A 71,383-nucleotide genomic window follows, 5' to 3' on the forward strand; every position below is an offset into this window, starting at 1 on the left:
ATGTCTACCAATCAACAGATTCTTCTGAAACAGATTTAAATGATTTGGTGACGTCAAAGGGGGAGAAAAAAACTTGGCTGTGGTGGAGCCTGGTAGGTTGTTTAAAAAAGCCTGGGAGAAAAAAAGGACAGAGTTTCAGATAACATATCAAAGCTGAGGTGTTTATTTAAGTGGTGTCATGCCACTGGCATTAAGAAACAACAAATCCACACTGAACTGACTTGAGGCATGAAGACAGTTTTATACCTGGAACTCTAAAAAGAAATTAACTGAAACAATTCATGGTACAGTGTGAAACAGGTGCCAATCTTCTGGGGTTTTTTTCAGTTTCCTTTGCTGTGTTAGAAAAAAAAAATGAGTAAACAAGTGTCTTTAGCTGCCTGTATTGCTAAAATGTATGAAGGGGGTACACTGGATAACACAGGGGACTCTGGAGCTGGGTCTCCTGTCAAAAAGTCCAATAGCAGTCAAGTTATAAGTAACTTGAATGTCATGGACAATAAACTTAGTGTCTTGGATGCAAAGGTGGAGAAGATAGTGAGTAGCCAAAGAGACGTCCTGAAGAAACTAGATATGGTTTATCAGGGCATTGGAAACCTGGAAAAGGACATGGCAAAACTGCAGCTGATGAAGGAGCCTACTGTTACCGCCGAGAGTTTTCAAAAGTGCGACTCCACTCTTTTCAGCGAGATTAGAAGTCTGAGCACCGAAACCGTGAAACTGTTGAAATATCTTCAACAGGATGGCAAAAAGCAAAGGGAGAAAATTGATGGGATTGAACACTCTGTCTCCGCAATCAACAAAGTCATAAAATTTGTTGGTGAGACCTTCAGAAGCTCAAAAATAGTGGAATATATTCTCAAAGGCACTGTTCCCTGGAGAAAAGGCAGTCTTCTTGAGAGTAACGAAGAGGTCAGTGAGGTGTAAAAAGCATACTGTTCGTAGCTAAACATTTTATATTATTCACAGTCTAAGTAAAAAAAAGGATGTCTAACATTTTAGTTAATGTTAAATTAACTTCAGTTTGATGGTGGCCCTTTTAGTTTCTCCTGTACTGTACCCTAAATACATTGCCAGCAATTTGCTGGGAATTAAGAAGTTTCTTAATTATTGTCCACTGTTCCAGATAATTAAATTGTTTTTACTTCTTTTTAACTAAATAAATTAAAATTCATAACAGCTTGGGCAGAGGTATGAAAAATATGTCGTTTAAATAAGACAATATTACATCACTATCATAACCATGGTATGTTAGTGATGTAATTCACTTGAATGAAAATTCTTAGTGATTCACAATTTTTATTTTTAGGACCACCTACCTGTGATTGTACTTTTGCTAATGTTATTGCTTAATTCCATTAAATGCAAGTTATAATATGTCATGAAATTTCAAAACAAATGACTCCAAAGAGACAGAATTGTCTTTTTTTCATAAATTAAATCAATCTAATGAAGTGGTATGACTACCATTCTCTGATATAATTAGATTTTTCATTTTAATACATGCACATTCAAATTAGAATAAGATGACGGCATTACACTGAGACATATTTGAGTAGATATATGGTATGAATATACAGTTGTATCCATTTTATGAGTCATATTTTGAGATCATGCTTTTGTGTTAAAAAAATCTCATTTGAAAACAGTTAGTATTAAAAAGTTACTATTAGTATATGATCTTTTATCTTTTCAAGGCAATCAAGTAACTCAAAGATCAGAGACCATGCTTTAGTGCTTTAGTGAAATGTTATTTACTCTTGTTAATAAACTTTTTCTATAGCACAAAATGAAATTAGGAAATTAAAGGGGATTGTTAATAAAGGGGATAATCTCAATAAGATAATATATGATGTTGATAATGATGCATTTAAATATAATGTTAAACCATGAAAGTTCTTTGTAACAAGAAATAATTACATATTTTTGGCTACTATAAAAAGGAATAAGTTGGAAGTTGAGATAACCATTGTGAATAAAGTTTAGTGAAAGTTGGTGACTCTCCATGTTAAAACAGAAGATCTATGCAATGACTAATATTTCAACAGGACAATCTGCACAAACTGACAAACGTGACAGTAATAACTACCAAATGAATGTAGTGTAATGCCCAGTAATAATGGCTTGCTGTAAAAGTCCTGTACAGTGGTTTCTTATTGGATTATCTGCTCTCTGGATTTGTCACAGGGCCATCAGCAATTCAGATATTTTTTTTCTATGGAAGGCCTGACTATTTTGTAGTAAATACCAAATTACATTGAACTCACAAATCACAATCACAATGTAAGTTGCATTCTTGTTATACAGGAAACAAATGTCAGTATAAATCCAGTAGTTTAAATTACTGTTACTGAAATCATCCATTCCCTGGGTTTTCTTCGGGTGATCCGGTTTTCTCCCACAGTCCAAAGACGTAGGTAGACCGGTAGGTAAATTATTTTCTGGAAAAACTGCCCCTTGGTGTGAGTCTGTCTGTGTGTCTGCCCAGCGACGGTGTCAAGTCCAGGGAATACTCTGCCTTGCATCTGTTGCTTGTCAGAAAAGTCTCTGACAATGAAGATGGATGGATGGAAATGTTTGATTTTGGAGAATTAGTATATGTTCTGTAGATTCTTCTTTAATTCTATTTTTCACTTGCATAAAATAACAGGATGTCTACTTACAATATTAAGTATGAATAATTTTATATTCAAATCACTCTGAAAAGCACAATTACTAGGAAGAAGTGAAGAAAAGCAAATGCAGGCCACAGTACTTAGTAGTACTCAGTAGAATAGAACAATTTATAAAAGCCAGTGAGATAATTCCTTGCATCAAAATGAGTCATAAAATCAATCATGACATAATAATTGATTCTAAATAAAATAGTACTAAGGAATATTATGTACGAATAAAAGTTTATAAAAATATTCTTTAATGTTTTTAAAAATAATGACATTATATAATCTTTTATTACAAAAAAGTGTTATTAGAGATACATGATGTGGGGATACTAAGGTGATCATAATCAATTGCTTCCCATGTCTGAAATAATTATTGAATGTTAAATCCGTCTTAAACCTTTTATTTTCTGAGCAGAAAAAGGACAAATCAGAAGAAAGAAATGCAAAACCTAGAGCTGCATGCAGCAATAGAGCTGTTCAGGCTGAGATCAGGAGATCTGTTCAAGGTATGCTGCAGATACATTTCTTATTCTTCTTGAATGTCTTCCAGTTTGATGGCATTATCATTGGCAATAGAACAGAAAAAAGAGAAATATACAGGTTTTGCATTTAAAATACCATGAAAACAATTTAACAGCTATATTACAGTATATCATCATATTATATTTGTCTTTCTTAAACTATTATTCATTTGCCAAATGCCATAGTATGAAGAAGGAAAAGTATCAAACAAAGCCTCAATAGCACATTGGACCAGAGCCTGTTGTGCTTTCTCTAGTATGAGGTAGACTAGAGAGGCATGTGACTCTCCACTGTGGATTAGACACCAGCATACCACAGGGATTACTCCTAGCACTGCTGGTCTCCACTTACACATCTGTGTGGACAGCCACAACTCAAGGTACAACAGCAGTGTCTGCACTGGAGACCTGAACCCACAACCTCTCAGTTATGAGTCTAAGGACATACTCACTATGCTTCATTAGAAACAACCTTCCAACTACCTTCAGATTTAAAACCTTTCTTTGTTGATTCATCTAGATGACAAAAGAGTGGAGAAAATCTCTATGGTGGAAAATGCAGATGCAGTTTCTACTACTGAAGCTCAAGTCCACAGCCCCGCGGAGACAAAAGCACACAGCGTCATTGCCCTCCCCCAGGCCCCAAATGAAAAACAGTGCCCACAGTACGATGAGAATGCACAGATTCTCCCTGCTGCAGACAAGCTTTCCAGCAGCGACTCTAAAACCAAAGTTTCCCACTTACCCGAGAAAGCGTCTATCAGGAGCAGGGAACATACTCAAACTCAGACTTTTACTGAAGTGACACATAACGTTGGAGTAAATACAGAGGAACAGGGGACTGTTCATCAGCCAGAAGAGGTTGAAAATATTAACATCACTATTGTAGCCTGCAAACCTGAGAGTGATGTCACAGCATGTACCGGACAAGATCTCCACAAGGAAGCTGCAGAAACTCTGGAGAGGTACAGATGTAGATTCTACATTTTTTAAAACATTTTTCTACATTTCAAAATAGAAAACCACACTTTTCTATTTACTAAGTAACTTTATTCCTCATTAGTAGTTTGGAGTATGAATCTTAGTGACCAGTGCAAGATATTGAGGTGTTGTTTGATGAATCAACAAGACACTGTAGTAACAATATTTTCTGACAGTCTATTCACCTGTAAATATGTAGACTGTAGGTACTTCATCATAGGAATAACAAAAGAAAATCAGTTAGCATCAACTGACTCAGCACAGTGTACAGTGGAAAATGTGTTTGTAAATAGAAATGCTATTTTTGTTATAGCTAAAATGAGCAGTTTGTTTTTTTCATGTTTCAGCTAAAAAGAACACACACAAGTCTATTTTTCTTTGAAAAGTTATTGAGTTTGTAAAGTTTTCAAAGAAATGTTTTCATTGAAATCGTTACCATATATACAAAAGCTTCATTCTTTCTGGGTCTTTTCTGGTCTGAAAAATGTTTGCTTAAAAACTACATTTTAAAGGGAAAAATAAATATTTGCCTTTTAGTACTTTAAAATAATGTATCTAACCTTAAAGAGTTTCTGACTGTCACAAATAAATTGGTATGGTTTGGCAGGTGAGTACACTAATCATAACATTTTTTATTTAGAATACCTGACACAACAAAGAACATTCCTGCGACTGGGTTACAAAGCAAAAAATCTTCATCTGAAGAAAAGCCTCCAGCACTTCCATCAGGAGCTGCTTTGGAACACAAGAAGATGGAGCAACACAAATCCTCAAAACCTGCTGTATCATTACCGAAAAGTGATGACTCATACTGTAAGAAAGATCTTAAAAGTGCCTTAATGTCACATATGACTGTTTCTCCAGTCAAACAGCAGCCTAAGCCAAATGCCCAGCCGGTCTCCAAGGATAAGGGACCACAAAAGGACAGCAACACTGCCACAGAAAACAAAGCTGAACAGCTGCCTAGTCATCCCCAAAGTGAACCATTCCAGCTGTTGTCTGCTGGAACAGCAGATCCTGAGGCAGCAGAAGCCAATGGGAACCAAGTCAATAAGGAGCCCTCAGAGGCTAATCCATTAGCTGTTGCCCTTGAGAATTCCCAGGAGGAGGAACTAATTGTCATTGGTTAGTCTCATATATTAAATGCTTTTAGTGTCCACACTTAGGAAAGGAATGACTACAAAGACTAATAGTTTCTCCTTATTATTTTTATAGATGACAGTCCTCCTTTGCCTGCACCCTTTGAACATCGCATTGTGAGCACAAAGCAACTTCCAGTTAGCTCTTATTACACTGTCAGTTATAAGGAAGTGCTGGGAGGGTGAGTTGAAATTAAAACAATTTACAGTGTTCTATTTTTTTTGTCTTGGGCTAATCTATTTTTTTTAAGAAAGTGTACAAAACACAGATACGGCAGTATTGACTGAACTGAACAGGAAATTGAGAAACTTTGTAGACGTGCCTGTTTATTAAAACTGTGTAGCAGGTATTAGAGGTTTTGTTAATATAGTAAATTTACATTTTTGGATGCAAAGTAAAGATACTAAACACTACTGTACATGGTGTGTAAGCCTGGGGAAGTTCCCCCTATGTTGGGAAATTATTATACATTTGTTGTCTACGTCCTTATTTCTCTGTCTCTAATGCCCTCTAGCAAAGTAATCATTTCTTGTAATCATTATATTAACAACATTTAGTGTTAGATTATTATTATCATTTCATTTTGTTTAGTCATTTTTCATTTAAAATGTGTAGGGCTTGCATTACAAATTATGTTCATTTTCTGGAAGAAAAACATGAAAGTAGTGCACAGCAGGAAAGACAAAGTATGCTTAATGAAAAATGGCTCAGGATTTGATGAGTGTTGTGCCTCAGGCAAGTGTAGCATTTCTTTCCCAAACAGGGCCATAATAGTAAGGGGTAGGTTATTTTTTTCTGTCCATTTAGCGTTAAAAATACTTTGCCTACACCTACTCAATTACCTCTGCTGACTTTGTTGATCTAGGTAACATTAAAAGGGCACTTACAGTATTCCTTTCCAGCATTATCAAATAAGCAACCAAACATTGGCAGGCACACACAACTCTGTGACATTCTATATTCACTTGGACACATCATATAAGGGGTGAACAACTGGCAAGGAAGACAAAGTTAATCCTGCTTGAGGTCTTCAAATAAATGTACTGGCTTGCTGTTTGATTGTCATGTACAGAGTTATTTTTGTAAGTGATAAGCACAGCTGTTTTGCAGATCTTTCTTTAGTGAGTTGCTTACATTTAATTTATACAGTACTTAATTTTAAAATGGATACGTTTTGTGGGTGTAATGTTAACCATTACCATTTTCTTTTCAGGAAATACAGATGCCTAAAATCGGCATTTTATTTTTCAGACATCACATTCTCAGGGTGAAGGGTTTTGTGTTTTAGAGATGCTGTTTTGGGGCTTGATATTTGTGAAGTCCTTGGAAGCATTTCAAAATGTGCCTGCCTCTGTCTTGAATCACAGTACCTGCAAATTTTCTTTTCTGTGTCTGTCAGGGGACGCTTTGGCCAGGTTGTCAAGTGTGCAGAACTCTCCTCTGGACTCACATTAGCAGCGAAGATAATAAAAGTTAAAGGCGCAAAAGACCGGGTAAGGACTATACCACAGATATCTGGATAGTTTTGCTGTATTAACAGTTCCTGTAAAACTGATTTATGAGGTCAATGTGTGCATTTTGTTTATAGTTCTTGTTCATACTGACATGAATTGATGGTCAGGTTTCTCTTGGAAGTTGCTAACTTAGCCACTTAAACTTATTTTTATCTCTATGGTAAAATGCAGTTTTGTACGGAAAATACAACTGCTAAATCTTTCTCATCATTGCATGAGAGATCACAAGAATTACAGCTGTCTTATTACATCACTTAGCAGGCTTTGTTTATGCACTTTTTTCTTCTCTCATTAAAGCTACTGTAGTTCCTGGCAGTACTTCATGATCTTTTGAACAAGTTTTTATTATGTGGAAATGTAACTGTTTTGTAACTGTTTTTATCCTGACATTTGAACAAAACATAATCTTACACAAGCATATGACATATCATCTACATAATTGGGCCTTCTTCCAAAAACAAAGCTGGGAAAAGTATGGATGGTTGAACACACTTTAAGAAAATAGCTGACAGCGTTTAGTAAACCATCTGGGCACAATGTAGAGCACCCAATCAGACCTAACCCATTGGAGATGGGAGTAAACTGGAGCACAAAAACAATTGAAATATACCATTACAATCCTGCCAAATTCCACCCCTCTTGCCAGACACATTCTTCCATTAATATCCCCTCTCATAGGCTTCCTAACTAAATGTATCCCTGGAAAGTTGTATGACCATTTGGCTTTATAGTTAATCCAGCTAACACTTTGTGGAGCAAAAGAAAAAAAGAAAAAACACTACTCATGTTGAATCCAGGAGAATACAACCGAACAGTTAAAGCACAGTTAATATTAATCCGCAGCACAATTTGATATAGATGCTGTTAGCACCACCTGCTGTTAGCACAGAAACAGAGATGGATTTGCATTGCTCAGTAAACTGTTGTGGTAGGCTGTACTGGCCATTCTGTGTGAGCTTGTATAAGCAAAATGTGAAATTATAAACGCTGCCAGAAAAACAGAATTTCTTTTTTTTTTGTTTAAATGATAGATATTATTATAATCAAAAGGTAAACACTTTATAATATTTATTGGACTTCTGTACCCTAAAGCATAATACAATACACTACTGTTATCAAATGCCTTATTAAAAGGTTTGGCATGTTGCATGTGATGTCTTTTATTTCAGATTTAGAGTGAGTAATTATATAGCAGCTTTTTAGTGAGTGACTTTAAGCAAATTTGTACTGATTTATGCTTTTTTGATGTATTCTTTTTCTAATTAAGGAAGAAGTCAAGAATGAAATTGGTGTCATGAACCAATTAAACCACGTCAATTTGATCCAGCTCTATGATGCCTTTGAATCCAAGAACAACCTTACATTAATTATGGAGTAGTAAGTTCTAATCTGTATGATGACTTTTACACTTTATGTTTAGTTAAGGGAAGAGCTGAACCTGCCCGAATATGCTGAACTGTAGAATTAAAAGGATATTATGCTCACAGAATTTGATTACTTGTGTAGTCTGTCAAATGAATAGCTGTTGAAGGGTATTCACCAACAATTTGAAAACCTGGGGAGCATGCCAAATTTGGAGCATTTTCGTTTAATGTATAATTTATCATAAATTATTCATATTTCTTAAAGACAAAAGTCATGTTTTAAGCTGTACTGCCTCAGCCTTTTATGTAAACTTTAGAACAGTCTGAGGTCAAGTCAAATGTTGCACTGAGTTGATTTAATTAAGGTTTACATAATATCAATGTATTGCTTTTACTATTACATTTCAAAGTCTGCCCTAAGCAGAATAATAGGATGTACCATATAGATGATACTTTGATTTCTGTTACTTCATACTTCATTCTGTAATATATATATAAATATAGTAACTTCAATAAGTAAATGAACACCAGGTTCAAGTATCTATTAGTGTTTTTATATATATTCTAAATACACCGCCCATTTAGAAGTCATATATCAATATCCACTTGACCTTTGTGCTTTATGTGTGTTATCCATGCCTCCTCTGGCTTCCATCCAGTTTGTAAATGTTCTCGCAGTAGTATTTGTGCACTTCAGATTTCAATACATGTCTATGTTCTTGATGTATTCAATTTTCTCCACTGAACCTGTGACATTTTCTTTGCATCCTTACATTTAGAACGTCTGCTCTCCCTTTCATTTCCCCTTGCCCTGAAAGAAGTGTTACAATTTTTGCTTCCAGGCTATTTATTTAATGTCATGTTTTTGCAGCGTGGATGGTGGAGAATTATTTGACAGAATTGTTGATGACAATTATCACCTGACAGAACTGGATGCCATTGTGTTTACACGTCAGATCTGTGAAGGTGTGCAGTATCTCCACCAGCAGTACATTCTCCATTTAGACCTCAAGGTACTATCGCATTTGGGTTTGAAATGTTCCCAATTCGTGCTTCATTTCAGTATGGTTTTAAATGTTACCTTGGACGTCTTCACTGCTGACTCTGATATTAGTTCCTTCTTTCTATTTTTTTTTCAGCCAGAGAATATCTTATGTGTAAACAACACAGGAAATCAGATAAAAATAATTGACTTTGGGCTGGCGAGAAAGTAAGTGCCTGACACTTAATGAATAACTGTTTGGTGTGTTTGCTCACTGGGATATGAGTTTGTTAAGAGGCTACAGGACCCAAAAGTCCTTTTAGTAAAACAAGAGTCAGTTTTTGAGCAAACTGAATCCATTCAGGTGTGTGAAGATTAAACAGTAGTAACACTACAGTGTTAATTTTAACCTTCCATTTGGATTAACTCATTCGTCCCCATGAAGAAAACAGCTCCATACTAACACAAGCTGTTGAAGGTTTCATAGCAACAAAGAGCATTCAGCCTCTGTTTGCGTAGGTGGCTCCGGAGGTTCATTTGAAGCTGTTTTTTTTTCTGAGATCATTTTCTGTACCAGAGACTACACCTGAAAATTTGGAGAGTAATGAAATAAATGTTCCTTAATGTCATGATCTACATCTGAAATGTGTGGCAGTTTACTTCACTTTTCCAAGACTGTTAAAAGAAATTTTCACTTGTCATTGCTTAATAAGTGTAAAATGAATTTAGAAATCTAGAATATCAAATAATTATACACGTGTCTCGCTGTCTTTATAAAATTTATTACAAATACAGGAGTCTTGTATATTTAAAGTAAATGAATTCTAGAATACCAATGCTGTGAGAGTGAGCTGCTTTTCACAGATAGGGTCTACTTACCACTTACTAGATATCAAAGTTGTAACAATGGTTGTCTTCTTACATCACAGTGGGAAATGACATCTTCTATTTGTGTGTCTGTATCAGGTACAAACCTCGTGAGAAGCTGAAAGTCAACTTCGGCACACCTGAGTTCTTAGCACCAGAAGTGGTGAATTATGATTATGTGTCATTCCCCACCGATATGTGGAGTGTGGGAGTCATCACGTATATGCTGTAAGTGCTGCTGTCGTATACTGTATGTCCAAAGCTTTCATTGCCTGGCGCAACATTTTTACGTAAAGTTGCTGGAATTTGTACAATTGCTCTAATCTGTGCTGGAATATTTAAAACAAAAGGTTGGGGGAAAACATCATGTCTCGCATGTGAATTAATAAGTGTTAAGCCATTAAAATAATTAACTCTTATGCTTAGGCTTAAAACAAGTGGTGTAAAAAACCAAGGAAGAAGTCCTTGAAAACATCTTGCATTCCTGTTTTCTTTTTCTGTCCACACAAGACATTATGTCTCTACCATTTCCTGCTCAGCAAATAAAGGCTTCTGCCTTTTCTGGCTGTTTACTCTAAGTGTCACTTTTTTGGTTTAATAAAACATGTTTCTTGGGCTAATTCTAGGTTATTCCCTGACTGTTTTAAGAGGGTCTCTCATATTTTCAGATTTTTCAGACAAGCTATGGCACTAAATTACCTGCTGTTACATAGTCATTGTATTTCCATTACTGAAAGGTGGTCCTCGTTAACATGAATGAACCTAAGAATTCTGACAACTGCTACTTGAGGTAGAAAGAGCTCACCAAGAAACAAAGGCTTTTAATGTGCTTTGTTGTAACAAAAGGACTATAATTTAATCATTTAGAATACAGCACAAAAATAGTAAGACTTTGAAAAAATAAAGAGAGCGCAAAAATAAGCAAATATTGTGTGATGCACTGACAAAAATATGGTTTTCAGAACTTTTAAAAATAATATATATATAATATATAATATTTATATCCGTGTGTGCATCCATCATGATCATACTGTCTTGTTAGACCTGGAGATAATCCCTGTTTCTATGTGTGAGTGGTAAACAGATCTGTGAAATGTCCAATGTTAAAATTATTTAGCAAATATTTTTTTACTTCCTTATACAAGACAACTGGATGATATTAAAGTCTTTTAGTTGTTAAAATATACATTGTTTAAGTGCTCTATTCTGTTTTCTGATAAACAAATGTTATGATTCAGGCTCAGTGGGTTGTCTCCTTTCCTGGGAGATAATGACACAGAGACGATGAACAACATCCTTCATGGCAACTGGGACTTCGATGCTGAGGCCTTTGAAAATGTCTCTTCTGAGGCAAAAGACTTCATTTCAAGGCTGCTTGTCTTAGAGAGAAGGTATCATGCTTATTGTCTTTCCATCTGTAATAATATACAGTAGGCTTCTTCACCTCAATTCTCTGTACTGGAACCGTAATGTTTTAAATACTCCCCCCCCCCCCCAAAAAAGGTACATTATTGAATCTAGACATTTTACATACATTGTGCCAATCATAAACACATTGACAGATGGACTTAGCTGCAATTAAATCTCTGTTTTAAAATACAGAATAAAATTAATTCTGACACACACTGGATTACTGTTTTTACACTTCTGATTGCTTTTTCCTCACTCATTTTAGATGCTACATGTCAGTTAATTGGAATCACAGAAAAGCATCCAGAATATAATCGGGTTAAAACACATATGATTCCGTTTATCTGGTTTTAGGGACAATTGCTCGGGTGATAATTTCTAAATTTGTTTAATCTTTTTTGTACGAACGTTTTCTTTAGTTTATGCATGTAAATATTAATTGACCTTTCATTACATTACACAACTGAAATGCTCTAACATTAGTAAACTATTTATAAGGATGCGAAACTCTACAGTTGGGGGTTATTTATATTTTAATTATATGTGATGGCCTAAACAGAAGGGCACACTGGGGGGTTTTTGCCTCATACAATGTGGTATTTCACAGGCCCAGCTGGCAGGAAGCAAAGCTAAACTGTCTAAGCAGGTGATAGCATTATTGACACAAATGAAAGGGGCTTTCTCTGGACATGCTATAATTCACCATTAATTATCATTTTCATTCATGACTTTGGGTTCTCTGACGTACAAAACTGAGATGGAGGCTGCACAGGAATGTTGCTTACAGTGGGGAAAAAAGTAGTCCTTTGTATGAAGAGTGAGTCACACTATCAGTTGTCGGATCTGCATTTGGCCTTCAGTCATCTACATAGCTCACTAAAACATACAGAGCAAGTTTTTGGATAAAGTATAATTTATGTGATCAAATAGTCTGACTTTAACACCTAAAAATGTGAAATAAAATAGGTAATGATTATGAGTTTTGAAATTTAAAACACATTGTTTGATCCTGTTTGATCCATTGTGTGAATAACGCAGAGGGTACATTCAGACTATACTCTTTAACAATCAGTGTGATCATTTAAAAAATGAAAAGATGAGCATATATTGAAACTGCACTTGCTGTTTAGAATGTACTGTACACTGTACTATTTTGAATAACAGGCTGTATTTAGAACAGATGTCAGTCTCAGATGATTGTGCACTCTATATTATTTTAAAACCCTATAATTAGTTGATGAAAAAAGCATTTTAGATATGACTATTGCTTTTTTGTCACATAAAATTTGTCAGACGTAATCTATTGAAATACTTAATGGTATTAACAAAACAAGCTATTTTTACTGTGTATTCTAGAAATTAGAATAAACCTTTTAAAATGACAAGATAAACAGTGGATAACAATGGATGTGAATGAATGCTAATCAGAATGTACCTTTTTATACCCCTACCTCTAAAATATTGACTACAATTAGAATTAGACAAAACGATGCTGTGTTGTACTCTTTTCTCCAATCTTCAGTTGCCTTTTTCTTATTTTAACAGTAGCCGTTTAAGTGCTTCTGGCTGCATGAAACATGAGTGGCTGAACAATTTGGCAGACAAAGCCAAGATACGAAGGGTTCGTCTGAAATCCCAGCTGCGCTTGCAGAGATACCTAGCACATCGACAGTGGAAGGTAACAAGCTGTTGTAGGTTGGAACTGAAAACATAATGAAGAGCAGTTTATAATGTTTTGATTTCCAAAATCCACATTTTTTCCACAGAGATATTGATAGAATGCAGAGATTTAACAAGACATTGTAAATATATATTTTGACGTTGTTAAACAACCTAGATGTTTGTTTAAAATGCAAACGTTTTCCTATCTCTGAAGTGATGTGCTTGAATAACTAGCTGTCTGAAATATAATGCTCAGAGGATGTATGATGTATTTTTAAAGAAGCTTATAATATTTACGAAGTAGCGTGACAGTTAGAGGTGAAGCCTCACAGCTCCTCGGTGCTGGGTTCTAATTCAACCTGGAGTGTTGGGACTTTGCATGCTTTTCCAAGGTGGAAGGTTTACTCCAGGTACTCCAGTGTCCTTATAGTCTGAAGACATGCTGCCGTTGTTAAGTAGTATTTCTGCATATCCTGAAATGGACTGGCATCCCACCCAGGGTTATCTTGCCTTCCACTAGTTATCTGCTGGGCTATGTTCTGGCTCACTCTAGTGCTTTATTGGACTAAGTGGTTTTTGACAACGGATGATAAATATTGTTGCATTTGCGAGGAAACAACTCACAAACCCAATTGACTGCTGTGTCTCAATTGCTCTCTTTGCAGAAACATTTCTATGTAGTTGCCGCAGCAAACAGACTGAAGAAGTTTCGCCAGGGCCGATCTGTGAACCCAGCATAGGCGCTGAATCCTACAAGGACAAAACTAGAATGAGTCTGCGAGCTCACTTTGATTGAAATGTGCTGTTTTTAGAGAAAATATGACTGAATGTTTCTTCACAGCAGCATGCACACACTTAAAACATCAAAACTATTGCTAGAGTTTGTACTATTGATAAACTTCAAACAGATCTGAATAGCCTTATGTTCATATAACCCCGTTCACCTTCCTACCCTAATTTGTTTCTGACACTGATATATTCTGAGCATCAAAAGAAACTAATGTATAACTGCAAAGAATCCTCAGTTTATTGGAAATGGTTTTATAACAGGTACACATGTATTTTAATTAACAAACATGAAATAGGTACATTTCATTCTGATGATTAGCGTGTCATCAACAGGGAGGCTACTATCACAGGCCTAGTAGCTTTTGTAGCTACAGCTGGATGCAATACATGGTTTTCAACAATTTATAGATACTGTCTTTGTCGGATTCTGTGTTGTTCTTTTTTTAAAACCTGGACAAATGTGCCTGTTTACTTGTGTCTGAGCAATACTGTCATGTCACAACACACACTGTGACTCCTATCTGGCAAGCAGGACATGCGTTGTCCTACTGGAATGTTGACAATTCAGGATGTGCTTGCAGGAAGGGCAGCAATTGAGTGTCCAAGAGCTTGATCAATGTAGCCATGCAGTTAGGTTTCCATAAATCACTACAAGAGACGTAGAACATTTCTGTCTAGACAATCACACTTATACCTCATCATCAATCTTAGCAAAGTGCAAGATTTGTGCTCTCCCAGGTCATAGCCTCGTATTGATGGACTGTATTTGACTGTAACACCTTGCCAGGTTAGATTCTGCTCGCTCTGAGATATTGAGTGATAGTGGACTTAGTTCAGCCTCCAACATACCTATAACACAGAGACATTCTCTTGATAAATGTATCAGCTTGGGTTTTTTTTCTAAAAAAACAGGCTTGATATTGAACAGGTTAATTTACCTGTGCCCAATCATGTCTCAGTAATGAAGAGATTTAGTGCTTATGCAACATTCAAAGTTATTTGAGTGTATCAGGGTCAGTCATGAGTGATTAATTAAAAAGAACATAAAAACCATTTAATATGTTATTTTGGATGTGTGCATAAGAATGATGCTTCTTTTGATGTACAGTATATGTTCATTACAGGTGTGCATGCATACTTTTCTATTCATGCTAATTCACCTAAATCTGCCTGTTTAAGTGACATACTACCTTTTTAAATTTGCCATTACCAAACTGTACTGTTTAAACCCTATGTCATACACTTATTCACAGAATGCTTTATTTTGATATGCCAGCAAAATACAAAATATATGCATTAAACACTTGCTATTAATTGTTAGAACTGCATTTGGGAGTCTATTTAAAGATTGTTGTAAATATTGTACTTGCAAGATATGATATACATATTTTTCCTTCTGTGAAGGCAGTAATGACTTGCTTGTGTGTGCATGGTAAGTACTAGAAAAGACCACACTACAATTATTGTTGTACATTAATGAACTTAAGTGCATTTAGAATATTTTGCATTATGCCGACACAGGTTTATACAACTCTTATCTGTGAGAGGAACATAAAAAAACATTAAAGTATGGGAATTTTAATTACAGTTCTCTCAAGTAAGTCAGTGGTGTGTAGTGACAACAGAAAGATGATGACACTTTTTGAACACATTGGTTACTCACCATCATGAAAAAGGAAATAGTTATATTTAGTTTTTATGATTAACATAATGTCCTTTTTACATGCAGCTGTAAAGAGCTGTTTAGTCTGTATTCTCTTATTCAGACTGTCAGCATGTTCTATCTTGTCTACTTAAATTAGTAGGGGTATAAAGAAATATTTAAGTAGTCTATAAATATGCAGTTAATTTAATTTCCCCCATTATAAATGTTTTCATTAAAAATGTTACACAAAGGTTGTTAGGATAAAGCTATTATACCTTGTCATACACTTTATAAACCTAAATCCAACAGAGCAGCACATCTTTGAGGCAGAGCACTATATAAGAAAGGTGTTAAATACTGAACTCTTAAATGTCAATAAGAATATCTTCCTTGCTCGAGAAGACACAAAATCAGTTTTAAAAAGAAAATAATTTGCATATAATTTTATTAATATTTAAAGTACAGAATTTAAAAAAACACAGTCTTTGAGTTCCTTTTATGTGGGGTGTTCTAGTTGAAAGTAAATGCTGTTTGTAGAAAATAAATGTTGATGTCACTTCAGTATGTAAATTGAAGTAAAAAAAGTATTTTTGCTTTTTAAAATTGGTCCTGTCCAGGTTGAAATAGAGCATGCATTTTTAAATAAAAAGTATAAATTAAAAGCAGCTTCTGTAATGTCTAACCAAACTCCAGTAAAAAATAATAATTTTTAACATATGGAATTACTATGAGCAAGAGCTGGGTGGCAACTCAAAAATCTTGTTATAATGATTGAGTGACCCACACCACACACCTGCTACTTTCTTACAGTAGTATAATTTAAGTAAATGCTCAATACAAAGATTATCCCCGTTTTCAATTCATAGCTATGAAATCTGTAAAATAAGGTCTCAGAGTATGTAAATACAAATTACTAATGAAGATTTGAAATATTGTATGTTATTCAGTTGCCCACACACCACCTTCAGACCAAAATACAAAGGCAAGCAATGCTGTACTGTTTGTATATTGGTGAACCCAGGCGTGTCAGAATTAGTTCCTGGAGAGCCTAGTCTTCTGGTTTTTGTGCAGACCAAACAATTTAGATGGTTATTTTAGGCATATATGGAGATGATTCTTATGGTTGACCCAAAACTATCACTGCCCTAAAGGAACAGTTATTTATAGAAGTGAGCAGTCATGAAAGTATTAGAAGATGTATTACAATCATGCTATTATTTAGACCACTAATGAAACAGATTTAGAGGCAATAAAGACCAAAAGACCTCAGGCTTGGATTAACCAAATCTGACACCTCAACCTACACAATCCATCGCTATCATCTTTTGACACCCCTCCTCCATTAACCACTAGGAGGTGCGAAGTTCCAACAAAAATATTTTAACTAAAACTGCAATGGTTCAAAGCTAAAACAACCAAGCCAATTAAAGACCGAAACATTAAAAAGGCAAATAAGTAATAATTGATGATTCAGAACACTTCCTGAAAGTGTCACTCAATAAAACTAAAGTATAAAAAAAGAGTTGTAGAGATGCCACCAGCAGAACACAATTACTTTTTTGTGTTGTTCTGCCCACTGTCAGTAATCTCAAAAGCTCCATGTGAAAAAAAAATTAAAAGCAACGTGTAACAGATAAAAGATAATCCTATTAAATCACAAAATGAATGCAATTTTTACAGCCTCAACTTAAATTAAAAACTCAAATGCAAATAAATCTTCTGCAGATTAGGTATCGACTTTCTTGGCTTTCAGTGCATTTTCAAGAATCCTTCTCTTCCATTCTTCATAATCCTGCTGCACACATTCCTCAGAATTACTCTTTTGCTGCTTGTGAGAAGTTGATGTCTCTTCTTCTGTAAAAATAAAAATAAAATTGACTTTCAGTGGATAGTTGCCAGTGTATGGTCAACCACATTACATACTGTATGCGATATCAGGTCAACAACATAAAAGGGGCTCTTAACATGTTCTTTGAAATTTCCTTTTATTAATTTGTTTACCTTCTTTTTCTTTTATGCACTCCAACAATGTTTTCTGTCTTTTCCTTGCTGTTTTTGTTTGTTCATTCTGTTGAATGCACTCACCTTTGTGGAGAAAATAAAGGCTGTTAATGTTCTGATTTAAGAAGAAATATGAAAATGTTCTCACCCTGAATAATTATGAGCAAACATCGGAATCTGATGGTCAAAGAAACCCAATTTTATTTAAATATTCTATTTCTTTTTATTCTATTTCTTATGCATCACATTTAATCTAAAGGCAGAAACCACTTCTAATTTGGAATGCAAATATTCCTCCACTCTCATCCTTTAAAAAAACTTGATGAATCTGTGCTTAATTAACTATTTAACTTATTAAAATCTCGCATTTTAGCTGATCAACACTTTGAGTGAAAAGTACCGATTCTTCTTGAGGATAGACAAGCAGTGCAAACAATCCTGGATATTCCCTGCGGTTCTAAAAATCAAGACTAGAAATTACCTTCTGCCTTGAAATACCAAACAGCTTGTTGCTAATTCAAGTCTATCAATAAAGCTACAAATAAAAAAATTACTTCTTAACTCAACAAAATCCTTTATTATTCGTTGGATACTTGTATATTTTGCAAAAGATACAACATTTAAATGGACAATGGACATATTACAACAGATATAGTGCTTTCATGAGTATTTTATAATCACAAACTGGTTGAGATTCAGCAAGAAGACCATACAGAATTTGTTTCTGGAAAAGGAACAGGGCAACATCATTAGTCAACAACAGATAAGTCTGTATACTTTTAGTGAAACAACCCTCCACACACACACCTCACAAAAAAAGAATTCCCTTTAGACCTTCTTAAAACAATCCAAGCTTGATAGCATTGGTGTCAAAGCATAAATTGGTGTGAATTTAGTTATGATTCAGCAGCACTAGCATCAATTTAAGTGTGAAAATACATGCCCCATAAGCAGGGGATTAATAAAACATATTTGAAGTTATGAAATGAAATGTTTTCATCTCAGTACTTCAGATGGCAAAACCCCAATTTACAACTTCTTAGTTCTGGAGCATTAGTTACTTTACATCCAAAGCCCCCATGGAAGTGCACTTATAATTAAGAACAGATGGCAGTCCTTTACACAAAGGGTTGTGGGAATATGGAACAAGCTATCCACCCATGTCGGTGAAGCCAATACTCTGCCTTCTTTCAAGAAATAGCTGGATGAGATCCTTGCATCCATTTGCTTCTAACTACTAAATGGACTTCTTGTTTTATCAGACAACAGTCTTAAATGTGACATAAGCTTAGGATTTAAAAAATTTGAAAATGAACCTCACAGATTTTTTTACTTACTGCAGATCTGTTGTCCAAATTTCTCCAGTTGAACACAAAGTCGGTCAAAGATACGCTTCCCTGCACCAGACATGGCAACTAGCTTCTTATCAACTTTGATCTTCATGCATCTGTATGAAAAATTACCAAGACTGCATAAGAAATACTGAAATATCTCAAATATTATTGTGCCATCCTGATTACTCTTGTCATTCTGAATACAGTACTGGACAAGATGTTAAAATAGATTTCCACTAAAAAGTATCCTTTGGCAGTGATTTAGTAATAATAGCATGTTGTAATTATTTTAAAATATCCTTTCCACTGTGCCCTCTCCTACTTAAAGCATGTTATTAGTAACTAAAATCTCAGGCTATAATCATGCTGGCTGAATAGGCAATGGCTATTTTCTTGATAGAATGTTATGCACTGTGATTCACTTTCAATTCTAAGCTCAAAGGTTACAGGCAATTTATTTGTCCTTGTAAATTCATTTACACCAGCCCTTGAGTTGGGAATATTGGTGGAGTGGATTAAGAACAGCAACCATTTTGTTTAAGAAAAAAATCAACAAACTCTTACCTGCAAGCTGTATGCAAAGCTGCTGTTGTGAAGAGTGGCTTTGATAAATCAATATCTTTCTGCTGTGCTTCAGGTAGGCTGGCTTCATATCTGAAGAACAAAGGCAAGCTTAAAAAACATTCAGTTCAACTATGTAGCAATACAATGGTGTAAACAGAAAACAGTAATGTGGATACATTTAGAGAAAAATAGAGTCTACCTAACCCCATCAAAGGCTTAGTAAAAGGCCAAAACTGGCTACACTATTTGAAGGAATTAATAATATATAACCCATTCTCTCACCTTTCCAATATTTTTGCAGCGGTAGTAACAGCATCTATACACCCATACTGCACAGCTAAGTCTCTAAGGCCTATCTGAGATTCCAAACCAAGCAAGCACTCCATGGACTTCAAAAGGCTCTGATACATCTTCTTGTTTAATCCAGACAATTTGATGACGTACTCCTATTCGAAACGAAAAGAAAATGCCGTCACACAACACAGGTGATCATCTGACCTTAACGATTTAATTCTCTTTGAACCTACACATTGTTTATGAAATTCTGTTATCTATATGTATCGCTTATTTGCATTGTGTCCCCACGAAAAAAAGCGTTTATACAATATCAGGTGGACTGAAATCCTCATGCAAAGCACGAATCTAAACATCACTCTGATTAAATAAATTAAGAGCCTCTTTCCAGCAGTGGGTGCTTACATTTCAAAACATGTAGAGTACAAAGGGAGGGATTTACATTTTAGAAAATTAAAGTTGAAAGCTTTGTCCCTGCTCCTGAAACTACTGTAACCTACTTATCAGGAAACGTACTAATTATGTTTTGCCTACGAAATCAGTAAAACATGCATAGTAATGCCACCAGGATTAACAAAGAGAAAACAACCACAAAGAATCTTACTTTATCCAGTGGGTGTTTCGTTACAGTCGCAGCCAGCTCTAAACACACAACTGCCTTGCTTGTTGCAGTCGTGTGTGAGGAAAGACCTGCACATTTTATCTGGGACAGTCGAAGGTATTCTTGAGCTTTACTGTCAATACAACAATGAAAAGGTTTTATGAGAAGCCACAAAAAGATCGCTCTTTAAGTAATTTCTACTCTTTATTCATTTGTGATACTTTGTACATATCACGGTTATCCAAGGCTCGCTGACTAGCCGGTTTAACACGTGCTTAAACAACGTCTGTAGTAAAACCACGAAATCGCAACGACTAACAATATACTTACGTCAGTATTTTACCAGATGTTATACCCATTTTTGATGCCAACCTTCCAAATACTTCTTGCTCCATTTTCTCTTATTGATGTTCTTGATTTACAACCAGTTCTAAAAAAAAATCACCCCGTTTTAAAGTTTACATATGAGCCTGTAAGCACCACTGATCAACAGCTGTTTCGCGGGAATTTTTACAACGCTCCGCCCCTTGTAACTTCTGGTTGGCGTATATATGACGTAATCGCCTTTGGCGGCGTAACCAGCCTTCCGATTGGTTAGACTAAAAGCCACTCAAACAGAAAGACAGATAGTGACCCGCCTTGTCTGGAGTGGGGGTAGTATGACGACCGCAAAGGGAGTATTCATGTTGAAGTGGAAATGTCCTGAATAAAACTTAATGTTTTGTCAATCGATGTACGTTTGTTACATTTATAGACTTGTTTGTAAATTAGCAATTACGTGCAGCGGATTTAAACGTTAAAGCGGTATAATGCGTATGTACAGCGTAATCAAGTTTAATAATGTCTGTTTTTCACACGATATTAACCCAATTAAGGGAAAAAACATAGATGTATATATAGGGGAATATAATGGGAATAGCTGAGGGCACTGCTTAAAGAAATGTATTTTTGTAAAAACAGCAGTGTCATGAACAATCTCAGTTTTGCAATATTTCCTTTACATTTGCAGAGCGTCTGTAATTCTGTCATCCTACGATTGGTTTACCTAACACGTCAATCGGTTCTCGATAACCAATCAGCGAGCCTTCTCACAGAGTTTCTGGTTTAGCCAATGAACACAGGTGTGTGGGAGGGAGTGAGGGGGTCACGGGGTTAGCTGGCAGAAGTCACATGATTAGGAACACTGAAAGGGGGGTTGAGTTTCCTGAAACATCCTGGTAATCATGGTAAGTGTAGATATTGTTGAAAATCTCGTTTTAACGTCTTTTGAAGTCACGAGTTAAGGTTTTATCGCATCCGAGTCATTGCATAAACCCAGCGTCCTTTTTTGCAATGCATTTAAAATAAAAGTATTTTAAAAAATCCCTTGCATGTACGGATGGGTGTTGTAAAGGCCTCGTCTCAGGCAGGCCTGTTTTTTTTTTCGTTTGCTGTCAGGAATGAAGTACATTAAGCACACTAATCTCCGCTGCCTTTAAAATTTAAAGATTTAATTAAATTACAACAGAAACTAAATTGCTGAAAACTCTTGTTATGTGATGTTTTGCAAAGGAGTTTATGTTTACATTTCATTACAAGTTTTGAAAATGAAGAACTGCAGTTCCAGGCTATGGAAAATGGGGAGGGGGGGAGAAAGTATTTGCATTTGTAATTTACAGTACTGCGGTGTATCTGCGAACTTTATATGTCCATAAATAAAGACATTTCTCTTTAAGACGTGGATTGCACACGTGGTATATAAGAAACAAACGCATTCTGTTTTTTTATTCGTTTCAGTATTCGTTGCAGTATTCATTTCAGTATTTTATTTTTATTTAAAATATGTTTCGACATGCATTAGACTTTCCATGTAAAATAAACGATCTCGGCTCCAAAGGGCTCTGAACGCAAGCACATACGTGATATTTCAGGTACTCTAGCATTTCTGTAATGTTCTATATTTTTGGGATATCAAACATTAAGACCATCACCGCGTTCACATTCACACTTGCTCATTATTTGCATACCTTGATTTGCAAGTTACTAATCATTGTCGGTTGCAGACTTCATATTTAGCTAACCTGTTTTATTTTATGTTTGTCCCAATTTCTGTTTTTAACGAAGTCCCAATTCCATACATCGAAGTGTTGCTGATAGCGTTCTGAACAGTTAATTAGTTTTCAGCTGGAATTAAAGGCTACAGCATTCGTATTTAGAGAGGATATCACAGATGGTATTAAAGCAGCCCCAGGATTAAAGAATGTCCTTTCTTAAATAAAAGCACATTCTCCATTAAATGTCTTAAGAGTTGTGTTGCTGATAACAATAAATAGTTTAATCGAATTATCACTACAAAAATGCATTTTAATTTGTATCTTCAAACGTTTGCTTCTGTCAGTGCTGGTTGATAGCTGTCAGATGATCTATCACTTTTCCTGTGTATATCCTTATTGGTGTAGTGTTATCCCAGTGGGCTAGCTGGATAATAGTACTTGGGTGTCGAATGGCTTTTGAAAGCAATACCAATGTGTTAAATATGCAGAATACTTTACAGTGAAATGTTAAAGCACGTTTAGAAAGTAATACCAATGTGTAAAATATGCAGAATATTTTACAGTGAAATGTTAAAGCTTTACTTTTATTGCACCAAGAATGAGTAGTAGGTGTAATTAATCCCATCCCATAAACAATATGTCAGAACAAAAAAAAAATATTTGGGTGGGGAAAAATGAAGATGGAACTGTTTACCTCAACATATGTGCCCTCTTCTCCCCAGTACATATCGGTATTCAATAGTTACATTTTGAAACATGCCCTCTTGAGACTTCCAAATACAGAGTTCCTGAACCAGAAATGCAGGAAGTCTATAGTAATCTGGGGTTCATAACGGATAGAGGAACACAGAAGAACCTGATGATTTTGCTTGACAGCTGCATTCTATTTCTAACCTTTTTCCTCATGTCTTAACATTTTGTTATGTATTATTTGTGTATAGTGGTTCCATTATTTGAAGATAAATTACTGGGGGTTGTGTAATGGGTTGGTAAACTGAAATAACGCATGAATCAAGTCCAGAAATGAAATGCTTATTTTCGTGAAAACCCTTGTGAACTTCTTCCCTGGTTTAAGAAATTAGATGGGTTTTCAGAAGCCAATCTGAAGAAGTGTTAGCGGAGGCTTGGCGAAGATAATTAACTTTGAAAGCTGCAGCTTGCTTTGTTGCGATTGATCGCATGTGTCCAAAGTAATTTTTCAGCCAGAGGTTGTTTGTTTATGATTTCAGCCTACCACACAGCAGTCTCCACAAGATGAGCAGGAAAAGCTTCTTGATGAAGCTATTCAGGCTGTCAAGGTTCAGTCTTTTCAGATGAAACGCTGCCTGGTAAGATGTGGTGCCATTATGTCTTTTCGTTTAAAAAATATATTGTTTTTTTCTTTTTGATAACTAATATTGCGTTTTATAGGACAAGAACAAGCTCATGGATGCTCTGAAACACGCATCCAACATGCTTGGCGAGTTACGAACCTCCATGCTGTCTCCTAAGAGTTACTATGAACTCTGTATCCTTTCATCAGCAACCTGATTTATGTTTTTCATCTTCAAAATGCACAGATCATGACTGAATTACTTGCTTTGATTAAAAATACTTTTTTAACTTTTGGAGTCCCCATAAGTTATATGATTTTTGTAAAACAGTCTACATCTTAATGTTTGAAGTGTTTGAATTAATCAGAACACTGATTTTGCATATTATTCACAAAATCATCAGGAAGCATGTTAAACGGTTTCTTGAGCTAGAAATAGCTGCTCTTCCTAACCTTCTAACAGATCTATGTCTTTCTATCTGAATACCATTGTGCATTAAAAAGGAATCTGTGTTTGATTTAAACGTAATGGGATGGAAATATTTTGTGGTTCTGAAATTCAACAAAATTACTTAAAATTGTAACCCATGTATTTTCTCAAGGAAATTATTTAAAATTTGTGGTGTTCACAATGATATTTTAAGGTTTTCTATTAATCTGTAATCTAATTGTATTGCATTTAACATTCATTCCTAAAACCGATATTCACAACTAAATGTTATAGTGCCTTTGGATTGTTTGTGGTGTTAACCATTTGATAAGGATATTATTATTTATTAGATTTGCCAAAATGCCTTAAATAGCAGATCAGGTGGATATGTTTAAACATTTGTTTTGTAATCAGCAATAATAGGGAAATTTAGAGCAGTTAACAGCTATAATTGTATACATTCTGTCTTGATGGTGTGTTAGCTGCCGGGTCGTCTGTGAAAACTTCATTTTGATGACACAGTAAATGTGATGTTAACAATTTTAATAAACTGACATTATTTATCCAGAATACTGTACCTTAACTCAGTGTGTAGACATGGCAATCTCTGATGAACTGCATTACCTGGAGGTTTACTTGACTGACGAGTTTGCTAAGGGCAGAAAGGTGGCAGATCTATATGAGCTTGTCCAATATGCAGGAAATATTATCCCCCGCCTGTGAGTTTCCAATCCCAGCAGTGTGTTTTCTTGACAACAAGTGAGATGATGAAGTTTGCGCTTTCTAAAAGAAAGTCTCAAGTGTTTCTGGTTTACCCATTCCAAATGGCTCTTTCAAACAACTTCATTTCTGTAGCACGTGTTAGGAAAATGTATCTGAAAATGTGACAGTATTATGCATTTTTGGTCTCAGTATCACATACACTGATAATTTTGAATACATTAGAACATATTTTGCAGAATATTTGAAAGATCCAAGAAATAATTAAATCAAATTAATTCAACTGTAAGTCCTCAGGGGATTAAGATTGCATTTTGTTATAAACGCTTGAGAATAAGATTTGAATTGCAGTGCTGGCCATGTTTATTAGTAACAAAATACTGCCCGTCTGCTTTTATTTTTGTTTGTATTCCCATGCATGTGTCCAGGCTGTATCACCCTGTTTGATGTTGCCTTCTTTTTCCTGCTGACTTCCAGTTACTTGCTGATCACTGTGGGTGTGGTGTATGTGAGATCATTTCCTCAGTCTCGCAAGGATATCCTGAAAGACTTGGTGGAAATGTGCAGAGGAGTACAACATCCCCTCCGAGGTCTTTTCCTTCGAAACTACCTACTCCAGTGCACAAGAAACATCTTGCCGGATGATGGGGAACAACCTGAGTAAGGCTGTTTCATCCTTCTCTTTCAAGTGGCATATTTCATTTTGTCGTATTCAGACCCCTACATCAGCCTTGTAACATTAACTTTGCCATTAGAGAGTGAAGCCAGGAGTACTATCCCTAATTTCTCATCCCTTTTCAGTTTATAATATCAGTGTGTTCAAAGAAGTAAAGTCAGTTGTAATTATTACCATGCTGTGTTGGAAGGAGAAATTGTGATGTATCCTCATTTTAAAACAGAACTTTCTGAATGACCGGCTCACTCCTTGAAAAATTCAACTAGATTTTTAGAGAAATTAATTTTAGTTTCATTGATGATTGCAGTAGGGTATATGCTTTATTTAATTTGCAGTATGAGAATGAATTTTATTTTGGGTATGGTCTACAAACCCCCTTATATGGGTTCTGAAGCTTATTACATAGTGTAATGGAAAATTTCCAAACTGTCCAAAAACATATGACTGTATTGATTACAGTGCGAGCACTCCTTATTGCTTAGATTAAAAAATGTTAGCTAAACACAGATGTGTGTTTGGAAGTCTTGGCTTGTTCCAATTTCAGTTGTTTTTTTCCCTCCCCAGAGAGGAGACGACTGGAGATATAAATGACTCGATGGACTTTGTACTCCTGAACTTTGCGGAGATGAACAAACTGTGGGTGCGAATGCAGCACCAGGGCCACAGCCGGGACCGTGAGAAGAGGGAGAGGGAGCGGCAGGAGTTGAGAATCCTTGTTGGAACCAATCTGGTTCGGCTGAGCCAGCTAGAGGGTGTCAATGTGGAAAAATACAAACAGGTACCATGGGAAGATCGGGGTCTGAAATTAATAAAGACATTTGAACCTTTTCAGTGGATTTACTCATATTTTTTAAACCTTGTTGTTTTTAGTTTTTTTATCAGCATGTTGATATGGTTTCCATGACTTGACCTTTTACCTCTGACTTCATCCCTATTGATCTGTTCCTTGTACAGGTGATTAAACGTATCATTTGATTCATGTACTTGAGGAATGCATGTGCTGTAATAAGCAGTGTTTTATTGATTTAAGTTTTTTTTAATGTAATGAGACAAGGAAACAATTTCTAAATGTATGCCTTCATTTCATTTTAAAACTGCTCATTTCAGGCATAGTATTTTATATTAAGTCTTTGGTTTACATTTGCAGTCTTTTAGGAGTTCACCAGGATTCTGTTATTTTTGTAATTAATTATTAGCCTAAATGGCTTCTTTAAAAAGCAAACATTGTACTCCTTAAGCAAAGCTTAAGAGAAGGTAATTAAAATAAATTGTAATGCTATGCAATGGGGATATAAATGATGTCTTATTAAAAATACAAAAAACAAATTAGAGAGACATTCAATATTACCATTAATTAAGGAGTGTGTACAATGATTCTGAATGGAAGCAGAGCATTACTGGGACTCATGCTCCAGAGATGAGGCTATATCAAGAGGGTAAGCCTCTTGAGGTTTAGTATGGAAACACTTTACTTCAGAGTTATTTAGAGGGAAAAAAAACAAGAAATGTCTACTTTGATATGCAAACTGTGCTTTGGCTGGGTGGTTTTCATCCTTGATTACATTTTTTAAACTTAATTGTCAGCCTGTTCAAGGACAGTTAATATTCAGGGGAACATGCAAATAATTCAGGTGCTATTTTTGCTTGCTTGAAAGGAAAAAGTATTGAAATGAATGAGCTTTACTCTCCTATGGGTGGATTACCCTTCTGCCTTTTTTAATTATCAGTTACTTTTGACCGTTAAACACACGTCCCAGCTTCTTGGTTATTAAATGTCTTCTAAGGGATTCAATGACTATTAACATCTCAGTTTAAAATTTGTATTTTTATGCAGGGGTTGCAATTATAAAAAGAAAAAAAAACACTTAAATTACATTGTTAATTAAATAGCAAAGTGGGTGAAATTGCTGAAAAAATGTTTTGACTCTTTGGAGAACTTTTACCAACTTCTGAAAATCTGTTTTTAAACACATAGTTTAATGATGCATTAATAGATTAAGATATTGTATGATGCTCAAAGAGAGATGATGAGCATGAAAATCAAATATTACTAATGTTTTTCCTTTTTTAACAGTTTTCCCTGGAACCAATCAAGCTTTAAGTACTTGTTTTATAAAACATCCGTTATTCACACCTTGTATTGGAAAATGAGTAATCCAAGTGTTCTACTAATTTTAATGTATCGCATTATGAAACATCTGTCTCAGCTGATGTCAATTGCTGTTTTTTTTCAGATTGTGCTGCCTGGGATCTTGGAGCAGGTAGTCAATTGCAGAGACGCCCTGGCTCAGGAATACCTCATGGAATGTATTATTCAGGTAATTATTAACATTGAACCTAAACACAGGCCTTCTCATAATTCCACAACCTAATTCACATAACAGAGTGCCAGGATGGACATCTGTGCATTTGAAGCTCTTGAACTTGAGATGTTTTTTTTTTATTTGACCTTTACCTGTAATTCTGCTTTATGTCTAAACCACATCACAGCTGTCACTTGTAGTGTTTTTGTCCTAAATTACTGATGCATAGTCACTAAAGCTACAAGTGTTGGTATACTTTCATTATGGTGCTTTAAAGCTTTTGTGTCCAGAGGTCTTGCATTTCAATACAGTACCTCGGAAAGCTCTCCAGAGTGTGTTGTTGAACTCCTGGAAATAATCTACTGAACACGGTCATCAGCTCTTCAGCTGCACTTTTTATGGCTGTGATATCTCTCCTTTGTTCCAGGTTTTTCCTGATGAGTTTCATTTGCAGACTCTCAACCCATTCCTGCGTGCCTGTGCTGAGCTACACCAGCATGTTAATGTCAAAAACATCATTATTGCATTGATTGACAGGTAAGACAAAGGATTTATGTCAGTTATGCAAAGCTGACCATTGTTTAAGAAAATGTCCAAGTTAATTTTCTGTTACAGCCTTGAAAAACAAGTAAATCTCTGTTTTTTGTTTTGTTTTTCAGACTTGCTTTATTTGCTCACAGAGAGGATGGCCCTGGTATTCCGGCAGATATTAAATTGTTTGATATTTTCTCACAGCAAGTAGCTACAGTTATACAGGTAAGAAGGCTTATTTAGCTATCTGGGTATCTGAAGTATATGAATGCATATTAGACTTTCTCTTTTATCCTCTTTTTTTTTTCTTTTTTGTCCATTGATTTGAACTTTCATTGAGTTTTGACCTTTCCTTTTTCCAGTCACGACAGGACATGCCTTCTGAGGATGTGGTTTCATTGCAAGTGTCCCTCATTAACTTGGCAATGAAATGTTATCCTGACCGAGTGGACTATGTTGACAAAGTTTTGGAGACAACTGTTGAGATATTTAACAAATTGAACCTTGAACAGTGAGTAAAAGGCCATAATATTTATGAATTAATTGATGATGAGGTAATGATGAGCTCCTTAATAGTACACTACTGTATAAAAGTCTTACAGTACAAGTTTTAGACTCATTTTTATGTTATGATCATCAACAAATTATTTAAAGCTTTTATCTACTAGTTTATCTACTGTTGTTAACAGCTTAGTTTCGGGGAGCAAAAACCAGACTGGTCGTTTAGTGATCTTTTAGTTCACAATAATGTTTACACATTATTTCATGAACACCCACAATTATCAAACTAGATGTTTCCCAGTTCTTATATACATCTACAATATTAGCCTCATGTACTGTCTGGTTGAATACCCTTCATGAATATGTTTATTGATGCACTTCCTTCTGCAGTGGAGTCACTTCAAAGCACAGTTTGCTCTTAAGTGGTTTCTAGAGACTGACAAAAATGTAAAAAAATAGCAGTTCTTCATTAAAGCTGTTTTTTGAAAGCATGGTTTTTATTTTTACAGTAGACATGTCATAACAGAATATGCAGGCAACCTGAGTTGGATTATTACAAGAAAGCACTGATCTGCTGACCTAAAAAAAATCATCTGATTCATTTCCCAACATAGTTTTCTCTCCTCAAAATAGAAAACAAGTAACATCTTTTAATAGGTGCTATTCTGTTCTGTATTCACATTGCTGGTAATCTGCTATAACATCGTTGCAAGATGGGTGCTTCATCACCCATGTTATTTCTCACTGAATCTTTAGATCTGGGGCAAAGAATAGTTAAATGTTTGTGCAAGTGCTAGATCAATTGAAGAAGTTCCTAGTAAGAAGACAGGCTATATTTGGGTGATAGAACTGCTAATTGTGTTTTATATTTTAATGCTTTAGTGTTTTGATATATTAGTAGACATTATTATTTAAAATATTTGTAATATTCACATCCTTTATGCCTGTAGTCTGCTAGATTTTTAAATTCCTGTATAAATCTGAATTTATAAACAGAGGTTTTACAGGCTGGAATCTGGAATTGTTTTTTTTTCTTATTTTGCCGTTTTTCCTACTTTTGTTTGAATGTCTTTTTTTGTAAATTTGATTCTCTAAGCTCAGAGAGACAAAATATATGGGGTGGTGTGTTAGGGTTTCAGAACTGTGCGCACTCAGTAGACAGGCATGACGCAATAGTTATGTTTCCAGTTTTCACCTACTGGCAAAAATATGTAGTCAGAATGATAATTATTTAAAAATATTACTGGTGATATTTGTTTCTGTGATTTTTCAGGAAACCAGTTTTAGATTGTTAGGTTTTTAGTTGGAGATGGAAAAAAAAACGGGGGTATTTTGTTTTTGGTGCACAAAAGCTTCTAAAAGGTCCAGGCTGTGCAAATTACTGCTTTAAAATGTGCTGATGGAATATTTACTCTTCAGCACGATTCTGCACATTGACCAGCTGTGGAGCACTGCATCATCCACAGATAATATATGGCATTTTATGGTCCCAAGGAATTGTAAGGGTCTAAACAGATTTTTTTTTTCCTCTCTGTTAAAGTATCGCCACCAGCAGTGCAGTATCAAAAGAACTGACAAGGCTTTTAAAGATTCCAGTTGACACCTACAACAACATTCTGACAGTACTAAAGCTAAAACACTTCCATCCAGTGTTTGAGTACTTTGATTACGAGTCGAGGAAGAGCATGAGTTGCTACATCCTAAGTAATACCCTGGATTACAGCACTGAGATTGTCTTGCAGGAACAGGTAGGGTTTGTTTTTAGTACAGTTACATTTTTTAAAACAGTGCGTCTAGCTTGTGCTGAGATGGCTCTGCTGAAGTTTCTTTGTGTATCATTCTTACAAGCTGAATATTTCTGTTTTGCATAATTACTGCCTTTTTGGGTGCTTGACTAACATGCCTGGTTTTCATTGAAGTCCTCTGAGCTATTATGAAATTGAGTATGATGATCATTTTTGTGATTATAGCATTAAACAAAGATTTTTTAATATGAAGAGGTAAATATAACAAGACGCTAATCACTTTTAGTGGCAAAAACCCAGTGTAGTTATCATCAGAAAAATGGCAGTTGTGGCAGATTGATTACATTTTATTGAACAGACATGACAGTTTAATTGTGCTGATTATCATTTGTCATCAGCAAGGTTGATCAGAAGGGAGGTGCCGTGAAAGTTGGGGGCCAGTAGCAGGTGTGGCCACCTTTGCGAGTGTTTCCAGCTCATGCTTTGCATAGGTTGCAAATGAAATAGAAACCTGAAACCACGTCTGTCTTCTAGCTCTACATTTAAGTTTTTGCCAGGCCCAGCTGTGTCATGGGAATGTTTCCAGACTAGCTATAGGCCTAGGTCTGAAACAGTTTCAGTTTGTCTCTGCTTCTAGGTAATCATGGTAAACTAGGTAGTTATTATAGAAACTTTTTACACGCTTGTACCATTAACTAAACCAATATAGATTTTAGTATAAAGTAAATAGAACAATTTTCTGCCAAAATAAAGCTATTTTTACAAATAGGTTTCATATTCACATCATGTGAACCCTGTTCCATTTTATGAAAAATGTGCTCAATTTTCCAAAATGTAGTCATACAGGTGGAGGCTTAGGTAAGCAAATTGTGTTGGGAATAAAAGGGTATTTTCTGATTTATTCCTGGGAAGGGATTTAGAAGATTTTCTGCATAGACCTAGTTATTGATTCACAGTCCTATTAGTGCCATTGGAAGATGAGTAACCTACAGTTAGCCCTGCTGTGAAAATCAACTTGATGGCAGGTGATGACCTTCAAGTGCTTTTAGTGCTGGTATTGGATGATCTGTTTGTGCAAGTCAGGCCAGCTGCCTTCTGCTTTTCTGTTGATTTATTATTCCTTGACAGTATTAGGACGTTTAAAATTCATGGGACATAAAACTTATCCGCATTTTGAGTTGTTTGCAGTAATTGAGCTTAAACTTGAAGCTCATCTTCCAGAACAGTTGGAGTATGTTAATTGAAGTTATGTATTCATTGTCTGGTGTATAATGTTGTATAAATATATGATCGATTGAAATATACTTATTTTTGGAGCTGCTATCTTATAGCTTTCTAACCACAGCATAATATAACAAACTTGAGTTGAATATTTCTGTGTTCATTTTTAACATGGTAGGTGGATGACATCCTGAACCTGGTCTCGACACTGATCCAGGACCAGCCAGACCAGCCTGCTGAGGACCCTGATCCTGAGGATTTTGGCGAGGAGCAGAGCCTTGTGGGAAGGTTTATTCATCTTCTGCACTCTGAGGACCCAGACCAGCAATATTTGGTATTCAGCCTTAAATTATCAGCTCTGACAGTTAAATATTACTGAAATAGGTGACAGAAGAACTTGGCATCTCACGTTTCCAGTGAGCTAAGAATCTAGTTTGTGATTGCTGAAGGACAATCACTTCATGCTGAGTAAAGATTTTTGTTTTGTTTGTCGCCACTGTAGTCAGAGAAATTTCCACATTTCCTTCAGTCCCTTTTTTATCAATCTATTTAATAGAAGCTGAATTGACTTGTTTTTTGTGTACACCATGGGAAGCTTTTCCTTAATTAAATTATGAGTAGAGAGACCTATGGAAAGGAGGGTAATGCAATGTTTATGGATAGCAGGTTTTAAATTGACTGCTGTTATAATTAAATTGGACCATCATATTTGAACTTGTTACAGCAAACATGGCTGGCCTGTTGCCTTTGATATTTCATCCTCAAATAAAATAAAAAACTGTCTTGAAGTATTATTTAATGTAGGAGACATTTCAGCAAACTCGGAGAATGTTTACATGGCATAATGAATTATAAGGTATCGGAAAAGACTTGGATTTCTATACACAAACACTTTTATGTCCGGGATTTTTTTATTTTACAGATTTATAACCTCGAGTCATCTAAGAGTGTCCACAATGTATGATTTCCCAAATAAGTCATTTTAACTTTGTTAGAATGTTTTTAATTTTAATGTGGGCAGTTCTCATGAGGTTGTTGTTTTCATCTCGTTCAGATTTTAAACACAGCCAGGAAACACTTTGGTGCTGGAGGGAATCAGAGGATTCGCTTCACACTACCCCCTTTGGTATTTGCAGCTTATCAGTTGGCTTTCCGTTACAAAGAGAACTCCAAAGTGGTGGGTGTTACAGGCTTTGTTTTTTTATAAGATCTCAATGGGTCTGTAGCACTTGAGGTTCAACATTTGACTGTCTTGTTACACTCTGCATGGAATGTACATTTTATTATTTTGTTTCTTTTGGAGAAATTCCTTTTGATCTTTGTGTTTTTGGATTATTTTACTGTTCTAGTACTCTGGTTTTTTTCAATATTTCTATAATCACTTTTAGAAAGGTCTTTGAGTGGATTTTCGTCCCAGCCTATTCTATATTTTTCTTCTTCTCTGTATCATTTATTTGTGGTGATACTAATACATGCAATATAATTATAATAATAATAGTTAATAAGGTCATAATAAATCAGACTTAATATAAATAAGTGCATAGGCAGCAGATAAAAGCCAATGCTGTTCAGAAATTAAGGGTTGAGGGAAAAATATGTATAGTCCTTGTGAGGTTTTTAGTTTAATTAATAGGAATGTGTGCATGTGTGCAGGGTGCCTGTCTTTTTTAGTATGATAATCTATTGCCTTCAGTTGTTCATAATGGATGTAAACACATTCTCTCTGATAGAAAAAAACACTGCTCCCCATTTGTATTCATTTTTTTTCATTCTCTCTCTCTTTGAAGCTTCTAACTTTTTTTGTGCAGGATGCTATCACCATCACCATTGATAAATGCTTTCAAATACCTTGATATGCAGATATAAAAATACATGAACATTGTAATTTTTAAGTAATGTAATTTTGACCCCCCCCTCCCTATGAAATAAGATAGAGTGAAGAGGGAGTAGATGGGTTGTCTGTTCATTTTTGTTATTTGTTCCACTCAGGATGACAAGTGGGAGAAGAAGTGTCAGAAGATTTTTTCCTTCGCCCACCAGACCATCAGTGCACTGATCAAGGCTGAGCTGGCTGAACTGCCCCTTCGGCTGTTCTTACAGGGGGCGCTGGCAGCCGGGGAAATTGGCTTTGAGAACCATGAAACTGTGGCATACGAGTTCATGTCACAGGTAAACCTGAAGGGCAAGCACAACATGCTTAATTCATGTTATTTCTGGCGGTGATACGGAATTCAACACTGAGCCGGGCTACGTTTAACCTTCCCAGTAAAGAAATCTTCCACACCATCTATGCTAAAAGTTTCACATCAGTATGGGTGCTCTCAAAATGCATTAAGATGGGTAAATGCTTTTACCCATCTGGATATAATGTATATATAAAATAATAATTTTATTTTGTATTAGTATTACCTTTTTTTGTATAATTGTAAATGCTAATTGCACTGAATCGGGAATCATCAGAAATCGGAAAAGTGTGGAAAACGTTAGATTAGTGTGAATTAATCCAAGAAAGCAGAGATGTAATATTGGAACATATTAATGTTTTTCAGGCCTTTTCCCTTTACGAGGATGAAATCAGTGATTCTAAGGCACAGCTAGCAGCAATCACTTTAATAATTGGAACATTTGAAAGGATGAAATGTTTCAGTGAAGAGAATCATGAACCTTTGAGGACACAGTGTGCACTGGCAGCTTCCAAACTCCTGAAGAAACCAGACCAATGTCGCGCTGTCAGCATCTGTGCACATCTCTTCTGGTCTGGCAGAAACACAGATAAGAATGGAGAAGAGGTATGTGATTAATTGTTTGCTTTTATGCACCATATGAATATTATTTAGTTTTATGTGGAAACAAGTAAAATTAAAGAGTATGTGATACATCAGTACTTCATACACACAGCCTTCGGTGGCTGAAAGCCAAGCTGATGGGTATAGAATACACAATGTTTTTTTTTTGTCATTCGTGCTTTTTTATATTCAGCTTCTCTGCGATGTGTAGCACATTATGTGATCTTTAATATAGTGTAATATTTTAGTAAAAGCAAAGATTTCTTGCTTTTAGTTTTTGAAGTACACAACTTAGGATTCTTTCAAAATTTTTTTCAGTAACATTTCTTAAAGCTGTGAAAAATGCTAATTATAAATAATAAGGAATAATACTTTTTTTTTTAATTTGACTAGCACTGCTTTGAATGATTTGAGTGCTGTTCGAATTCTCATGGCCCATGAAATTCAGAGTACTGAAGGACAGGAAAAAGTGTAAAAAGGTGTCTTAACAAAAGCATGGAGACATCTTAATTCTATAAAGGCAAAGAGGGCATAGTTGCTGGACTTTCCACTTGATTCCATCCCTCTAAATATATGTTTAATTATTTGGATAGATATTGGTCTGATGTATCCTTTAGTATATTTTGCAGTCTCACCAGCTAACAAGAACCAACAAATAACATTTCAGTGGTTCTTAAGAAAGATTTCATGCCAATTATTTAAATAAAGTAACCATGTTTATGAGTATATATATATTTATGTATTAAACATCATTGGTTTTCAGATTCATGATGGGAAGAGAGTAATGGAGTGCTTGAAGAAGGCCCTAAAGATAGCCAATCAGTGCATGGACCCATCATTGCAGGTCCAGCTCTTTATCGAAATCCTAAACAGATACATCTTTTTCTTCGAAAAAGAAAATGATGCGGTAAGACTTGCATATTTTATTTATTATTTTCTTATGGGATATTAAAAATATTAGTTTTTTTCCCCAATGCTGTGATTTTGCCGCTTTGATAACTTACTCTTTAAGGAACAGGGACAAACATTTAATCGGAGCAAAGCTGTCGTACAGAGTTTTTTGTTCTGTGCAGTTGTTTATCTTGGTATGTAATTAATAAGGAGTTTGGTCTTGATCTTTTTGTTTTGTAATAGACTGGGAATGTTGATAATAGATCTTAGACTGATTGATCTTTACCCAACAGAAACCCCTACTGGCACCTATTTATGTCATTAGGAAAGTAGCAGTTGATCTTAACCATGTGCTACTGGGGAAAGTGCATTGTAAAACACATGCAGTGGAGTATTTTGTTGTCATCTATGGTGTGTCAACAAGTTCTATTAAATAAAATGATCTTAGGTTTGTTCCATTTTGTAGAAAATAAATCATACAAAGATGGGTGATGTTTTGTGTTGAGTCTAATTAAATAATGGTCTATATGCAGTCATCTTTGAATAAGGAACTTAAGAAAATGTGGTCAACAAAAATAGTGCAAATATATGTTATCTGACACGGATTTTTCAGGTCACTGTGCAAGTCCTCAACCAACTCATCCAGAAGATAAGAGAAGATCTTCCAAACCTAGAGGCAAGCGAGGAAACGGAGCAAATTAACAAACACTTTCACAACACACTGGAGCATTTGCGCCTGCGGAAAGAGTCTCCTGAAGCTGATGGACCAAATTATGAAGGTCTTGTTCTGTAGAGGGCACAGTGCACTAATTATTCCATCCAGTGGCTAAATTCCTCCCCTTACCTGCCCCATTTTTTTTTTGTTTGGTTTTCTTTATTTTGATCTACTACATTTTAGTGTTAGATTTTTGTAGAGAGTGCCTTTAAAAGGTGTAAGGAACACAAGGCTTCCATTGTACTTTGGCCTAGCACTTCTCTCGCATTTCTCCATTTACCGTTAAAACTGCAGGTTGAAACCAGTGCCCCCCTGCTGCTCCCCACCCCAATCCTCATTAGGGCAAACTAATTGCAGAATATTCTGGTTTCATGTATTTAGCGAGATTCACTGATTCACAGGTTTGCCTGTGATGTTCACCCCAGTTTGTGGAAGGTTAACATTCTAATCTAATGACTTCATTTGTGTTATGTATTCTTGCTTCTGTATGTCTTATTTGTCCTGTATTGTTGTGTTCCAAAGTGGCAGCAGATGCACATTTTAGTGTTACTTTGTGGAACAGCGACAACTGCAGAATTTAAATGTTCTTGGGACAACTTTTTCTTGGGATTCTCATTGCATTCTTCACTTAAAGCAGACAAGTATGTTGTCCAGGTTAAAGTACATTAATGCATGTATGTATGGAAACGCAAAAAAGAGAACAGATTTGTGCTATAAGACCTATGTATGGTGCATATGTTATAAGAGTGAATATACAAGCTAGACATTCGTCACAACATGTTATGGTCAACTTTGATCCAAGAAACAAAATATGAATGTTTTTGTTTGAGTTTATTTTCAATCTGGATTTTTCTTCTATAATGTATGTATAACCTTGTTGTAAATCAGTAAAAATACATCATCGATATCACATTATTTGCACAATTAAACAATAAATTACAATTAACCATACTATTGAACAGCAAGTCATCCTGCTGAATTTTATTTCTCACTTTGTATTATTTAGAACCAATTATTGCTAAAAGTTGTATACTTCCAGAATTACAAAGGACTCACAGTATTTTCAGTTAACTGTTATCCTGACTAATTTTGGTGAAGTACTAATTCAGTCATAATGTTTTATGATTACATAATGATATATGAAAAGGTGTAATGTGTACAATATCTACAACATTAGTAAGAAATTAAGTCAAATTTTGTGGCTCTTTTAAGTTGGACTACGATGGTCCTCTGCATAAACATTCTTTTAAGTGATTCACTAGATTCATTCACTATCCCATGCAGTCAAGGATGAAGCCAAAGGTGACTCAGAAGGCCAAAATGGCATTCCATATTCTTTGGCTCTCTGACAGGTTGAGCAGGTGTTTTCCCTGGAGATATCGGACTGTTTACTATACAGCCCAGTCATGTTGAGTGCACTTCTGTGCTCACGTTTAGCTTCCTCATGTGACATCTTGGTGTTTCAAGGTTGTGGGCACCTCTTCAGATATTCATCACCGATCTGGTACAGTCAGGTAATCTCCCAGGATTATACTGAGCATCAAAAGAAACATGTCTCACAACAAATTCTAAGTAATTTAAAACTAACAAATAACTACTATCAGGAAGATGATAGTAAATGAATGATGTTTTTCTTGACATCTTATTAAATAGACATCAATGGATAAATTAATTTTGTATATAAACATTTGTCACCAACAGGGAATCTGCAGTGCTGTCTCAGGCTATTAGCATGTGTGGTTGCTAATGGAAGCAACACAAGTTGTATTGCAAGCTGTAAAGCTTTGCATCACTTTGCAAATACAGTCTCGTGAAAGTCTGTCCCATTTATTTTGCAGAGCCTGAACAAAAATGTACAGTACCTATTCATTGTACTAGATGCACAGTAGATGTTCTAGTAGGACGTGTGTTTTCCTACTAGAATGTTGTATGCTTGATTGAGCAAGGAGGTACTAGAACTTGATTATTGTAGTTCCTAACAAACAGGTAGTCATCAATCACTACAAGTGAAGATCTGTAGCAATTAGACATCTACCTGTTGACTGATTTGTCATACAAGTTAACATATCTTTCAGCACATCTGTGCTGTGCTTGCTGCTGTCCACCAGGGTGATCTACACACATTCTTGATTCCTCACAAACGAGAGGACTTTGAGCAACTGCTGGCTAGAATTCACCTGAAGTGTTACTCACACCACCTCATTCTCTTGTGTCAGTGAACACTGGAGAGCACTGAGCCCCTGTGTGGTCATCTGGCCTGCGAAAGATGACTGTTTAGTTGCCTTTAAAGTGATGTGTGGGTTGTTGCAATGTGGTGTTTGTGATACAGTGGAACTGGCAGTGTGAAAACAGTCCCAAAGATGGTGCATGGTAATATGTCAATCTTAGTGACATGTTGTGAGTCACACTGTCCCAGATTGAGGTATGTTAATGATGTCTGTAGTGTCCTACTATCTTAGAAGTTGCTAGCTACAAAACCCACTGAGCATCACTCTGGATCTTCCTATACTGTATTACATGGCGCGGTGTTGTGATTCATGGTTCATTGTTGGACTGTGTTTGGATGTAATGTCGTGTTAGAAATTGTTTTCAATCTTTATTTTCACCAGGCTTGACAGAGCTGAATTCATTTCATCACTTATGCTCAATACATCCCTCCACTAATTCTGTGATTTAGTGATAAGGTAACAAACTCTTTATTCTGCAAAAGGTATACTGTATATGCTGAAATGCTTCTTTTGATGCTTAGTATGTATTTCAGGGACAAAAACAGTTTTCAATTCATGTAGTCTCTTGTGCAAACTTTATTTTTGGAAAGATTAGTATTTCAGGTTAACAAAAAATTGTAAACCAACGTAGAAATGTTGAAGTACAATCTTATCCATATTCACTTGTTTGTGGGAAAAAATATCATTTGACAAACTTTATTCTTCCAGGCAGTTCATTTACAAAAAATGACAATATATAAAATAATATTCACATACAGTACATAAACATTAGCACAAAATTATGAACACAATACTTTTTTTATTTCCATGAATTTGTAATATACAATTTTTTTCAATGGTTTCTGGAAAAATTAAGACAACTTTGTAATCTTTTGCAGTGAGTATTGAGCCACCTATTTCTGTTCAATGGTATGAACAGGAATACTAAATGGAAGGCTTTTTTGAAGGGTGGAGGATTAATAAGCCCTTACTGGGTAACCTGTGTGGCCTTTAAGTCCCTGACCTGTGATGCGGTATGCTTGTGCATATTCACTAAGGATACCCTGGCCACATTTACCCTACCAAACTACAATGGCACAACACTAAATTACCCAACAATAATGCTTAATTTGTTCAGAAGCCAAAAATTGCAAAGCTGCAGAGAAACAGATTTTAAGCCCTAAAATGTATATCAATTCAGTGGATGTCTATAGTTTAATTTCCTTGTTCTTAAATCATGCAAAACACATTTATTCTGTCCATACTGATAAAATGAAAAAATATATTTTTTAAAATATCTAATATTAAATATATTTAAAGTCTTCTAAAATTTTCTCCTATAAATGACATAAAATTTTGACATTTTTTAAAATTGCAGTTATAAGCAAATCTTAATTACAATAATCTGGGTAGAAAGATTTTTTTTTACAGTGATGTTTAATAAGATAGCATTTGGTAACAGCATGACTCTTCATCTTCTGTAAAGGAACATGTTATGTAGTCAGATGCTGACCACTAGTTGCCTAGAAACTGATTTTTGTTTGCAGCACTTGTGGGGGGGGGGGGGGTTCGATTGCTTTGATTACATGGCTCAAGTCAATATAGTTCCACAAATTTAAGGACTAAAGTATTATACATCCATTCACATAATTCTGAGACATTTTTTTCACAGCTTTCTCAATGTAATGCTTTTTATTGTCAAATTGTAAACATAGGATGAACTAGGGCTTCTAAAACGGAGAAAAACAGGTGAACATCTCCAAAAACTTTAGTAATCATCCTAAATTATACTATACATATATATCAATACGGGGTGGTGAATGGTCAAATTCTGTGATGAAATTAATGGGGTTCCACAGGGATCTATTGTGGAACCACTCATAATTTGGATTGGTAATCTGGAATCTGGTACATTTATTAAACAATTCAGTTTTGCAGATGATGCCACAGTATGAGGATTAGCCAAAGGGATTTTAAAACTCCTCGCAGATAACAAAGAGTGTTATTAGAAGATTGAAGAAACATGAAACACAGTTGAGCTGTCTCAACTATGAATACAGTGCTGTGAAAAAGTAAGTACACCCCATGAAAAGGTGTGTGTTTTTCAACATATTTGCATGTATGGATATTTGATCTTCATTTCAACAATATTGATAGATAAAGGTGATCTAATTTAACAAATAACAATTTAAATGATTCTTTGCAATCATTTATTCAACAAAAAAAAAATAGAAATGCAATTGTCTTCTGTGGAAAAAATAAGTAAACCCCCTAGCTTCAATAGCTGGTGTTGCCCCCTTTGGCAGAAATCACTTCTTGTAGGCGTTTCTTGTAATTGTCCATCAGTCTCCACATCGACTTGGAGAAAATTTTGCCCACTTCTCCTGACAGAACTCCTTCAACTGTGTGATGTTTGAGGGCTTTCTTGTATGTACTGCCCGCTACAAGCCCACCCACAGCATTTCTATGGGGTTTGACTTGGCCATTCCATAGCCCTACATTTCTTCTTTTTTGAGCCATTCTTTTGTGGATTTACTTGAGTGTTTTGAGTCATTGTCTTGTTGTAAGGTCCACTTACAGTTCAGCTTCAGCTTTTTGACAGATGGCCTCACGTGCCCCTCTAGTACTCTCTGGTACAATGTGGAATTCATGGTTGACAATGATAACAAGCTGGCCAGGCCTTGAGGCAGAAAAGCATCCCCAAACCATAATGCTTCCACTACCATGCTTTACAGTTGGTATGAGGTTCTTTTGGTCAAAGGCAGTTTTTGGTTTTTGCCAAATATGACGTCTGGCATTGTGGCCAAACAGCTCTAACTTTGTCTCATCCGTCCAAAGCACATTGTTCCAATAGTCCTGATCTTCATCAAGGTGTTGTCTGTCAAACTTCAGTTATGCATCTATATATTTTTTTGAGAGCAGAGGCATCTTCCTTCCTAACCTCGCATGTACAGTAGGGCAAAGTTGTGCAGTCTCTTTCGGATGGTTGACTCATGTATTTTGCCACTGACTGAGGCAAGACTTGCCTGTAAATCCCTTGATGTTATCCTGGGGTTCTTGGAGACTTCCTGCAGCATCTTTTGATCAGCTCTTGGTCTGCATTTGGTGAGACAACCTGGGCTGGATAGATTGCCAGTGGTTTGAAATTTTCTCCATTTGTAGATGATCTTTTGGACAGTGGAGTGATTGGCTACACATTGCTTGGAAATGGCTTTAAAACCCTTCCCAGACACATTGGCATCAACAATTTTTCTTCTGAGGGCCTCAGAGAGGTCTTTTGACCTTGGCATGATGTAGCCACACACCTCAATTGCTAAGACCAAACCAGAGCACAGCTTTCTGATGTTTATATAAGGCAGTGCCCTTACGTTACTCTCTAAAGATGTTCTAAACATTTGCACCTGTTTTGGTGCACCTGATTCTAATTTTAGGCATTTGATGCAATGATAAAAGTAGGGGTGTACTAACTTTTTCCCCACAAGGAAATTGCATTTCTGTTGATTTACATAGTACAAATGAGTGCAAAATGTGATTTTTCAATGTTATTTTTTAAAATTAGATCACCTTTATCTAACGGTATTGCTGAAATGACGATCAAATATCCTTTTGTCCTGAAATGTAAAAAAAGACAAACCTTTTCATGGGGTGTACTTACTTTTTCACACCACTGTACATTTTCAGTCTCACAATGGAACTATGATTCCACCTTACATCTTGAAACAAGGCAGTATCTATGCAAACACCAACTTTAGGAATATTAAACAGATGTCACATGACAATGAAAAATACAAACATTTTAATAGCACAAAACTACATAAATGTACTTTCATTTAAACATGTATGTACTGTATGTAACTGCTATGCTTATACACAATCCAAGTTATTTTTTTTTCAAACATAGAAAAACTACCATTCAGGATACACATCTTACATAACTCAGTGCACATTTATAAATACAAACAGCAGGATTATGATTCGATTCCCTCTAACACTTCATCATTGTGCCGAAGAAAACAATCACAGTAAAAAAATAAGGGTCTTTTTAGCACTTCTGCTCAAAATAGTGAGGCTGGATTTTTATTTTTCTGGGACAGAGCAATTTCATAAATGCTTTTCTGAAACTCATGTGACACAGGGGGTACAGAACAGGATTGATGGAGGAGTTAATCCACAAAAGCCAGAACGAGATCTCATAGAGATAGTGTTGCACACACTGGCCATGACAGGCAGCCCGGATGATCATAAGCAGGGTATACGGAGCCCAGCATAAACCGAACACACAGACGATCACTGCTAAAGACTTGGCCACCTTTTTATCCCTGGAAAGCCTAAAGCGACTTGCAATGCTAGTGGCCACATCAGACCTGCGCTGTGTGCCATAAAACTGTTCTACAGGTTTGTAACAGCTGTCACCATGTTGTTGGATTAGGTCTTCCATTTGTAAAGGTGGCAAGTCTATGGACTGACAATCGATTTTCTTAGCACTGCTCTCTCCCACTGACACTTTGGCACTGGCAACCTGACAGCTCTTGGTTTTCCTCCCCTCACTCCTTCCAGCTGCAGGCCTGACAAAAAACACCTGCCGTTTCTTGCTACTGCCTTGAAATTCCATTTCACAGTCTCCTGGCCCTGCTGTCAGGTGATCGTTCCTCATGAGGTTGCGCTTCCTGATATTGATGTAGATGCTGAGGTTGAAGTATGTTACACTTATGAAGGGTGTGAAAAACTCCACTGTTGAGGCTGTCATAAGAAAATACCAGTTGAAATAAAATTCAGCGTAACACTCGCCCTCTGGTACAATGCTCTTCCCAGCAATGTGCTCCCAGCTGATAATGGCTGGGCCATAAAGCAGAAAGGCAGCCAGCCACACACTGGCCATCTTCAGCACTACGTCTCGCGTGATCCCTTTCTGGCACCTGTAGCTCACCTGATAGGAAAGGGAATGCAAACAGACAGGTAACATCAACCAAAAGTCTTTAAAGAAATGATTGTATAATTTAACAGAACTGAGTGAAAGCCATTAAAATAAATGTTTTGTGTTTCCTGCATTTGTATTGTAGAATACCAATGCAGATCACGTCCAGAACAAACTGTTAAAATATCTGGTTTGAACATAACAGGAGAACAAACAGGTATTACATAATTATACCACACTAAAAATGACCATCGTATCATTCAAAATAATATAGCTTCTTAAGCAGTATAGTAGCAATCTTACAGATATAAACTTTAGCACTGAAATACAACATTTTTTAAAGCTTCTTATGCTTCAGTGTCAGTATGTGTTTTTATATCTATGTATGGAAAAGAGCATTGCATCTTGTATAGTCCATGTATTAGGAAGAGTATAATATTATTATACATACATATGTTCTAAGTTTTTACTCTGAAATGTAGGAACACACTAGCAATGCTAAGTCTTGAGCTTTTGCGGTTTTCTTACCGCTCTGGTGACTGAAATAAATCTGTCGAAGCTGATGAGGACAATGTTGAACACAGACGCCGAGCAGAGCATGTAGTCCACCACGAGCCACAGTTTACAAAGACCTCGTCCAAGTTTCCATTCACCAGTCAGAACATACGGAATATAGACTGGAATGCAAAAGCCACCTGAAGAGACAATTCACAAAAACCACGGTAATAGTGAAAGTAAAAGAAACTCTATTGCTTGATATTCCTTGACAACAACAATGCGTTGATGAATGACGAATATTAAAATGGTACACGCTTATTTTTTTATAGTAATGTGCGTTTTCGTGCAAGTTGACACGTCAGTGAAAGATTCTTAGAATTAAAAAAAACATTTTGATAATATTGCAAATTGCAATACTCACCCACGAGAAAGTCAGCTATAGCTAAATTTAGAAAGAAAAAGTTGCCTTGAGTTCGCAAACTTTTCTCCACAGCAAATGCGAGGATTACGAGTGCATTGCCAAGGACGGTGGCGAAGACGAGAAGAGTCATCAGTACTGCCAAAAACACAGAGACGGATGGAGAGAATTGTCCATGGTAGAGAGCCCGTGTGTTCTCTAAATCCTTCGCAGAGACATTTCCCAGGGGAACGAGGGTGTCATTCATCAGCAAAACGTCCGATTCCATACTTAGTTTAGCAGGTGTCGTTGTTTCGTAGTTTAAAGATGTAGAATAAAACGCGGATTGCATTGTTGCGGTCGTTGGCAAAATTTCATTCTTAAGCAAGAAATAGAAGCCGGTATTAAATCTATAGTAAGGGACAACACCAGCGCGTAAATGGCAATGCGTAAAAGGGGTTTGTCGGACGCTGTGGGGTAACAGTGGAAGTCTGAGACCTTGTAGAAACCGAGCATCTTTTATACAGGCAAGGACGCCTGCGTATTGTGGGTTGATTTTGAGGCTTTCAGAGTGAGTGGGTGAGTTCTACGCTTATAGAAATAAGCTTTCTCCGAGAGGTGCAGTCCCTGAACACGGGTTGTAACATCAAGCATTTTACATCAATCAACAGCACGTCTGAAGAACTGAAATGTAAAAAGAGGAAAACGAACAAGATTGAAACTATATAGTTTTGATCAGTTTATAAACGTTTATTGCTTCCTAACGTTCTTAACCCATTACAATATGCTTCTCTGCCAAATCCTTACATTAACAATTCAGAGCATGTCTATTAGTTTCACAAAAATCTGATACATAAACTGACTCTGGTGTGTTGTTTGTGAATACCTTTCAAATCCTTAGCAGGGGATGACTTATAAAATGAAAAAAAAAAGATTTTTATTATCACAGCTGATTCTTCTAATTAAATGCCATGGCAGATGCACTTGTTTCCTTTGCCATTTAATACAGTATGAAGGCTGTCTCTTGGCTCTGCATAATATTTTGTGTTTTGACCTACCATTATTAACTCCAAGTAATAGTCCTGGTATATTTTTTAGATACATACCAGACCTTCAAATTCTGTGCAATCAGTTTTGGAAAGCTGATTCTATTGAACATTTATTATGCCATCATTTACTTTATTATTAATAAAACATAATCAAAGCACATACAAAATATCTTGCAAGGAAATGACCACCTCCTAGTTACCAGATAATAAGAGCAAAACTCTGGAGAAAAAAATCCTCTGATCTTATAAATGTGATGCTTCTCTGTGATCTTAGACCTAAAGGTTGAATGTTCCAACTGCATTTATAAACCATGACAAGCTGTGCCAGAGACAGTTATACTGGCAGGTGTTAGAGAAATTGTGAAAAGACTGAGATCAAAGTAGTTCACTAAAACCACTATCATAAGTTATTATCCTGTTTTGAGGCACATATATTAACAAGGACTCATCTTCGAGTTGATGCTGTGTTTAATAAAAGTGATCGAAAATGGAATTCTTTCTGAAGTTTTTCTTTCTTTTACTATTTCTGTTTGAGAAAGAAAAAATGGAGGAAAATGTTTAAGACTGCCTGTATTAAAATGATTTCAGTCCTGGAAGACATGACGGCTTTGTAAATTATTTTCTGAAATTCATAGAATGGCATCTTGATAATGAATCATAAAAATAAACGCAGGCTGTGGAAATGACAGAAAAGAAGTAGCTCTTTAATACATGGTGAGATGTAAGATGAATGATGCAGTCATTTTTATTCCAAGCTCTTATTTCTTTTTTCTGTATGTGTGCCTTTCTGCCTTTTTGTATGTAAAACATAAGGTTAACGTTACACTCCATCAAAAACACCCATTTGAGGATTTTGAAATCCCAGGCTGCTGCTGGGTGAATTTGCTTTTTATTCTTTTTTAGAGGTTATGACAACCTCTTTTAGGTTTTCTGTAAAAAAAAGTCTATCAATGTATTCCTATTTGTCCTTTAAAAAGTGGTATTTCTTTTCTGTGTCAAGGTGCAATCATTTTGGAACCCTAAGGGTATAACCTAATTTACCAAACTATTTTAGTAATTTTAAAATAATGAAATCACAATTGATGGGTGCTTTGTTAATTTGTACAGGAGAAAAAATCTAGAATAAAAAGCTCCCATGACTATATGCAAAAGATGCATGTTTTCAAGATTTGCCCACAATCATTGCTCTTGTATTGCTCCAATCAGTGAGTTCCTTTTGATATTGTTTTTGTCTGCATGCTTATTCAGCAGGGTACTGTAGGGATAAAAAAGCTTGTTGAATAAAGCACCCACACAGTTCAAAAAGATTAAATAACTCTTAGCAATAGCAAAATGTACTCACAAGAATCTATTGAAATACAATCCAATTCAGTATATGAGAAAGTGTTAAAGGCAGGCAATCACCAAAACTTTGCAGAAGAAGTACAATCTATGTTATAAATTGAAGAATCCCAATTTTCCTGTCCTGGGAAAGGCTTTTTTACTTCTTGCTTGTCTAATTACCTGCCAATCACTCTGTTTCTGTTAATTTAATCTCTGCCAATGATCTGCACAGCCTGCAGCCTTAAAGGTGATCTGTTGATGTTATTTAGTCATGGGATCTTGAATTTTGGGTTGGGACCCAAAGCGGATCATGATTGTCGTTCTGGGGAATCACTGCACTGGGAACAGACAGGTGTGAACCTTCACTGCTTGCCCAAGTGTCTTATTTTGCTATTCATTTACAATATGTGCTTATATGCAATCCAGTATGGGGGAGACCCCACCTCCAGAAACGTCCCAGTACCAAAAAGATGGATCATGAGAAAGCAGTGAGCTGTGATGTTATTGTGGGTCCTTCACTAGCAAAGTTTAAGAAACAACAGGACAGAGATTAACATCTTTTAAAAGGTTGATTTTTCAGTCCACCATCTCTATGAGCAGAAGCATTTGGAGGTCTGGCCTTTTTTCTATTATTTCCCATTTTAACACATTTAGTATGCTAGGACTAAGGTATTTTAAGGATTTGTAGGTTATTCAAATGTTCCCTCATGGTTGCCCGATAAAAAAAAAAAAAGATGTATCGTATTTGGATGTGCCTCATTGTGCTTTGAATTTCACAAATGGGAGGTCACTGCCCAAACCAGTTGCATGAAAAATTTAAAAACCTTACACAGGCAGAGACATCAATGTCTTTGTTTAACACGAACACCACTGACAATTACAACTCAGCAGAAATTACTATTTTTGTGACATCTGAGCTGTTCGGGCAATCTGATTGATCATGACATATTCTAATTAGGTGAGTAAATACATGCTAATTATAAGAAACAAAACAGGGGAATGACATGTCATATCTCATCATTGTGAATCACAGGTCTTGTAAAAGGATGGGACACGTGAAATGCCCTGTCAAGTGTCCCTTCCTCCCCCAACACAGCAGCATCACTGCATGTCCACCTGTGTTTTCTTGATAAAGGATATAACGTGCTCTCACCATTTAATAATGGTATCACTGCAGGTACACAGATGTGGTATGTGGTAGGTGTTACATTCACTAAATGGGTTTATTTAGAAAAAGGTTCTCCTGACTGAATTCAGTATAATCAGGGATACTCTGGCATGTAACCTGTATTTGCAGCACAGAGTTACTTTTAGCAAAGGGGTAAGAGGGAGGAGGGGCAAAAAAAGATTTTATTTTTGCATATACCCTGGCAGAAATATTTTTAACAGCTTGTGCCCTATACAGCAGTTCTAGATGCTGTGCTCCTTAACAATACAGGGCATGGCGAAAGATTCAGTTAATTTCCTGAGAGCTGCCTGCTTCACCCCAGCCTGGTATGAAAATGAATTTTTCTAGTACTTTTTTTCACTCAAAACATGAAACTCCTCTGATTAAAACAGATTCATTTTTAATTTAAACCGGCTCAAAACAGAATATTATATAATGCATGCAACAAACCTAAGCAGATAACATAAGTAGATACTCAAAAATGTTTTGGAAATAAACAAATGTGTTGTGGGAATGTTTTGTTCAAATTGCTCCATGCGATCCTCTATACTGATAGTGCAGAGTCAAATTTTTCAAATTGAAGATATATATACTTGTAAATTATTCAGACCTCACGCTCTTACTTCTTCTACATCCAAGCCAAAGAATATTTAGACACAAACGTATAGTGACTTATAACTAGTTACCATTTTGCAGAGGGGTTAAACAGTATTTATATCACAAACACTTTATTTGGCAACAAAAAGGACAGATTCTGATCACCGGAAAACAAAATATAGCCTACAACTGGTTAAATCACCAGGTTGTAAAAATATTTGAAAAAAAGAAAGATTTTACACTAGTATACTGCCAAAATAATAGGCTAGAATAAAAAAATATTTTGTGTGTGAAAAGCTTTTCTGTGGGTCCTCTCATTTGTTAATGTTATGCATTTATTTTTGCTTAAATAGATGGGTACTTATTATTATTTTTAATTAGGGCAATGCAATATTCTCTAATGTAAACACCAAAGAATAAAATGTAATTCCCTTCATTTTATTGAAACAACTGTCACAAGATGTCAAAAAATGAGTTATGTATTTTTTTAAGTAGGCATACATTTATTACATATGCAAATATGGCATTGTTTTTTTCAGCATAACCTTGATGAATGCATATAGCTAAGTTAATGAGTGTAGCTTAGAAGTCTGATTTTATGTTTTTAACTATATATTTTACTACCGTAGCATAATTAGTGGATCTGGAAATCCCCATCATATTTACCATAGAGGTTTACCGTACTGCTCTTAGTACTGTAATTGCTGATCTTTTACATTTTAAAAATGTAAAAAGGAATAAAGTTGATTGGGAAATCATCTATACTTTGGTGTATTAAACACAAACTCTGCTGTCAACATGTCAGCCCAGTTTCAAGTCTGATCATGATATTTAACAAGTCAATTTTATTCATGATCATATTACCAATGATTAATTATCCCTTTTTAAGTAAACCTTTTACTTTTGTTTTGAAAGAAGAGGTCTTTGGAAAAGCTTTTTTTAACAACATGCTGCTTCCCTTTAAGCTCTTGAGAGGCTGTATCAAAAAGGACAGTCACACCTACTGCACTGCAGTAAAACCAAATGCTTACTGAAGCCTTGTGTGACAAAAATGTTTGAGCTCTGAGCTCCTATTTTTGCATTGAAACTGTATAAATGAAGGTCAATAGAATATGCTGGGTGAAGATTTCATTTTTATATTAATCCAGAGATGCTGTTCAACACTGTTTTGAGGAAAGCTATTGATATATGCAGCAGCCTAGCTAAAACATAAGCTTTCTTTACAAAGCTATATCAATAGAGCTCATCACAGTTCAGGAACATGGTACTATTTTAGTGCTCATGACAAGCTGTGAACGATAGGAGGCTGGGGATTTGAGGAGGCCAAAATGTTCTTCAGAATTTCAGACTAATTTTTATCTGTGATGCAGGAATGGAGAATGTCTGTTTAGTTGCTTGAGGGAGGTGACATTTGAACTTTCTCATCTACTTGCCCTATCTAGAAAGGACTTTTTTAAAAAAGGTATTTTAATGAAAACATTACATAAATGATTATCCACTTGCACTTACAGTCCAAATTTGGACTTAATAAGTCATTAGAAATGTAAATGGACACATTCCAACATAAAAGGCTTACAACTGCTTTTGTTAAATTGAATATTAAGTTCTAAGTCCCTTCTGCATATTTTTAAGACAGATCTTGAGATAATAAATACTCAAACTTAAATGGAATTCCACAGGTATTAAAACATCAAGAAGAATGTCACTTTAATGTAATTTTTTTAATGTAAAAATAAGAGAGAAATTGAATTATTTTTTGAGATTCTTCTGGACCATTTGCAATAGTGGGGCCTAGGTGACCTGAAGAGAGTATTTAAAAGAGAAATAGAGGTTTTTATATATATATACTGTATGTTATAGCTTCCTCCTCTTCATTTTTTTTAGAGCAGATTTCATTCATTTCAGAAGGGGTATCAAGGGTTTATCCCCCAAAAATTCAACTATGAGGAGTCCTTGCTTTTTGAAGGGTTCAAAGTATCATTTCAGATTTGCTCCTAGCCCCTGCATTTTTACATTTATGTTTAAGGTCTCCTTTTATATCATTCCTCAAAAGATTCCATTAACTAATATAAAATGTTTTTGAATGGTCATTTGTATGCTAATTTCAAAGCAAATTATACAGTGCATTCAGTTCCATGAAGACCTGGACAGATTCTAAGTGTATTCGTTTAAACACCTTTCCCTTTGCAAAATGAAAAGCCTTAATGCTTTGAATTTAATTTTCTAATTGATTATGAGTGTTTATTTTTTTGCATAGCCTACATTAATAAGCTATTAACAAATTACTTCATTGAATAATTGTGTTCTACGTTCAAACATTTCCAGTCTTTAATTCTGAGCTGAAGAAAACATTTCTCTTTAAAAGAGGAACAAGCAGATGATGTGATAATTAGCAATTATTCTGTGAAGTAAACTTTAAATGTATTGTGTAGAGGATGATTCAGGTCCAATGAACAATGTACTGAAGAAATGGGTGTACGTTTAATAAGCATTAGAATTAAAATGATGAATATTTCCCTCTAATGGGGCTCTTTACATATGTTGACATAAATAGTAAAGGTTAAAAAAGCCTTCTTATGTAGATATTAAGACCAATGAATATGCCTCTCTTAAAAAAATCGTATTATATTTTCTTATAACAAAAGCATGTCTTCCTTATGTAAGACTATGAAATTAGATTGAAGAAGGCTCCATGGCCGAAACGTTGTGTTCTCTTTCTTCTTTTTTTCAGCATGGAATAAACCTATTACTTGTTCCTTTGCAGCCTACGCATGCTGACGCAGCTCCCCACCTGAACTACCCATATGAAATTAGATGTTTAAATTGAAATTGCCATTCAGTGAATTCTGAATAACTCCATATTCTATGCATCTAAATTGAAAGGGTTGAAATAATTTTATGCTATAAAAGCTTATGGGGTATTATTTTAGTATTGGGGTCCTCTGTAAGCAATGTGCTAATTCTTTATGAATGATATACTACATTTTTACAAATTATGAGCACACTCTGTTTTCAGTAATAGATCACTAATATACTGTATACCCTGCATGTTTTACAGCTAAGATCTGCTATGTATTGGTCATTTTCTAGCACTCAGCAAGCTGTGTTTCATCAATAAGTTACATTAAGTTTATTCATTTATTCAAGTATCAAAAGACACTTTTAACCAAATACTTCTTGATGAATAATTCTGACATAAAGTATGCGTGACCTCTTATTATGGCTCCTTATGAGGGTTTACACCATAGAAAGGCAAACTATTTCCAAATCCAAATGTATAAGAATGGTATTTAATTAATTATAGAGCAATATGAATGATACAACCACAGTTTCAAGTAGGAAAAGCTTCCTCAGTTACTGTGCCTCTACACTGAAGTGTACAAGCAGCCTCTGCAGAAACACCAATGAAAAACAAATGCCAAGCATTTCTGAAATGTGAAGATCAATGTGAATGGAATCCAACTGTGAATGCATTTGGTCATGTGTCAAGAATTTGCAGTTTCAAAATTAGATCAGTAAAGAAAGTATACTGTAGCTCTTTCTGCTTCCTATAAAGACAACTACGATATAGGATTATAAAATAATACATATACCCAATGAATCTTGGACCTAGTCCAATGATGGAAACCTTTAATGTAATAAAGAACTGCTGTGGCTCCTTCCTAGTATTGTAATAATTAGTCTTTTAAACTGTAGTATTTCAAACTGTAGTATGTCTTTTCCAACTGCTCATTTAAAATGCCTAGAAAATCTCAAGAGATTTTAATTCATATTCAAAATGCTTCCTGATTCTGAATGTTTGAAAAAATACAAGATAAATAAATAATAAAAAACATGATGCAGCTGTTCTGTATCATGAGCGTAGTTCTCTGAAGAGCCTGATCCTCCCTCTTAACTAACCATTAATCAGTGGGAATTCAATTCACATCTTTTTTCTTTTTCTTGTTATAAAATAAGAACAGCAATTTCCAACACAGTAAAGAAGCACCACTTATTGTTTTTTTCATCCATTTTTAACCTTTTAGTTAAACTAATTCAGACAGCTTTCTTACATACTGTATGATGAATGGACAGGGACGTGGGTTGAGCTGCCTGAGTTCCTTGCTCAGCAGCTACTGTAGATGAATATAGTCATTAATCCAGAGCTCAGGTTTTTATTATGAGAACAAGACTGAATAAAGACAAAACAATTACCAGAGCCTAACTGCTTCCTCTCTGAAAGGACTAGCCATATAGAGTTTATCCTGGAGTTCCCGGGGTGTTGAGAGTATGTGGTGTCTGATGTAAGTAATTAGGCTTGTTTTAATGGGTTACTTTGAACCCTATTGCTAAGATTGCTACTGAGATTAAGTTAAGAATTTAAGAACAGGTAGATCATTGATCGAGAAGATGTAGTCATCCATCAGCAACGTGCTGCCTTCTATTTTTCTGGATAAGATGGGAGCTCAATCCTTTTTCCTATAGCATGAGGAGTAACAGATCACTGATTATAAAGAGGTCCCACTTTTATTAATATTATATCTAGACAGGGATTCCCCAACAAGCTTTCTAGGTGGTGATACGGTGGATTAAAAGACAGAAAATGACTCATCTCTGAATTGCTGGAAACTGCTATTCCTCTTACTGTCGGTTTCATAATTTAGTCTACAGTATTGCAAAACTCGAGGGCCAAAAAAAAAAAAGGAAATATCGTACTAAAATAACATAGTACAGTACATCACATGAACCAATTCAAAATATATATTTTTTTAACATCAAGACTTAGATGAATAATATTCTTGTTTATACTTACTAATACAATCAATCCACCATTAAGGCACAACATGTACCTCAATGACGTGTGGCAGCCATTATATGCCACTTGCCTCACTACTAACACACGCCTGATCTTTTAGAAAAATGGAAAATTGCTTGATTAACTGAAGGGGTTCTTTAGGCTGTACGTAGTTAAAGATCACATGGTTTTGTACAAAGACTGTACTATGGGTTCTTTAATGACCAAGTAGTCAGGACCTTGGCTTAACACTTTAAGAAATAAGAAATGTCCAGATTACTTTTCACAACCCTAATACTTGATGAATTGTGTTGCTTTAAATTTAGGCCTGAATATTTCTTAACACTGTTCCATTGTGTGTCATTGCCATTACATGAATCACACATGCCAACAAGTTACACATCTGATTTCAAATTATTTTTTCAAGGATAAGATGAAATACTCCCTATCATGTTTTATAACTAACAGCTATTCAAATTAAATGTACAGATGTAAATTTCATTTTTTTAAATCAAAGCTGTATTTGTTCTTTTGGGAAAATTTGGGTGCTAATGACAATTTGGAGAGGAAAGCTTTGTATGGTCTGCACACAGAAAGTAATTTTTTACTTAACTTGTATGTATTTTTACCTCATGAATAGACATGTGGGTAAACATGAAAGGAAGAATCTTGCCCTTTGAATGATACTTGAAACACTTACATTAGGTAGTTCCTTTGTAGTCCTTCATCTGAAAAATAATTAGAGTGCGTAGGCTTTTAAGGCAAAATATTTACAATCTACTGTGCATGATTCTATTAGAAAATCAAATATGCAATGATCAAATGACAATTATCATAATTAATAAATTTATCTTTGAACATTATTTTGTATATCTTATTATTACTATTGTTATAGATTTTGGTTATTTATTGATCTTTCAGATTTTCCAATAATTACAAGACACAGAAAATGAAGATACATAAGAAAGTAGTACTCTTTTCTCCAGTTTTGAGAGGCTTTAATGCACATAATTATGTTAGAGTGAATCACAGCAGGGATGATCGGAAAGAAACTAAAATTAGTTTTAGCCTGGAGAAGTTCACTAGAGTGTATAAAATTTATCCTTAAAGGGATGTTGCATTTGCATCATGTATAAGATGTAGTGATGTACAGTATAGGACATTTTACTGTAGGTGTCAGTTATTTAAGAAGGTCTGATTTGTAAATGAAAATGGCAACAGCTAAGAAATATCTCCAATAAAAGGGCATTTACACCACAGCTGCTGATGCCTTCAGGCTGCCTGTATTTCATGAAGATAATTTCAGATGCCAAACATTGAACGCAGAGGAAATGTAGTACAGATTTTTTTCTTTATTTTTGCTATTACAATCTTCCACCCCAAAAGCACATATCTTGGTCATGTCCATGAGTTGAAAAGACAGTGGCCCAGGTCAAAACACTTCTTTATTTCGATTGATTGGAATCCTTCTGGAGAAATCGAAGGAAGACAGGACAGGGGCTAGAAAAGCATAGTTCTAAAGATTGCCCTCACTTTCCTTGTAAGTAACTATTACAGGATTCAGTCACTCCAGCAGGACAGTGTGAAAAACATCTCTGTTGACAAAAAGTCAATTTTGTTTCCTGGACATTTAAACATGCACTAAAACACTGAAATGTATTTATGAAAAAGAAGAGTTCAATGTTATTACACATTGTTTCAGATGAGAGTTTTGAGCTTTGGAACATTGTGAGACTGCTCCTTTGGGTATCTGGTCCATTTTTGTTTGACATCTATTCCAGTAGGGTACTCAAAAGTAAAACAGCGAAGGAGAACGAACTTGACCATGTACGTGTTTTCCATTGATTTTTTGTTGCCTCTGAGTTCTTTTTTAATTTTGATATTGAACGAGACTCGATTTGTTATTCAATTAGATAAAAAGCTCTGAAAGGAGAAGGTTTGTTTTTCAGAGCTCAGGCTTGTCATTAGGGATGGGATATATCCCCCTCTTGAAAGGCAGAATGGCTTTGAACATTGTGGTTGCTATGGCTACATTGGGCACTAGAATACATTATGGTCAGGTTTTCTTTATTGCTACTGACACCTAATTGGGTTGTCATCACCTGCTAAAGATTGGCAAAGAATTACCAGTCTAAAAGTCAAAATACATTACTAAAGTTTTAAATCACTGAAAGACACAAAATAAGACTTTATCCTATCTTTCTCTCAATATTTAAATACACTTTAATAATATTGGAAAAGTACTCCCGCTACCACATAATTAAATCAATAAGATTTTAGATAAAGGTTTATACTGCTCCTACTCACCATGCTTGCATAGAAAATAAATATACTGTCCTAAACTAAAAACTGATCTTAAATCTTGATCTCTGCTCTGTTTATCCTTCCATCCCTTTTGTAACCCCTTTATCCAATACAGGGTCATGGGGGAGCAGGAGCCTATCCTGGCAAGCAATGGGTGCAAGGCGGGATACTCCCTGGACAGGACGCTAGTTGTTCTGTTATTATTGAATTGTCGTGTTAACAACTGAACGAGACAGAAAGACAGAACAAACGCAAACAGACAGAACTCTGCCATCAGCCACAAATGTCAGATTTTAAAATCAGACATTATTATAATAATAATTATTATTATTATTACTTTTCTTTATTGTACTCCTTTTGTTGTTGTTGTTGTTGTTGAAGTAAAATTAATCCTTGGCTAGAAATCTGTTAAAATAGGGTGACATGAGCCTGATCAGTAGTGCAGTGGGAGTGGTATTCTGTGACTCACTCCCTGCAGCTCTCTTCTTCCTGTGTTACAAGTGTCATTCCACAAAACCATTGTGCAGGACACCTGCTGGCTCTCTGATGCTTTTTCTGAGTCTCCGGACTAACATGCAGCCAATATTGTGGATAAATGGCTGACCTGGTCTTCAGATGGACACTGTGGAGGGGAATTTCTAATGGTGTGTGTTAATGCCAAATCCCATCACAAGGCTGAAATGTATGTGAAAGGTGTGACAATGATGAGCATGCTTTTTGTGAGGTCAAAACCTACTGAGATAAATTCACAAAGTACTGTAGTTTATTCCAAAAACCTTTTTAGCCCCATTTTCATCCATTCATCCATTTTCTAACCATTTTACATAACACAGGATCGCAGTGGAGTTGGAACCTATCCTATAAGCAATAGGCACAAGGCAGGGTACACACTGGATGGGACGCCAGTTAATTTACCCTATAGACTGTGGGAGGAAACCAGAGTACCTAGACAAAACGTATTAAAAACAGTTTTCCATTAGACAAACTCCATTCAGAAAGCACCCTAGAAATTGAACCAAGGGCCCCAGCACTGCAAGGTACCCATGCTAACCACTGTGTCACTTGCCACCCTAGCCAAATGTTTCTATTTTTAAAGAATTTTTATTTTTCTAATTTAAGTCATTTATTATACTTCAAATATTTTAATGTTGATGAAATATTGCAATATTTAAATTAATACCTGTCAATCTGTTCTTAAGGTTTAGGTTACTGCAGTATGGTTACTCTCTCATCCTACAGATGTATATAATTCATTTGTGTTCATTATTTCCATTTTAAATGTATACTAAGTCACTTTTTTTCCCACTAGTTCATTTAGTATAACAATGATCATTTACTGTATTACCCTACAGTTCCATCCTAAGAAGAAGTACTAAAGGAGCTGAATCCAAAAACCCTAAGGATTTCTCAAAGGATTTGGGAAGAAATGTGACAACCCCAAGTGAATACAATTATTATCTTTACTAAAAATCACAAGGATTAACTGATGAATAAGTATAGATTAAAAAACAATATTTCCTTACATTCATCAGAATTTCCCTTATTTCTAGTAAGTAATGCTGCCGTGTAAGAACATAAGAAAGGTTTGAAAAATTAGGTCATCCACCCCAACTAGCTCATTTGGTAGTTAATAGATAATTATTTCAAGGACCTTATCCAGATATTTCTTGAATGAAATTAAGAAATATAATACATTTGCTTCAACAACATGGCTGGATTGCTTGTTCCATACTTCCACAACCCTTTGTATAAAGAAGTGTCTGTTGATTTTTTTAAATGCACCTCCACACATTTTCCTCTATTTTATATTTCACCATTCGTTTTGGAGAAATCTGCTGGGTTGCTTTGCAACTGCATTTGAGGGTTTTGATCACTTGCATCAGGGCACAAGAAGAGACTTGTGTAGTGCACAAGACGAGACTACACCCTAGACAGGTCACTGGTCTATCACAGGGCAGGTGCACATGCACACACATATACACTAGCACAATACCACGTAGGAACCAGCAAGTTTGGCCCCCTGTAATGCTGGAGGACAGCAATTAAGCAGGTTTTATAAGATAGTCTTAAATAATTTCCGAGCACTTCATACAATATCATTTTGACCACTTAAACAGATGATTTGTTTAATTTAGTTTTCTGCTAATGATCTGAAATTTAAATTCCAACCACTTGAAGCTCTCAAAGACTACAATTGGTCACTTTTGACATAACTGAACTAATTAGCTTACTTAATTAAACTGTATGTGTCCTGTGTCTTTACAAAGTGATGATGAAAGGATGGCCTGTAGACCTGCTGTATTGTGGCTCTTCAGTACCAGAGTTGGCCACCTAGAGCCTAGTCAGCATACCCTTAGAAGGTGGGAGGAAATTGAGAGAACATGCAAACTGTAGTAAAAGTAATAAGTCAGGAATCCAACCCAGCAGCCAAGAGCTGTAAAGCAGTAATATAAATATCTGCCACTCAGCTGTTCTGCTTATGAGCAAAATAATTAGCAAATATTGTTCTTATTACTACTTTTATTACTATTTCATTGTAATTTTTGCATAACACTAAAGCTGACAAAATCAATAATGTCCTATTTTATAAATTGCTTTTCATATTGTTTTTCAGGCTGCTTATCCGATATTGTTACAGCAATCTGCAAACATACAACACTTGTTAATGTTGTTAGCATTGTAAAAATAATCTTCATACAGATTAGCATAATCTTTTATTAACATTGATTTTATATGGTAAAATTGTGTTTTTACCCTTTGCTGGTTTTAAAAATGTCTCTCTATTGCCATCTGCCTGAGAAATGAGAGAAGTTCAGCAGGGACCATTTCCAATAGTTTTTAACACAGGATTCTTTGGACCAGAGGATACAAAGCTGCCACTCTGCTGTCTCTGGGAATGGCTCAAAAATTCATCATTCTGTTCTTGGCTGGCCATATGAAGACCCACTGCCACACATCCAGAATAGTTCCACTCTGCTGCTCCAGACAATCAAATTAGAAGTAAAATGTTGCAAACTCTGTGTGGTCCGCTTCATGCTGATTAATAAATTACTGATTCCTAATTGCAATCAAAACATCTCTGAAATGACAGTGTGCAGACTGAGTTGTTACACTGAATGAAATTCACCCATAATAAGCACATGGATCATTTATTTAGCAGTGGAAAATAATTTTATAGATTTATTGTGGTACTTCCTGTCATCACATTGTTTCTTGTATCAGCTTCCTTTTGGGTTTATATTTAGGATAAGCCTAGAACTACAGTAGGCTGGTAGTAAGAGCTTGGCTAGTTGGGAAGGGGCTGGAGATAGATCTGAATAAGGATCAGTATAAAGTTTAACGCTTTGGCGTGTGTTCGGGTTTTTGTTATATTACAGTTATATTTAGTTTTCCATTAAACTATGTTTCGTGGGATAGAAATAAAGATTAGGCAGAAGCAAGGATGACTTTTGTTTTGTTTTGTTTTAAAAGTTAGTTTCAAGGGTTAGGATTATTATTCATGTTACAAAATTGGCTAGGGATTCAAATTGATATTACAAATGATTTTACATCAGATTTTACATCGGTAATATCAGACCAATGATTGCTGTTTTGAGGTACTATATTAAATTAAACTTAATTCAATAGATAAGTTTACTTGTCCTACTACAGCTCCACCACCAGTAAAAAGAATGTTCTTGCTGACATTCTAAACTGAGAGAAGTAAAAGGGATTGGAGAAGTAAAATAGCTACAGTATTTCTGCTATCCTCTGCGCAGTTGAAGCTGAATATGAACATTTTAAGTTCTGAACAGAGACGATTACGAATGGACCTGATACTAGTATTTAAAATCTTCAAGGTCTTTGCAAAGTCTATGTCAAATCTGAATCAACAATAATCCAACACTACCCAGAGATGACAAGTGGAAAATATGTGAAAGTGCATTTAAAACAGACAACAGGAGGCACTGCTCCACACAAAAGGTTGTGGTGTTATCGAATAAGCTACCTGTTATCTTGTTGAAGCCGATATCTTGGCTTCCTTCCAAAAAAACAGCTCTATGACATCTGTGTAACAAAGGAACAGATAAAGGTTTATTCCATGCTTAAAGGGAAAGAAAGGATACACCTGTGGCACAACTGTTTTTGGTTGTGTTGAGGCCACAAAATTGTACAGCTCCAGGTTTCTGCTCCGGAAAAGCTCTTCTTTTTCTGAAAAGCGCCAGCAACACCATTCATCTTCAGGCATCTCTCAGCAGCTGCCTTCTACCTTTGGAGCATGGCTAGAAAAAACCCACAAGTTCAGTTCTCACGTGTGAACATGCAGAAGGGCAGCCTCAGGGTTTCTACCGATGGGTTCATTATGAATCTTCTTTCCCTGACTGAAAGGTTTCTTTAGAAAAATGTGTTTTGCATCGATTTTTCAACTACAGTCTGCATGAAAGATTATTAAAGATCAAGATACACTTAAAGGCAACAATAACCTCCACTACAGCCTCTCAGTGTCAGAAGTGATGGAAAAATCTTGAGTTTATTGAACTGCCATAACCCAAAAGCCAATACTTTTACATCTGCAGCTTTTACATCTGCAGCCAGAGGGCGCTCCTACTCTGTTCTGTCCCTAGTTTCCTGTGCTTTGCTGTCCTTCCGGTGTCTTTCTCTCTGGGGCTATTTATTTCCAGGTTTCTCATTCACCTTCGCTCAGCATTGACGTTCGGATGTCCTGAGACCCGCCTAGCATCCAGGTCGCCCCATGTCCGCTGCCTGAGGGCATTGGTTTCTATACGACTCCTGAACTGCTGAGCCTGGGGTAATCCCCCGTTCCGCTGCTACGCATATGGGTCGTTTTCTGTTCTCCTGCCTCTCCACGGTTCATCCCTTCCGACATCCATGACAGCAGCCCTTTTGCACTAAATGAAATGCTGAGATTTTAATATGATATAGATAGCTCTCGTGCAGCAGTTCACAATTACTGGCTTGACAGAGTACTGATAATTCTGTTTGACCGTTACCCTTGTATTTTAGGGGGGGTGGGGTATTTTAATAGCACTGCCCCTGCTTGGTTCATATAAATAAAGTTGCTTCTGTTAGTGCAGAATTAAAGGTAAAAAAGACTTTGCATGAATTACATATATCCACCCACAACACATAAAAACATTTTTGTTGAATACAGTTAAATATATCATGTTTTTTATTTCAAATAAGAGTTCATAAATATATTTTACTTTTATGTTGTTGACATATGTTATGTTAATTAATTTATTAGATCTAATTAATACTTATTAATTTTTAGTCATTCATTAGTAATTTGCTTTTACCTTTTGAAAATAAATATATTTTTGCACTTTATAATTCATTCATCCATATGAATAGAAAACTGCTATAATAATTCTGTTAACAGCTCATCTCCTGCTTTGTAATGTATTACAGTCCTGTGTAACTGCAGTTCTTGTACGCCATTTTGGCTCTTAGAGCTGTACTCTTGTTTTCTTGACCACGGAGTCAATGACGTCATGAGCCTAACTAGAAAAGGAAATTGCGTTTTCATGTTGTTTCCTCATTGGTCAGGCTTCTCTTAACCGGGGAAATTTTGAATTTGTTTGCAGGAGGAGCAAAGTATAGGATGTGTTTTAATGGTTTCAGTAAAGTTTTTGTTAGACGGTTGCACACTTTTTAAAAGTAACTTATACTCGCTTTAACCTTAACAAGTACAATGGCTGAAGATTTCGCCTCTGCAAGTACAATGCAGTCTGAAAGAAACGCTGACATTCCAGAGTTGCAAATTAAGCCTGTAGCAAAATGTGACGAGGGAGCGGCTACGTCTGTAATACAAAATGAAATACAAGAAAAGATCGATCTGGAAACAGAAGTTGAAATGGAACCTGCTGGAACCGATCAGATGCCTGGTGAAATTCTGTATATAAAGCAAGGTAGGCCTTTGTTTGTTGTTCAGATATAAAATGTACAGCCTAAAATAATTTATGCAGCGAGAGGAGCGTCTCCTGTTTTTTTAAGAGGTTACCTTAGTAGTAAATACAACATTCCATAGTTAAAATCGATCATATTTAAACGGGTAAAGAGGTATTATCGAAGTTATTGCAGTTACTAATGCAATCAAATTCCAGCGGTTTTTTTCAGGTCTGTATTTGAATATCTTTCGTCGTTAGCAACGAACTTAAAAGATGATAGATACTTTATTGATCCCGTGAGGGAAATTGCAGGCGAAATTAAAAGCAATTTTGTGTATTACTGTCGGTCTAAGTTAAACTTTCAAACTTGAGGAATTGTGCAGAAACAGAGCTCCGTTTGTTTAGAGTTTTTTGGTAAACCTCCTTGTTTTGATTGAAGGGAGAAGCACCGTTAATTTGGTCTAGATAAAAACTCTTAACTACATGGTGGGCATTCAAATACGACAAAGTGATGTTGCCTTGACGCTGTTAAACCAAAAGATTCACTTAAATCTTTCAAGTATTAATTTTGATTGTTTTGTATTTTCTTAGTTCTTTTTCAGGAAAATGATGAAGATGACGATAGCGAGGAAGATGATGACAGTCGTAGTGATTATGGCAGCAGTGACAAGCCAGGCACAGTTTTACAGAGGGCAGAATGCACAGGAAACGTTGCTTTCCCTGACATCTTCCAGACCAACCAGCTTCTGTTTTATGAGAGGTTTAAAGCTTATCAAGATTACATGCTGGGTAATTGCTTTCTATATTGACTGTTCTCACTTCCCACTATTGTTCCAAATTTCCCTTTGGTCTTTACCAGTCATGGCCTCCTAATCCCAATCTAAGAATTGGCTTCATTACTCTGTTCTCCCCACTGAGAGCTGATGTGGGGTTAGTATACTGTATGCACTTTGGCTGCTCTTGCATCACCTAGATGGGTGCTACACATTGGTGGTGGTGGAGGGGAGTCCCCACTATCTGTAAAGCTCTTTGAGTGGAGTGGCCAGATAAATGCTATATAAGTGTAAGGTACTATGAATATTTCTTCAGAAACCTTTTCATAAAATTGAGGGATGCACTGATAGATGTTGATATTTTATTTTAGGATTGCTTACAATCCATCCTTTATGAAAACCATGAAAAGGCCTCTTTGTTCTTAAAGGTCAAAACAGCACAGTTTTGGTCAGCAGATACTCACATTGGTCTAAAAATATTTCATCTTTATGAATACAGAGTTGTGTGGCACAGTGATATGGCACACAGTGTTGCTGCTTTTTCACAGATATTTGGTTCTGGAGTGGTGTGCTTTCTGTTCAGAGTTTGACTGTTCTTTGTTTCAAAGGAGTTTCCTCCTATCTTCCAAAGACATGCTGACTTGGCATTTGTAAATTGCTCCACATACTTGTGCATATGTGTCCCGTGATGCACTGTGGTGCTGTGTGGGATGTAGATCTGTCTTGTGCTTACAGGATGTTCTGATTTGTTGTGACCCTCACCAGTAATACTCGGATGTCTGATAATGGATAGACAGATTGCAGAAATGAGTCCTAACAATGTGTGTTTTGGTTTCTCTGAAAGGTGACTGTAAAACCTCAGAAGTTAGAGATTTTACTGCAGACTACTTGGAGAAGGTTCTGGAGCCCTGTGGCTGGCGTGCTGTGTGGAGCACAGAAGTATTTGATGTACTGGTTGAGGTATGTCTGAATGCACCATCGTGGGCAGCTTCTTCACCTTTGTTTATTGCAAAAGTACTGAGAGCTTGAGGCGATAGAACTGAAATGCAACTCTTGTAACATCTTGTACAAAGCACTGACAGGAAAACAAATTCAGGCATTTTAGGTTTCTCTTAGAAGGGTTAGAATCTTTCAATACTATTGACCATTTGGGGCACAGCTAAATTTACTTTCAGTTAAAGTAAGGTAATTCTAATTTGTCTTGTTTTTGATACACTTAGCTGCATTCTTTACAACTCACGATTGGAGTGCAATTCAAAAATAGTTGTTTGGGATGTGCTACAGATCTATGGTTTTATGAGATCAGTAATACTCTTTTTCATTGCTTTTTTAAAAGAAGAAAATGGTAATGTTTCTCCCATTCAAAAAAAATCACTCAACCTTATCTTGATCTTCATTTTATAACTTAATTTTTACTTTAATCATGCCTTCCTTGTCACAAGATGCTTTTCTTAAATCAGTGCACTGGTTTGTTCTGTTTTTAGTTCTTTTTATGCATTTAGTTAGCTTTATGTTTTAAAAAAGTCCAGGCAACAATTGGGAGGTGTTATGCAATGTCGCAAAAAGCTTTTTAATTTAATTCTGAGATGGGTGACTCAGAAGTCCTTCCTAACTGTCATTGCAGGTGGTGGATGTGGAGTGTTCCAGTCTGAAAGCCAGGGTGGAGCTGGTTCAGCCTCTCCTGTGTGAGAGAAAAGGCTGTGAGCTCACAGAGGAGTCCATGAGGGACCTGCTGGAGGCAAAAGAACATCAAGTGCCTTTGCAGGAACTCAGTGTTGTGTTTGATGAATCAGGGGAATTCGATCAAACAGCACTTGCTTTAGAGCACTTAAGGTAAATTATTTATGCATATTTAGAACTTGTTTTACTTAGCTGGAGAAAATCCAGACAGTCCTGACTTTGTTGTTCTGTACTGAGGTTTGAAGTGGAGAATGATGAATGTGGTTCTTGGAAAAGTGAAAGTTAATGAAAGCCTTGTGAATTTCCATGAAAACTATTGTTGTATCTACAAATTGTTACCCCTTTTTGTAACCGGTGATCCTTATTCTGTAGTTTGCTTTTGTTTTTTTTGTAGATCAGTAAGTGGTAGTGTTTCATTGGACTCCTTTGCTGGGTCTCTCAAGGACGGTGCTTTTCTCTAATGACATATAACGCCCTTAAATGATACACTTGCTAAAACGAATAGCAATATTTAACTGCTGCCAACAGAAACGATGTACAATTTTTTTTTCCAATCGGTAGGTTTTTCTACAAACATATCTGGAGAAAGTGGGATGAAGAGGATGAAGATGATGATTTCGATTACTTTGTTAGATGTGTGGAGCCAAGACTAAGACTGTAAGTTAGTAGTGGAAATACATTTGAATGGCATTTGTTTCTGGTGTTCTGAGCATGGATAATGTGGTTTTAAGACATTCCACAAGATGGCAGTGTCTTCAATATGATTGATTCTACTGCAGTCTCTTTGTTGGCACTACTGTAACATTTTTACTACTGGTTGTTTACTGTAGGAAGGACATGGACCATTTAAAATGGTGAATCCACACCAGTTGCTGGGGTTAATAAAATGGCTGGGGGAGAAAGGGCAGTATATCTCCATAGTTTTATAACCGCAGAAAGAACGTTCATAATTTTTTCCCAGTTTCAAAATATATAGCACTCTGTTTATTTCTTGACATAAACCTTAAAGATCAAGGTTCTCTATAATTCAGATTTGTCCTTTTAAATGTAGCTATGTTTATGTAGCATGTGAGATGCTACATTCTACAGAACATTTTCACCTCTATTTAATTTTTATTCTGTGAAATACAGTTTCTGTGCATTCTGCAATTTCCAATGCACGACATTTACTTTGAATTTAAGCGCTGTGAATGCCTGATTAAATGTAATGCACTGTGAAAAATTAGTCCCACGTTGTTGTGATTGCTCACATTATTTATGCATGAAGAAAAGCAGCAGCAGCACAAGATGCATCACAAGATGAGAGACATCACAAGACCAGCTTGTTGAAGCATTCTACTCGTATTCCTACTTACTTCAAGGATTCCTTATGTGTTTGACCTTGTAAAACGAATACCAGGGTTTTTGGTGCAAGACTTCCTTAGGCACTTTTGATAAGGTCATTGAGTACTGGTGTGCTGACATATACAATATCATCCTTGCACACACATTGGAAATATAGAATAAAAGGTATCTTCATACAAGGTTACCTTTTAGTATTTAATGTACGTGCAAAGAAAGATGCATTTCCTGCCCGATTCCACACTGCAAAGCAGTTATAAATGTGGTATGCACAATGAAACAGAAAATATAAATATTGAAATTGTGGAGAATGAGTGAATACTAAGTTTTCCTCCCCTTTGTGGCTTCAGGTACTATGATATCCTGGAAGACCGGGTGCCCACTGGCTTGGTTGCAGAGTATCACAGTTTTCTCTTGAAATGTGAAGAGAAGTACCAAGAATTTACAAGCCTCAGAAACACCATCAACAGTGACTCGGAGTCTGAACTGGATAATGTTTCTATGGTGGAAGGCTTGAAAATGTACGAGGAGATGGAGTCTTTGAAACGCAAGCTGAAGATTATAGAAAATCCACTTCTCAGGTATCCACCGAAACTTTGAATCAGTGGCACGAATAAGGGAACACATACAGAGTGGGAAAAAAAAATCTTTTACCAACAAGTAACATATAAAAACATCCCAGGTCTTTGTCGTTCTGGTTCTTGATACAGTTGTTCAACAGCCCTGTGACAGGTACAGTATTAATCTTTGTATCTACATCACTTCTTTCCAGGTACGTGCTGGGATACAAGGTGAACTCCGGCCTGCAGTCTTGCAGAGCAAAGGGTCGTCGCCCCGGAGGAGAGAGGATCGTACATGTTGTGTCTGCTTCCATGAATGTTAGCCAGCTGCAGAATCTGATGAAAAATAAACTGTGTCCAGATTTTTCCAGTGAGGAGTTTGAGCTACAGGTATCTTTTAATTAATCCTTGTCCAAACAAAATTTAAATGTTTCTTGAGATGATGTTTACAGGTAACGGCAGGGTTTTTGGCTGATAAAATCCAGTGACAATAAGGATGACCAGGGAAATGTTTTTCTCTTATAAATGGCTATTTTATAAATCCTTGCAACTTACTAGTTTTGTTAACTTGGCAGCAGGGATAGCCCAAATCTTAGGTGAGGTACTGTATGTCAGGTCTCCTAATTTTCATTTACACAAAAGTGGAATGTTAAGTTACTTTTGCAGTGACAGTTTGGTTTTTGACTAAGAGAAATCTTCCTTGCAGTTACAGAAATGCGAATAGTACTAGCTAATACGTTTATGAAACCCCTTTGATTGCCGTTGAAGGATTTTACTAAATGTTATTCAAATTTCAGTTCTTGAAAGTGAAGTGCTTTATTTTTTGCAGTGATGTTTCATATCCTTTTCACAGTTTCACAGTGATCCTTTGGCAGCGGTGAATGTCTGTCATGATGGTGATGTGGTTCTCGTCTGCCCAGGCCATTATGCTGTGAATGGTTCATTTAGTATTCCAGACTCCATTGAGGTGGAAGGTAAACCACTTACAACCCTGGGTGATGGTATATCTATTGGTGGGAAAAATAAAGCAGTTTTCTATTTTCTTTTAATTTGATTTGGCTTTTTTCCAAAGGAAATACACGATCTAATTATTAGTTCTGTTTTCTGTAAGGTCTGACAAGAATTGTTATTCTGGGAACTCAAAAATGTGCAGCTTTTCTGCCTAGAGTTGGAGTTCAGTTCATTCTTTCCCTAAGAATGAATTTAATTTGAACTTTTAGCTGCTGAGCAAATTACAAAAGCTTTGTATTTGTATTATTGCAGAAAAATTTAATCAATACATTGAGAGCAGGATGCTTCCTTGTGAAAATCAAATCCAGTTTGCTCTGGGGATTTGGATATTTTTATCTTAAATATTGCCTTTTAACCTTTTTTTTCGTAGGATTTACTAGTTATAGTCTCAGGCACTGATGAAAGGTCAGTCAGTGCGTATAGTAAAAGCATACTTAATATAAGTATATTCTTTTAAGGTAAAGTAATTCTAAATGCTCATAAAATTAACATAAACTTGTAAAATAGAGGATGAGTGTACTTCTGTAAGTAAATTGAGCTTGATGGTGCAATAACTATTTAATAATGAATGGGGATAATGTATAAAATGGAGTGCAGGGGAGTAAAAGATGTGCTCTGTCAGTCATGTTATGCAAATTGAAGACCTGGAAAGTCAGATAGTAAGAACTCCAAAGATTGGAAAGGCTTTTAACTGGCATTCCCTTTTAGCCTCCCCACAGTGCAGGGAATCCCTGAAAGCACAAGTAAAGACTATGAAAATAAAACTGCTGCTAGATGCTCAGGAAATGGCAAGACCTTTTTATATTTGGCATAGTTCACAGTGCTGTACTTGGGTATGTGTATGCTCATGGAGGTTAATTTATTAATAGGTGGATGGCATATTAAATGTAATGTATTGGTCTTGAATTAGTTGATATGGGAGAAAATAGTATAGTTGAGATTTTGTATGTGTTTTGACCATTTTTTTTATAATGAATCGGTTTGAATAATTGTCATGATTTTCAAGGAGCATTGGTAGAAAATTGGTGGCTTTAATTGTGGTGCTTGTGCTTTTCTCATGGTCTACATTCATGTTTTAGAATTGCATATCCCAGTAACTCAGTAGTTTGAATTTCTCCGCAAGAGCAGCTTTGTACAATCTTAATGACTAATGTTTCCTTTGCTTAGCAAAGCTTTTTGCAATATTGAACAAAGGTCTTTCACAAAACCTGAAAAGTACGTTTCGTCCTCATATTTCTTCATTTAAAGTTTAAAGTTTGTTTTGGGATTCTTGTTTTATTTTAATAAACTATCAGTTATGTACATTTGCACCCTTATTAAAAACTCAATGAAGATTGCAAATTAGATTTTTGTTCTACTCTTATGCATTTGTACAATTTAAAACAGCATCGTGGTTATCTTAAGCTGTTGGCAGTATGTGTACCTGTCATGGTTTTTAAAATATTTGTCTGAGCAAGCAGCTGCATTCTTCTAACATTCAGAGATCAGGTTTGTTCCGCTCCTGAAAATCTGGGTTATTTTTCCAGAACCTATGTTGACTGTTTTTTTTTCTTCTCAGGGTTTGGTTTACCTGATGATGTTGTCATTGAAAAGAAAGGCAAGGGGGATAACTTTGTGGATTCAACAGGTGCCAATGTCAAGATTTCAAACTTGAAGTTTATCCAGCATGATGCAATTGAGGGGATCTTATGTATGTAATATTTGATTTTATTTGGCCTTCAAACACCACATAAATTATTTTATGGCCAATGAATATATACTTGGCATCAAAAGAAACCAATCATAAAAGAAACTGAATTTGTCAGGAAAATGACAATCCTTTTTGTAACAGGTGCACTGACATTTTGTTGTACAAACATGACATGAGTAAATTAAGCTGATTTATAATCAATAGGGTTGATATTATTGAAAGCAATGGGGCAGTAGCTTGTGCAGGTTATCATTGAAAGTTATGTTTTTTCAATACATGAGGGAAGGGCAGAAAGTGAGGTCTTGGAACTTGATCGTTGTAGTGTTGGGCAGTCGAGTTGCTATCAAATCATTTGTGGATTTCTACAAGGATTAAAAACTCCTGTCCAGACAATTACAGTTGAACAACCCTACCATTTGGTCTGCACTGCACTCCCTGAAACCCACAGGTGTGGTGTGCACAAAGCATAGACTTCTAGGACTTCGCTACTGGCAGTTTGAGTCATCGTATTGCTAGTGCAAAGGAGTTGTTCTGCAGATAAGCGGGGAAAATTGGTTTCCTTCTGAATTTCTTTCTTGATTTTTGCCATATATGACATTCAGTTAGATAAATTGCCTCTATTGTAGTCAGAACATCTTGTACTAATGAAGAGATTCAGTGCTTATGAAAACATTAACGTCACAGAAGTATATCCCAGGCCAGTCTCGAATGATCAGTTTATCAATTAAAATCTGTATGGTTATATCTGTATAACATACAAATATATAGTGATGTTTCACATTATGCTCTGTATATTAACTTGTCCTGGCCTGTTGGCCTTTTCGTTTATAAAGAATTGTAAACTATTTGTATTGGTTAAAATTAAAACCCCAACTTTTTAAAATCCAGAAGGAATTTTTTTCCCCCAATATATCAGTGATACCTCTATTACATTGACTTCTTAAACTGTCCCATAATGAATTAAAAGTAAATTAAATTCACATCATACATCAAAATAATGTTATATAACTTGCTTTCATTTTATTTGAGGGTGACTGGGTGTAAACTGACAGTTTTCCATTGGGGTGCTGGTGTATTTTTGTCAACATTTATGATTGAAGTGCTTTGAGAAGCCACCTTTAAAGGCGCTATATAAAATAAAGTTTATTACTATTATTCTTTTAAGGTGTTCGTCAAGGAAAAATGCTCTTGGAAAACTGTGTGTTCCAGTGTGAAACAACAGGAGTTATTGTGCGGACATCGGCAGAATTGACAATGAACTTGTGTGACTTGTATGGAGCAAAGGTAAAAGTGAATTTCCCTGACATGTTCTGAAATTCCTGTCACGTTTAGAATTCTGTTTAATGTAACATTCTGTGTTATTCTTTTGAGTTTTGATTGAGAATTGGCTTGTTCGTAGGGTGCTGGTATAGAAATATATCCAGGCAGTACCTGCAGTCTGGTTGGAAATGGAATTCACCATTGCAAAGAGGGAATACTTATCAAGGTGAGTACATTATCTATGCCTGAATTATATCAGATGACTTGTGAGCATCTATTAACTCTCTTTGAATTCCCTGCTCCTTGTTAATTCATTTTTGTCTGATTGGTTATTCCATTAATAACTATTTTATTCCATTAAAGCGTTTTTCTTTCAATCTAGTTCCAGTAGCAAACACTGCATTATCTACTTCCCAAGATAAAATTGGATTCTGTAAAAAAGATTTAAAACTAGTTACAAAAACAAAGATCATACATTTTAATTACCTTAAGTTGCGTCTTATGCTCTTATCTTAGGCCCTGAGGTTCTCTACTCATTTTGTCCTTATCTTTTACTGTCTGTAAGTTATTATTCACTGTTAGAACTGTTTGGCAGCTGTCTTTTTGTGCTTTGCTTCAGGACTTCACTGATGAATTATATACTATGCCTAAAATTACTATGATGAACAATGTGATCCACAACAATGAAGGCTATGGGGTCATCCTCGTTAAACCCACTGATCTGACTCGAGTGAGGAAGTGTACTGAAGCAGTTTTTCAAGGTACCCATTTCTAATTTTTGCCACTTTTAATTTTTTTTCCATTTTAAAAGCATAAATTCAAGTTAATCGCACTGCAATACTAAAAAAAAGTCCACAGTTTTTCAGAATATAATATCCATGAAAATGTATTCATGTGAATAAAATTTTATTAAAACCCCCAGAGGGGAAAAAGTCCTGTCCACAATGATTCTTTTCCCCCTTTTGTTCAGTAGAATTAACATTTTTTCATAACTCTGCACCAGTTTGTGAAGAAAGTATATTTAACTAATATAGGCCTGACCTTCAGTCAAGGGCATCCACGAATGAAAATGCTTAATTTCTAAATGAGGTTGGGAGGATGCATGGCTTTAAATAACAAAAGACCGTTTTCAGCAGCCTCACAGAATTTAATGGAATATTCAGTAGGATGCCATTTGAATTTCTATGAGTACAATTGTTGCAGTGCATGGCAGGTGAATGTGAGAAAATGCCTGTAATTTTAAATTTTAAGCTTCATTTGGTAAAAAATGCCATTTTAACTAATGTATGTTTCATTAGTTGTTAATGGATATTTGTAGTTTTTTGCATGTCTTAAAAAAAAAAGCATGTTCTTTTGAGAGTTAAAATTCACAAGATTATAGTTATTCATTTGAGAATGAAATCTCCTGACTGATTCAGCTGATTATTCTAGCTGGTATTTTAAAAGCTGGTGAGGGCAGCACTATGCTGTGGATTGATGTCCTGATTGAGTTTTAGTATTAAGGATGAATGCAGAACACACATTATTGGTTAGTAGAACTGACAGTTTGCTTCTGGTGTAGTTATACCTGCTAAACCTGAGAACTTTAAATGCACCATTAATCAAATGGCAAATTTCAGTCTGATCACTTTCAGATTCTAAACCTGGATGAATGGCATAGTGAGATGTAACTGTGCATGGCACCCTTGACACATTCTTACACAAATTGAGTTTCATTGTCACACAGACTGGCCTCAGTTCAGCTCTGCTTGG

General features: G+C 35.8%; 5 protein-coding genes across 5 annotated transcripts in view; 3 read left to right on the plus strand and 2 right to left on the minus strand.

Moving 5' to 3' along the window:
* Positions 1-216: 216 nt before the first annotated feature.
* Positions 217-17,655, plus strand: mylk3 (myosin light chain kinase 3). Its single transcript, XM_088939235.1, has 13 exons — positions 217-912; positions 3,079-3,169; positions 3,705-4,149; positions 4,806-5,290; positions 5,381-5,486; positions 6,705-6,798; positions 8,087-8,196; positions 9,055-9,196; positions 9,323-9,393; positions 10,132-10,260; positions 11,271-11,423; positions 12,988-13,120; positions 13,770-17,655. The coding sequence occupies exons 1-13, from the start codon at positions 355-357 to the stop codon at positions 13,842-13,844; spliced, it is 2,592 nt and encodes an 863-aa protein (XP_088795361.1). The 5' UTR covers positions 217-354; the 3' UTR covers positions 13,845-17,655.
* Positions 17,265-20,768, minus strand: orc6 (origin recognition complex, subunit 6). Its single transcript, XM_088939238.1, has 7 exons — positions 20,663-20,768; positions 20,336-20,465; positions 19,720-19,883; positions 19,438-19,527; positions 18,877-18,986; positions 17,540-17,623; positions 17,265-17,392 (listed from the first exon to the last, which is right to left on the minus strand). The coding sequence occupies exons 1-7, from the start codon at positions 20,725-20,727 to the stop codon at positions 17,265-17,267; spliced, it is 771 nt and encodes a 256-aa protein (XP_088795364.1). The 5' UTR covers positions 20,728-20,768.
* Positions 20,769-21,049: 281 nt separating this feature from the next.
* On the plus strand, positions 21,050-37,145 carry vps35 (VPS35 retromer complex component). Its single transcript, XM_088939236.1, has 17 exons — positions 21,050-21,065; positions 23,595-23,693; positions 23,776-23,872; positions 24,703-24,826; positions 25,305-25,487; positions 26,068-26,281; positions 27,738-27,821; positions 28,234-28,343; positions 28,466-28,562; positions 28,700-28,848; positions 30,379-30,586; positions 31,983-32,138; positions 32,859-32,981; positions 33,794-33,973; positions 34,354-34,593; positions 35,354-35,497; positions 36,095-37,145. Exons 2-17 carry the CDS (start codon positions 23,679-23,681, stop codon positions 36,272-36,274), a joined length of 2,304 nt encoding a protein of 767 aa, XP_088795362.1. The 5' UTR covers positions 21,050-21,065; positions 23,595-23,678; the 3' UTR covers positions 36,275-37,145.
* A 5,300-nt stretch (positions 37,146-42,445) lies between these two features.
* Positions 42,446-44,565, minus strand: hrh3 (histamine receptor H3). The gene is made up of 3 exons (XM_088938986.1): positions 44,238-44,565; positions 43,847-44,013; positions 42,446-43,330 (listed from the first exon to the last, which is right to left on the minus strand). The coding sequence occupies exons 1-3, from the start codon at positions 44,563-44,565 to the stop codon at positions 42,446-42,448; spliced, it is 1,380 nt and encodes a 459-aa protein (XP_088795112.1).
* Positions 44,566-61,120: 16,555 nt separating this feature from the next.
* The window catches only part of shcbp1 (SHC SH2-domain binding protein 1), an 11,046-nt gene continuing 783 nt past the window's right edge, over positions 61,121-71,383 (plus strand). The window contains exons 1-12 of the mRNA XM_088939120.1: positions 61,121-61,337; positions 61,908-62,105; positions 62,934-63,049; positions 63,714-63,922; positions 64,331-64,426; positions 65,461-65,691; positions 65,883-66,060; positions 66,524-66,644; positions 68,240-68,371; positions 69,537-69,655; positions 69,771-69,857; positions 70,251-70,392. Coding sequence (XP_088795246.1) covers positions 61,121-61,337; positions 61,908-62,105; positions 62,934-63,049; positions 63,714-63,922; positions 64,331-64,426; positions 65,461-65,691; positions 65,883-66,060; positions 66,524-66,644; positions 68,240-68,371; positions 69,537-69,655; positions 69,771-69,857; positions 70,251-70,392 — 1,846 coding nt within the window. The remainder of the gene's footprint in view (positions 61,338-61,907; positions 62,106-62,933; positions 63,050-63,713; positions 63,923-64,330; positions 64,427-65,460; positions 65,692-65,882; positions 66,061-66,523; positions 66,645-68,239; positions 68,372-69,536; positions 69,656-69,770; positions 69,858-70,250; positions 70,393-71,383) is intronic.

The sequence above is a fragment of the Atractosteus spatula genome, chromosome 21, assembly GCF_055471065.1.
Source record: "Atractosteus spatula isolate fAtrSpa1 chromosome 21, fAtrSpa1.hap1, whole genome shotgun sequence".
Taxonomy (NCBI): domain Eukaryota; kingdom Metazoa; phylum Chordata; class Actinopteri; order Semionotiformes; family Lepisosteidae; genus Atractosteus; species Atractosteus spatula.

Coding starts and splice junctions, on each gene's coding strand:
- mylk3 (XM_088939235.1), top strand. CDS start 355: ATGAGTAAACAAGTGTCTTTAGCTGCCTGTATTGCTAAAATGTATGAA. Junction 3,170..3,704: donor GATCAGGAGATCTGTTCAAG/GTATGCTGCAGA, acceptor TGATTCATCTAG/ATGACAAAAGAGTGGAGAAA. Junction 13,121..13,769: donor TAGCACATCGACAGTGGAAG/GTAACAAGCTGT, acceptor CTCTCTTTGCAG/AAACATTTCTATGTAGTTGC.
- orc6 (XM_088939238.1), bottom strand. CDS start 20,727: ATGGAGCAAGAAGTATTTGGAAGGTTGGCATCAAAAATGGGTATAACA. Junction 19,528..19,719: donor GCTGCAAAAATATTGGAAAG/GTGAGAGAATGG, acceptor TTTGTTCTTCAG/ATATGAAGCCAGCCTACCTG. Junction 18,987..19,437: donor GCTTTGCATACAGCTTGCAG/GTAAGAGTTTGT, acceptor TTTTTCATACAG/ATGCATGAAGATCAAAGTTG.
- vps35 (XM_088939236.1), top strand. Junction 23,873..24,702: donor TAAGAGTTACTATGAACTCT/GTATCCTTTCAT, acceptor CTCAGTGTGTAG/ACATGGCAATCTCTGATGAA. Junction 28,563..28,699: donor AAGTAGCTACAGTTATACAG/GTAAGAAGGCTT, acceptor TCCTTTTTCCAG/TCACGACAGGACATGCCTTC.
- hrh3 (XM_088938986.1), bottom strand. CDS start 44,565: ATGCAATCCGCGTTTTATTCTACATCTTTAAACTACGAAACAACGACA. Junction 44,014..44,237: donor TATAGCTGACTTTCTCGTGG/GTGAGTATTGCA, acceptor TTGTCTCTTCAG/GTGGCTTTTGCATTCCAGTC. Junction 43,331..43,846: donor TTATTTCAGTCACCAGAGCG/GTAAGAAAACCG, acceptor CTTTCCTATCAG/GTGAGCTACAGGTGCCAGAA.